The 72089-nt window shown below is 42.7% G+C and overlaps 1 protein-coding gene across 6 annotated transcripts; it reads left to right on the forward strand.

The window, feature by feature from the left end:
• The first annotated feature begins 1718 nt into the window (after positions 1-1718).
• Positions 1719-46857, forward strand: ZBTB44 (zinc finger and BTB domain containing 44). 6 transcript variants are annotated; one of them, XM_084803650.1, is made up of 8 exons: positions 1719-2223; positions 10610-10699; positions 15804-15910; positions 24298-25362; positions 33147-33231; positions 35106-35290; positions 37061-37361; positions 39739-46857. In XM_084803650.1, the coding sequence occupies exons 4-8, from the start codon at positions 24345-24347 to the stop codon at positions 40019-40021; spliced, it is 1872 nt and encodes a 623-aa protein (XP_084659776.1). In that variant the 5' UTR covers positions 1719-2223; positions 10610-10699; positions 15804-15910; positions 24298-24344; the 3' UTR covers positions 40022-46857. The 6 variants fall into 6 exon arrangements, with proteins under 6 accessions (XP_084659776.1, XP_084659775.1, XP_084659772.1 ...); XM_084803652.1 differs by having other exon boundaries at positions 1720-2223; positions 35127-35290; positions 39739-46856; XM_084803649.1 differs by lacking the exon at positions 10610-10699.
• The last annotated feature ends 25232 nt before the right edge of the window (positions 46858-72089 follow it).

Below are 72089 nucleotides of genomic sequence, written 5' to 3' on the forward strand. Positions count from 1 at the left end.
GAAGGGCAATGCCAAAGACTGTTCAAACTACTGTACAATTGCACTTATTTCACATGCCAGCAAGGTTATGCTCAAAATCCTACAAGCTAGGCTCCAGCAGTATGTGAACTGAGAACTACTGGAAGTACAAGCTGGGTTTCGAAGAGGCAGAGGAACTAGAGATCAAATCACCAACATTCGCTGGATCATGGAGAAAGCAAGAGAATTCCAGAAAAACATCTATTTCTGCTTCATTAACTATGCTAAAGCCTTTGATTGTGTGGATCACAACAAACTCTGGCAAATTCTTAAAGAGACGGGAGTAGCAGACCACCTTATCTGTCTCCTGAGAAACCTGTACGAGGGTCAAGAAGCAACAGTAAGAACCGGACATGGAACAACCGATTGGTTCAAAATTAGGAAAGGAGTACGACAAGGCTGCATATTGTCGCCCTGTTTATTTAACTTGTATGCAGAGTACATCATGAGAAACGCCGGGTTGGATGAATCACAGGTCGGAGTTAAGATTGCCAGGAGAATTATCAACAACCTCAGATACACAGATGATACCACCCTAATGGCAGAAAGCGAAGAGGATCTAAAGAGCCTCTTGTTGAGGGTGAAAGAGGAGAGTGCAAAAGCTGGTTTGAAACTCAACATTAAAAAAACTAAGATCATGGCATCTGGCCCCATCACTTCCTGGCATATAGAAGGGAAGAAATGGCAGCAGTGACAGATTTTATTTTCTTGGGCTCCAAGATCACCGCAGATGGTGACTGTACCCATGAAATTAAAAGACGCTTGCTCCTTGGGAGGAAAGCTATGGCCAACCTAGACAGCATAGTAAGCAGAGACATCACCTTGCCGACAAAGGGCCGTCTAATCAAAGCTATGGTTTTCCCAGTAGTAATGTATGGCTGTGAGAGCTGGACTATAAGGAAGGCTGAGCGCCGAAGAATTGATGCTTTCGAACTGTGGTGCTGGAGAAGACTCTTACGAGTCCCCTGGACTGCAAGGAGGTCAAATCAGTCCATCCTAAAGGAAATCAACCCTGAGTGCTCATTGGAAGGACAGATAATGAAGCTGAAGCTCAAATATTTTGGCCACCTAATGCGAAGAGAAAACTCTCTGGAAAAGACCCTGATGCTGGGAAAGACTGAAGGCAAAAGGAGAAGGGGACGGCAGAGGATGAGATAGCTAGATAGCATCACGGATGCAATGAATATGAACTTGAGCATGCTCCGGGAGAGAGCGCAGGACAGGAAGGCCTGGCGTACTGTGGTCCATGGGGTCACAAAGCGTCGGACACGACTGAACGACTGAACAATATACATATGTATGTATATGTATACGTGTGTGTATACATATATGTTTGTATAGCTGTTTGTGTGTGTATATGTGTGTGTATATACATACACATGTACAGATGTGTGTATATACATACACATGTATGTACATGTATAGGTGTATATGTGTGTGCGTATACATTTACGTGTGTATCCACACAGACACAGCTGGTGCGCTCAAGGCTGCGTACATCTCCTCAGAAAACCGCGCGCCCGCGCGAGTTCTACCTGCGGCTCGTTCCCGCCAAAGGCGGGCGGGCGGGCGGGTGAGCGCGCTCGCGCTCGCCACCTCTCCGTCCTCTCTTGGATTCAGCCCCGCCCCGTCCCGACTCTTGTGGCGCCGCCCACTGCTTTCTCCCTTCGACTCCCTCCCCTCCTTAGCAGCCGCCGACGCCGCGCTGCATTGTGGGACACAAACAAAGTGCCCGGCTAGGGTAGGCTAGGCTGCCGGGAGTGAGGAGAGGAGAGGAGAGGAGAGAGGGGGGGGGAGGGCGTGGGGAGCTCGGGCGCCTGGGTCCCGCGCGCCAGCTAGCCCGCGCGCGCGAGTGGCCCTGCGCCGCCACCGTCGCCGCCGTGAAAGCGCCTGCGTACGGGCGCGCGGGCCTCTGCCCCCTCTTTCTCTGCTCCCCCTCCTTCTCCAGCGCCCGCGGCGCGAGCCCGGGAGAGCCAACGGCTGCGGTGGCAGCGACGGCGGCCGCCATGGCCCAGCAGGGGCCTACACGGGGGCCGAGATAGGGGGCGGCGGCGGCGGCGCCGCTGTGCCCGGGGACGGGGTCAGGAAAAGGAAGCCCGACCCCCTCTCTCTCTCTCTCGCGCGCGCGCGCGCACGCGCACGCATAAAAATAGATGCGCGCGCGCCTGCCGGGCCCGAAGAAGGAGAGGGCCTCGCCAATAGCAGGTAAAGGGGGCTGGGAAAGGTGTGGGGGGCGGCCTGGTGGGTGAGGTGGGGGGTTGGGGAGGGGAGGGTAGAGGGACCCGCACGAGCAAGCCCCGCCCCCTCCTGGCGCTTGCTCCGCCCCCGCTTTTAAGGACCCCTTCCCCAACACACACCTGCCTTGGGCTCCTTTCCGTCCCCTGTAGCCGCGCTCATCGGCATCTCTCCACCCGCCCCTCCCGCGCGAAAGCCTCCTCTCCCGCTTCTTCCTTATTGTTATGTGGCTGTATTTCAGATGAGTGTTGCGTGGGGGGGGGGCGGCGGCGTGGGCAGGCCCCCGCCACAACGGCTTGCGCGTGTAATGGAAAACAACACAGAAAGGAAGCAGCGACAAAAGGGGGCGGGAGTGGGAAAATAAGCGGGTTTAGATCGGTTCAGGTTTACCATGGTTGCACATACTCACAAGCCTAAACCTTATGTATGTCCTCATCCTCAGCATTTGTTCACCTGTCCCTGTGTTTTAGGATTTATTTATTTATTTATCAATCAGTCAAAACATATCCTCTCCTGATGCCAATAAGTACCATCAAAAATAGTCCATTCATCACTCCGAAAACTGGCATCTGTTCTCTTTATTCAAAAAGGCTTTGCTTACTGGCCCCTTTCTCTTTCCTTTTTTTCCCTTTAGGCAAAAGAACCTGTTGCCTTTCTCTATTCTCAGAGACTGTCTTTAGCCCCAACTTGGCCATTGTCCACCCAATAAAGTCTGAGTTTGTCTCTCTTAGCACCTCTTCATTTTTTTTCTCTACTTTAAATACTAATTCTGTCAACTGCCTGTAGTTTGCCTTGCTCTCTACCATTTGTGCAGTACATGCAACACTCCTTAGTGTTAGTTATCCCTATCTTGGTCATCCTTGTCTTGTGCCACTGACACACACGCACCGAGAAATATTTCACCTCTGTCCTGTTCGCACTTACCCATTTTATCCTTCAATATTAAAAAGTCTGTCCAGCTGGGTACGTACTCATATCTTCCTGCCCATTTATGTTTTTTACTTTTTGCAAATCAGCCTGGCATCAACTTCATCACACTGCCATTACTTGTATTATATGACAGCTTGGTTATTGTTGTTTATACTGTTGTAGATCACTGTCACTGATCCACAATAGAGGTGTCTCTTGCAAATTAAGACCTTTTCCAGAAGCCTCCCTTCTGTAGCACTCACCCTTTTGTGCAGCAATTCCTAAATAATTTCTTCTTTAGATTCCATTTCCTTTTTCTCTTAACTTCTATCCATTTTGCTTTGATATGCCACCATGCCCAACAGACCTTCAGCCAGAAATTATGTGGTAGCATTGGGCTAGGGAATAAAGAGGGAAGGGCAACATAGGTATTCGAAGTACTGGAAGTCAAGAGAAGGTTTCTACTTACTGAGCAAATGAGTAGAATACCACCTGCACAAACCTTTGGTGTAAATTCAGAGAAGATGCCTACACTTTTGCTCCAGTGCTATCATTTTCTGTATCCCTAGAACAATTTCCTTAATATTACTTTAGCTGTCCTTTCTTAACACCAATTTATTTCTCCCCAATAAACAATCTCCTGTCTGTAATGTATGGTTTTGTTCTCCATGTGTCAAGGTGTATATACATTTCCTTTCCTTGGTTTGGTTTGTTTCCCATTGGCCACTGAAACTGTTCTCCCTCTGTACAAAGTGTGATATCTCAATGCAGAAGGTTTATTTCTTCAGCCAGTCTGTGAAGGGCTTTTTGTCTGTTGTGGCCTATATATGGCTAGGTAAACTGGCATTGGCTAGCTGATAATATTGAATCTGTATGCAGATAACTTGGAATTAAATCTCAGCTCAAGTCATTGACTCTATGGATGGTTTTGGATGTGTTCTATTTCAGACTTTGTTTTACAAGTGAGCAACTCAATCTAATTTACAGGACTTGTTTTGAAAAAATAAAGATTCTAAACTACATGTAGCATCATCCTGCATTATCCTAAATTCTGCATACTTACGCCTGTTGATTGCCATCATCATATGTACAGCAAACTGCATAGGATTGCAGCCTTAAAGTATCATAAAAATAGTTAATTACTTGTCTAGGCATCTTAGTAGAATGCATGGACTGGTCCTTAATGTGGTTGTACAGTATCACTGTTTCAGAATCAACTTCCCTACACATGGCATAGTGGCTACGTTAATAAGATGCAATTTCCATAATCAGAGCTATCTGCTGTACAGTAAAGAAGTTTGTATTTATTATGTTCAGAGAGACTTCTTGGAACACACACATGACTTCTGCCGTAAGGTAACAAAGTTAACCATGAATATCATTCCAAACAGACAGACCCCAGAAGGGAGATCCAAGGGATATCTGCCCAATAGCTTGGCCTTAAAAACAGGATAAAAATAAAGAAGAGCTTGTTTGCAAGCCAACTGAACAAAGCAGGATAAAACAATCTTAGGTACTATCGGTGTTTTGTTTTACAGGCAGTGGATCAGTTCGCAAGATTGCAGAGTTCAATCACAGTATTGTTGATTGAAGCTTATGTTGAATTAACAATCCTTGTTTATGCAGCAGGTGGGTGGGATCCTGGAGTATGTTAGTCATAGTGTGTTGCTCCGTGTCTCCTATTACTCTTGGGTCATGGGCTGCTTAAAGTAAATTCTGGACTTCATCCATTTAAGCATGTCCACATTAAAATTATTATTTTGTTTGCATTATTTGTCCAAGGATAAATCACAGGTGTGTTAAGAAATGGTATATGGGCATTTTTCTTAAAGCAACAGATAATTAGAAGCATGTCTGGATGTGTTGTGGTAGTAAGCTAAAAAAAATAGGGGCTCCATCACTCCTCAGAAGTTGATCCTTTGATCAGTAAAGACATTCTGCTGTCTAGTGCCACAAGGGAATAAGGTACTAGCAGATACATTTGTGTTTTTCTGACCCTTTAACTACTCCTAGAATAAGATGTTAGTGCCTGTACTGTGGAAGAGTCTAATGGTATGAGGTAACAGATTTGACGATATTGCTGCAGGTTGAGAATTCAAGCTAGCTTATTCTCTTGCTTGCTTTCTATAGCTGTCCTCCCTTCTAGGCTAGCAAAGTCATATAGTGCTGGACCAGATGGAAGTAGTAACTGTCAGCCTACATAGAGGAACACGGCCTCTTAACACTCTGTGATCTGTTTGGACCATGGAATAGTTTCCTTCTCAAGTTCTCTTTATCAATGTTGTGTTTATTTCCTAGATGGGAATACATTTCAGAATGGGAGGTCAGTAGGAAGAGGTTTAATCTATACCCAACTTTGTTTTGCAAGCCATATACTTCCCATAAGTCACTGATCTGAGAATTTGTTATATCCTTCCTCCAAGAAGGAAGTGAGAACCATGTTCTTTGCCACACAACAACCCTGTGCAGTAGATTGAACTAAGATGGTGGGTGCATTTACACAATCACGAAGGAAGGGTGGGTAGTGGAACCATGCTGTGGAGAGGGGTAAGGGAACCAGGATGTGTGTGCCCCACACACAACCACAGAACCATGCAGGGCAGTGTGGTTCCCTTAACCATCCCTGCAGCGTGGTTCCTACATTCTCCTGTTGCTGCAGCTGCATATCCCAGCAGCTGCCGTGGTGGGAATCGGGTCACGCTGGCTGCTCCAGCTGTCACTATCGACAATAGAGATCACCTGCACTGGCTAGAGCATCACCGGAAGTTCCGGATGCTCTCGGCAGCTGCCTCTATGGTCACTGGGATTTATCCATGACGCAGTCAGATTTATCCATGCATTGCCCAGTAGATGACATGGTAAGCCACCCCAAGGCCCCTTACCCCCACTGCAGAGGGTGGCTAATAGGGGTGGCTAATTTACCAATCATGGGGGGGAATGCCCCCCCCCACAACACGCTAATCTGCCATGGTTCACCCCTGAATGCAACCCACAATCTCCAACATACTCAAGCATTACATCACCCTGGCTTAAGAGTATAATGGAGGCAAGAAGCAGAGTAATAAACAGTGTAGTTAGCATCATGAGATAGTGTAGGGTAGTGGCTGAAAAGACTGAGCTACAAATCAGGAAGTCCCTACTTCAGAGCTCAGCTTCACAGTGAACGCATTAGGTGGCCTTTGGCAACACCCCTCCCTCCAGCCTCAGAATTCCACTTGCAATATGGGGGTGATACTGACTTACATTTTAGGATTGTTGTAAGGTTTACAACTAGGCAAGGCATGTGAAGCACTTTGAATACTTGAGAGCATTATACCAAAGTATTATTATTATTATTATTATTATTATTATTATTATTATTAGAATCACTTTACCATTGTAAAATATAGTTCAGGTGTTGCAGTTTAGTAACTGAAGGATTTTGAGACACATGCCTTGTTAGTAGTAGCCTCATTCATATCCAAAATTATTCTAGAAGTTCTTAGATTGAATGCAGAAGAGATGAATTATGCCAGTTGTTCATAACTGATCTAATTCAATAGCTGCATAGTTAAACCTACACTAAGTGCTCAGTGCAATTAGCCTACTGCCTAGTAGCTAGAAACAGATTTCTGGTGAAATTCAAAGGCAGGTACTTAGTACTCTAAAATGTAGGAAAAATGATAATAGCTATCTTGCTGTCATGTAGATAGAACAGGTTATACAAGAACACATTCCTCTCCTTTTCTGCACAATAGCCCTGTCTGTCTAGTAGTGGTGCAGGAATAGAAAGGCAGCTGAACCAAACCGAAGTGGACAGCTCTCCCCTGCTTGCTGTAGTTTTGTGGGACAAGCCTCTTGTCTGTGCCACAGCAGATAGGTTAAGATCAACAGTGTTTAAAGCTTCAAACATAAGCATACTTACCAGGAATTCCATTGATCTCAGTTGGAAATAGTAACTATTTCCTAAACATCTTTACTTGGAAGTAGGAGAAGGATCCAACAGTGTGCTCTGGCTAGTGCTATTGATGTTGCGCTAGCGTAAACCAATGCTTGTGCAACATAACTAGCACAACAGGAAATAATGGTGATTTGCTGCCTTTTGGGTTAAGCTGGCACAACGTCATTACCGCTAGCACTGAAACACCATTGGATACTACCCTAGATGTGCATGTAATGAAACTGAAGCAGAGACTGATTGAACAGACATAGGCAGTGATTTAAAGTGAAACCAATTGGCTTATTTCAGATAATGATTTAAATTAAATATTTAAGTTGTTTTCTTAGTGACAAATGCCAAGTTGCAATTGGTAGAGGTGTTGCTTCTGACCATTTGATACCTTCAGATAAAGAAACTCCAGTTGACTTTTGGAAAAAAGAAAAAAGCTTCATATATCCTGAAAGCTACTCTGTCCCAATGAAACTTAGTTTCCAATGGTTAGCAGTTCTACCATTGGATTTCTGATTTGTCCATAACCACAGGGCATGGAACTTAAATGAAAAGAATTTAGACGTTCCTGCTAAACAGCAACAACTAGGGGAAAGTTTGATGTTCAGAGCCACCTGGGCTTTTATGATCAACATCCAGAAAACATTTTTAAGGTCAGCGTGAAGTCGCTACCATGTTAGCTTTACCCACCATACCAAAAGACACATAGTCAAGTGGGAAATGAGGGAGCATGACTGCGGGACATCGGACTTTTCAGTTTCCTGACTGTGTGCTCTTAAGACAGAGCTCCAAACTTGGAGCCAGGAAACCATGCTCCCCGCCCCCTCCCCCTCATAGCTGGTGCAGAGAGAAATAGCTAGCAGAGATGGGGGGGGAGACATTCCTGGGGGTGGGGAGGGGAAGAGACTAGGGTGGTATTCCTGCGATCTTTAATATGGCCGCCCCAGCCTCCTTCCCTCCCTGAAGCCTCCAGTAGACAGGCAAAACCACCCGTCTAGCTAAAATGCAGCATGGGGACGTGCGAGGCGCCTCCCTCTCAGCATAGGATACTCGTAAGTCTCTGAGTTTGGGGGCTTAGAATTATCCATGGTGTAACCCGTAGGCTTGTTTACTTGGGAGTAAGCTCCATTGTAGTGAATAGGGCTTACTGTTGAGTAGACATGCATAGGATTGCACTGTAAGTGAAGCTTACCAACCTATTAGAGCTGTCCTTCAAAAATAATTAGCCCATTTTGCATCTTGAAAGGTTCTTTTTCCCCAGAGTTATTTTTTCCATTCGAGTGAATAACCAAGGTTTCCAGTCCACAAGTGATTGTGCAGAGGGCCATTTGTCAAGCTGTGTAAATACTTAGTTATGCCACTCTTGCAAATAAATCCACAAGTTGTTGTTTTACTAGCCCACAAAAAGTTTCAGTAGACTACTTACTGATATACCTGAATGTAAGAATCACTTTTTTGAAGGGGGGAAAAAATAACCTCCAACTTTAACACACAGGCTTAAAAAAAGCCCAGCTGTTCTTGGTTTACAAAGTTAAAAACAAACTCCCAAGGGGAAGAAGTGTGAGGACTCTTTTCTTAACTTGATATAGGTGGGGGAAATAATATTGTCTTCCTTTGCACTGGAGACCACAGTTGTCTCCAGGCCTCTTATTACTGCCTCCCCTCCACAGATTCTAATTGATCAAAGACAAAACAATTTAAATAAGTGTGTAAAATTAGCACCTGTATACAACAAAATTGTGCATGGCTTCACAGGTGAAAATCTTCATCTCCTCCCTCCCCACTTAATTTGAACCAGGGTTTGCTAGAATTTGGGTCAGACCTATTTTTTACTGCCAGGGTTCAGCACAAGGAAGATGTATGTAATATGTAGACAATCCCTGAGCATTAGTAAAGTATCCTTTTTCTCACCAGATAGCCATAAGCAGTCAGTTAGGCTCCGTACAAAAGCTGTTTCCAGGCTATTTCTTTTTAAGCAGTTGCAACAGATGTAAGACAGTTAATTAGACTTCATTTGACACCTTTCCCTATGGCTCAGGGCAAAGAAAAGGTAAAAGAACTCCTTCCAGAGACAAAACACACTTAAGAGCACAGACATCTACTAAGGGTCATTATTTAACTTACTGGACCTTGTTCAACACAAACACACACACAAACAGCAGAGCTACACATCTGATCTGAATGCACTGTTTCTAAGACAGCCTAGTTTGTGCTGATGTGACTGTGTTGATGCTGCAACAAATAAAACCCTTGTTTTGGTGGAGCCTATCAAGATAATCTCTCAGTGTATAGTTTTGTTAAGATAGTTGACTCTGTATAAAGTTAAGTCAGTATAGAAAGGGTGAAGACGTTACTAGATATTTGTCTTGTTTAAACTTGAGCAAGATTCCTGAAAATCACTTCTTTTTACGGAAGTTGCTTATGTAAGTAGAATGGGTGGGTTAATTAATGTATACATACCTTGAACACGGCAGCACTGTGTAGCAAGTGCTACTGAATCCAGAAAAATACATTATTTCAGTGAGAGAAGAACTTTTCAATGGCCTGAAATGGAAAAATTGGAAGCTTGTGGGAAAATTGAAGACCCTCTCATGAAATTTTATTGTCTTTCAAAATGCAAAGTTTTTTAATCGGTGTTTTAAAATAGTTGCACACTCAGTTCAAACAGCTGCAAATTTCATATCCAGGATGCAATGGTAGCAATATAATTGATAATAAATTGCTTTCTTACTCTTTGATTACTAACCAGTTAACCCATTTGATGTGTAGAAGTGTTTTCCACTGTTGCAGAATACAGAAAGTTTAGATATTTGGTCTAGGAACACAATCCGGGAGTCTGTCAAGCATAGTTCTTCTGCAATATGGTAGCAAGTCCATTGTACAGAACAGTCTCTGACTACTCTTGCTTGCCTCAGATTCCTTCATTAAGTAAAAAGCTGGAGAAGGTTTGAAAATACAGTTGAGAAAAGAACATGCAAAAGAGCGTAGAAACTTATTTCAGTTAAAGCAGATCTTTAGGTCTTTGAAGTCTGTGATGCTTAAAGTGAAGACTCACAATCAGAAGCTTCAGATCTTTCAGACATAGATTTTAATTGAAGAAGAATTCATGCTCTATTTTCAGGAATGGAATGGAGCAGGGTAAGTCAAGTATGGATCCAGAAATATTTACATTTTCTTCCAAGTAAATATGCTTAGGATTGGGCTGCAAGTCCTATCAAGCTCAGTGGGGCTTACTCCAGAGAGATTGCAGCTTCTTTGTCTGAAACTATTGAAAAAAAATGTATTTTTATAAAGTTTAACCATCCTAACAATATCTTGTACAATATCTGTATTGTTTTTGGTTAATTTACATTGTAAACTACCTTGGGACAAATATTTATGAAGGGCAGTAAAGTAAGTAAATTAAATCGCTGACTTTAGTGGGAGTTACGGGGCTTAACTTTGTGCAGGACTACAGCCGTATCTTAGATAGCACAACTTTGGAAAGACAACCATTCATACTTGAATGTTATCTTTCAGATAAGACTGTCTTAACAAGCTGACCTTAGATGCCCACTCCACTATAAGGAGAAAGTTGTGCTATATTTAGAAGTCCAGCAGCAGTATCAGGTAGAGCAATTAAACTCTTACAACCCTTGACTCACCTCTTGTGATTTCTTCACTGTCTTAAGAAATACTACTGGAAAGGTAGCCATCATTCTGAATTAACCTTTTTAAGGAGAAATGCACTTTTCTGTATTGTACTCAAGATTGACAGTTATCATTGTCTTTAGAAGCAGTTACTATCAAGACCCAGTGAGCTGTGGCAGGATTATTTCTTCTTGGTTCTCTGCTAGGTTAGAATCTAATATCCATGGCTGATTAAGAAGCCATGGCTGTGGCCTTAAGGCAGGTTGGATATCTTGCATGCTTGGTATGGGATTAGGGCAGAAATATTCAAAAGTTGAATATTAGATAATATTAAAAGACTTGGCTTGCTAGGTTTCTGTGTGGATCAGCATTTAAATATTAAAACTCAGCCAGGCTCAGAAATGTATGTCATTTGTCTAAAGTGTCCCAGCAAACCAATTATATTACAATAGTTAATTGCCATAAGCTTAATATTATTATTAAGGATGGGATATAAATATAATAAATTTATATCTCACCCTTTTTCCTCTTGCGAGGAACCCGAGGTGGCTTACATAGTCCTTCTCTGTATTTTATCCTCACAGCAACCCTGTGAGATAGGTTAGGTTGAGAGTCAGGGACTGGCCCAAAGTGATCCAGTGAGCTTCATGGCTGAGTGGGGACTAGACCCTAGATCTCCTAAGTCCCAGAGTTTATAGAATAAACACAGTAGTAGTCTTATTCTAGTAGTTTTTGTTAGAGATGTTAAGGCCCAGGAAAAGAAGGGGGCGGGAAATGGACAGTTTTTGTTTTTTCTGAAAAAAATTGAACAACTTTAGATTATGAAATATTTTTATTTTAGAATGATGAATAACATGTTTAAGACTGTGTGTTCATATATTGCTACCTAGCCTTTACTTCACCAAACAGTTTCTAAAAACTATGTAATAAAAAGACTGGAGATGTCTTTCTATTACATAGAAGATTCTGGAAATTTTGAAGCTAATGCGGAGGACATTTTTAATCATCTCTGTAAGTTTACTAACATAGTGATTTCTTCCATTCCTTATTAAAATTATTGATCTTATGCAGGAGTGTTGAACCACTTTCAGCCTGAGGGCCAAATTGAATTTCGGAGAAGCTTGGCGGCACATTTCAGCGGTCAGCAGTGCCGAAGGCAAAAAGGGCAGGCCACAATACCCAAACCACCAGGATATTTGAGTTTAAAGCTCTTTCTGTCGGTAACTCGACCTTAGGAGAGGCATGTCAGCCTTTAAGAATGGAGGAAAACACACACGCACACAAAAGCCTGGAAACCACCAAACGATTGGTAGTCGGGCTAAAAGGTGTGACAAGAGAAGAAGGCATGGTCACCTGGGGGACTCCAGACAGGTTGGCCCCTGGGCCTGAGGTTCAACATCCTTCATCTTACAGACATATACAGATGCTCCAAGTCATGCTTTGGTTTCCTAACATGTGACTAGAGTTAACATATTATCATTGGGGGCGCGGGGGGGGGGGATGCGTTCTTGACAGTTTTGGTTTTATTATATAGAGTCCTGTGTTTCTAGGATTATTCTGAGTAGATACTGTAGGTCAATGAGTGTAGTTTTAAAAACCACTTGTGAGAGAAACACTGTATGTTACCATACCACTGCCACTACATGTGACAGAGCAACATGGAGCTTGGGTCTGTGAATCGCTGCCACAGTTTTTAATAAAGTTCACAGTTTGACCTCATCATTAGGGAATGCTGCCTCAGCTACAAAATCTTAGTGGTGAATTGGTTACTCAGTTCTCCAGTAAATCTTCCATTCTTTTTCATGTTATAGGCTGACAGCATACAAGGAGTAGGACCTGCAAAGCAAGGATATTGAGCTGTCTTGCCTGACGTTGACCTTTTAGAGCTCATACTATTTACTCAAGTCAAAGTAGTATCATACTTCATTGACTATTTTTCTTGGCTTTTTATAGCTAGGAAGGTCCTGGTAAACCACAGGTGTCTTTTAGTCAGCCTTCAATAGCATTCAGTTGTGATAAGCTTAGTATATAGAAACATATATCCAGTGGTTATGCTCCCTTCCCAACTTGATTTCTGGAAAAAATAATATCTCAGGATTTTTATATAGACTTATGAAAACTTAACTAGTCTTTTGACACTACCTGATTTAGAACACTTACCACATAAGAAAGCACAAATACAAATTTTTGAGGTGGCATTTCTAAATCCCATTAACAATCCACATAGCTCCTTTTATCACATTTTCAGTAGCTGTTCCAAATCAGTTGCACCTTCCTTGAGCTTGCTGAGGATGTAAACCACTGCAAGGGCCTGATTTCACCAGGACGTAGCCACGCTGCATAGTAGGCCAACACAAGAATCAAGTCCATGTCTGTCAGGAGCAGCCTAGCTGCCTCTTGCAGTCCCCACCAATAGCCAACTCAGGACACAGACGACGAGGATTCTTTCCGAGACTTTATTCCTTTATTTATGACTCTTTCAGATACTCATCACTAGCGACAAAGCAAGGAACAGCACTGGGGAAAGATAGCAGAGTAGCCTAAGCTCCAGGTAAGGCAGTTGGTCCTCATTTGAAGGAGAACCACGGGAAGACCCTGAACTTATGGGCTAGGGAGAGATCCTCCCTCCTTCCCTTGGGTCCTCGGGACGCGACCGTTGTTTGCGCACCAAATGAGCACTACGCCTCCTTTCCGCGCCCTCTATCTGTCGTCACTCCCTGCATCTGTGCCGAGCCTCCAGCGCTCTCACTGCCAGGGTCACTATCTATCCCAGGAATGCTGGCAGGAGGAATCTGCCAGCTGCTGTGCTTGTGAGAGATGAGCGAGCTCCTCTCCCATGGATTGCTGTTCCTCCTCAGAATCAGAACTGCTCTGGGACTCTATTGGCTTAGTTTCTACCCTGACAATGCCTTCCTTAAGAACCCATAAATTCTTACATCCTACTTGCCCCCAGACAAGATTTTGGATATCCCTCATCTTCAGAAATAAAGAAACATAGCATGATTATTAGCTGTGATAACTTAATAGAGCCTCCATGTTCATATACCAGTGCGGGATATTCTCTTCTTGTGAGCTCCCAGAGGCATCAGGCCAACTGCTGTTGGGGAAAGAATTCTGTACTGGATGGACCCTTCGTCTATCCCAGCTAGAGATGTGAAGGCTCGGAAAAACCCTCGATTTTTTTTTTTTTAAGATTTTTCCAAGGATCATTTTTGTGTTTTTTCAGAAAAATTTGAAAAATTGAACAGCTTTGGATTATGAAATATTTTCTTTTAGAATTTAAGACAAGGTATTTATACCAGCCTTTACTCCCCTGAAAGGATTTCTAAAACTATGTAATAAGACATGTATAGAAAAACTAGAGATGTAAAATGTCTGGAAATAATGGGCTTGTTCTGGTTAGATGCTGTAGCCGTCAGTTAATGTTCTAATCTGTAACCCACATGTGGGGAAAAAAACTCACTATAGGTTATTCCACTACTGTCACCAGATGCCATGGAACAGCATGTGAGTTATCCCACCTATGTTTCTTTTTTAAAAAACTAACTTTGAGGCTTGCGTCTACAGAACTCCCTGCCACAGTTTTTAATAAAGTTCTCAATTAGACTTCACCACTAGGGAATGCTGCCTGAGCTATAAAACCTTTTAACTGTTGCCACTAGAATAAACCCTCTCTACCTAAAATAAATTCAGTAGCTGGTTCCTATTGCATAGGCATGGAATTGACACCACCACTAGAGACAATCTTTTAAAAGGAACAAAAAATAAGATGTTCATTAACGGAAATTATTTGCAAAAGTGAATAAAATGTCGTTCTTCAAATAATAGATTGAGATTGCTTAAAGGTTCTTAAATTAAATATGGTTGCTTGCAATTCCTAAGTGGAGTTGTTCCCAGCTAAATAAAATTGCAATAAGTTTTCCTTCAGATCAGATTTCCTTAAGCTCCACCCTACAAACAGGAACAAGTTTAGGAATTTCCCTAAATTTCCTTACAGACAGGAACGGATGCTGTATACCAGTCTTCCTCTGTTTCCAGTTCTTTTTGCTTCTTCTGGCTTCTAGGATGATCCAGGTGTTTTGAGGACTACTTGCTGATGTTCTCTTTAATCAGACATAAAATATGTTATGTGTAACTTGGTATGGTTATAAAATTATTATGTTTGGTATATTAAATTTAAAAGTACATTTTATTCAGACAATAATTACAAATTGATGAAGACAGCAGCCCTGTAGCTGCAAGACAGTGTCTAGACAGCCAAAGGATTTTTCAGTTTCTGGGAACCGAGCTCAGACCAAGGACTCCAGGCTCAGTTCACAGAACCCACGCTCCCTGCCCCCTCCCCGCTGCCTCTTAGGCGGTGTGGTTCTTCCCCATCTCCACATTCAGAAACAGCGTGGAGAGGATGAAAGGGGAGCATTCCTGGGAGCAGGGAGAGAAGGAGATCACAGAAGCGTTACGATGCTTCCTATGTGCCGCAGGGCCTCCCCACCTCCTGCTCTGAAGTCCCTGGCTTAGACAGCCAAAATCTGCTCTCTAGCCACAAATGCAGAGCGGCCCGTGCTTTGCCTGCCCTGCATTGGATAGTTGGCCGCCTCCAAGTTCAGCGGTGTTTTAATAGTGCTTTCTTAGCCCATGAAAGACAGAGGCCTATGTGCTGTGACTAAAGCTTTATTGAGAATGAAACAAAATCTGTAGTGCTTGCTTAGGCTTCTCTCACTTTACCTCTATACTAGCGTTCAGCTTCTAGTCTCCTTGCAGTCCTTTTGCTGGATATAACTGCTACCTATTGTAATATATCCAATGTCGTATTTGTTGAGAGAACATGTAAGTAACATGAAGATAACTGCTCAAATGAAATATGTAGAACATTTAACTTGGAAGTAGTACTGGTTCTGAATGATAGATAATTAAATTGCCTATCAGTCATTTAATACAAAATCAGTATATCATTTAGGTGGTTTGATATGACTGTGGGTACGTGTGCATTTCACAAGGTCAATGTGTACAGAAGTATCTTGATCCTGCATGTTGTTGCTGTTCTGTGCTGGTGATGCAGTTGCATGTGTCTCTTGATTTTCAGGTTCAGGTGCAGGAATATGGTAGAATAGTCCTGCATATCATCACCACATCTGAGGTGTCTTGGAGTCCTTGAGGCCTTATCAGACAAATGAACTTGCAATTCTGTCGGTAAGACCATCCATTAACTTCAGTAATATAAGTGCGGGGATTTATTTGTCCCATGCAAGTTCCTATTGTCCAGGGACATGACTTGTCTTGAGGAAATAACTGGACCCGTACAGAATCTCCAATGTGCAGTGGTGGTGACTCTTTCGTATCCCTGTCATAGTAGGCTTTAGTTTTACTGAGTTTGTGTTGCAGTCGATCTGTGACTTTTGATGCAACTTTAGGTTTCAATAATGCAAGAGATAGGCACCAAGGATTGTGTGCGTCTGGACATAATACTAGCAGTGGGAGTATTTCTCCACTCCAGAATAGCTTGCCAAATGTTTTCTTTATTTCTTGCCGTTTTCTTTAATAGAGTTTTTGCCATTTTGAAAGCTGATTCAGCTTTGCCTTTAGATTGGCTATTGTAGGGTGATGATGTTACATGGTGAAATTCCCAGTGTCTTGAAAATTTGGAGAATTCTTTGCAGGTGAACTATGGTCCACCATCTGAAATCACACAGTCAGGTATGCCTAGACTGCTGGAATGGTTCATGATGCTTTCTATTACTGTTGCTGATGTGGTGTCTGGTAGTTTATCCATTTCCCAGAAATCTGAAAAGTAGTCTAGAATGAGATAATTGCTGCCATTTTCTGTGAAGAGGTTCATTCTCACCTTGCTCCATGGTCTGTTAAGAATGCTGTTGTCTCACCAGTGGTTCCTTCTGCTGACTTGCTTGGAATTCAGCACATGCATCACAGTTGCTTATGAGGTCTCTGATATCATTAGCAATATTTGGCCAGTATATCACATCTCTATGAACTTGAGCACACTCCGGGAGAGAGCAGAGGACAGGAAGGCCTGGCATGCTATGGTCCATGGGGTCACGAAGAGTCGGACATGACTTAACGACTGAACAACAACAATATCACATCTCTAGCTTTCCTCAAACATCCTTCTATTCCAGAATGACTGTGATGTATTCTTGACAATATGTCTTTCCTCCTGGGCTTTGGAATGAATATCCATTGTCCTTTGAATATGATGCCATCTTGGACACTTAGTTCATTGTGATGGTTCCAGTAGGCTCGAGTGGACACTGGAGTTTTCTCCTGGGTATCTATCTGGTCAACCTGCTAAAATAGTAGAGATCAATCCCTGCAGCTTTGTCCTATAAAGTGTTTTCCTGGACTCTGAAGTCCTTGTTGTGAGATGGGCATATATGCAGCTTGATTAATGCTTTCTAGTTCCTCTTGTGTTGCTTGTGCTTCAAGGGAACTGATTATTTCATAATCTTGCTTGTCAGTGTGACCTTCTTGTGGCAAGGGTGCCCTGGACAGGAGATCTGCTGTGTTCATTTTTATATTGTACATCCAGGGGATAGCCTTATAGCCTAAGAAGCATGCCTTGGAGGTGTTTGGGGCTGTTAACAATTATTTCTTAAAAATAACTTCTGGAGGCTTATGATTGCTGTCAACTCTGATGAATTTCTGACATTGTATGTACTGGTCAAATTTTTCACATGCAAATACTATTGCTAAGCATTCTTTTTCAATTTGGGCATAATGCCATTCAGTCTGCGATAAAGACCTTGATGCAAATTTTGCAAAAATAGAGCACCAAGGCCGGTTTCGCTGGCATCACACTGGATAGTGACATTTTCATTCATGTCACAGTACTTCAACACAGGATGTCTGGTAACCAAGTCTGATCTGTTGGAGGGCTGCATCATTTTGAGATAGCCACATTGTAGGTCTATCTGTGTCCAATAATCGTTTGAGAGGCTCACAGACATCAAAAAAGTGGGGAAGAAATTTGATCCGGTAATTAACAAATCCTAGGAACAGCTGAAGAGATTTGGTATTGGGTGGTTTAGGCATCTGTTGCACAGCCCTCACCTTTTCTGGTTCTGGTTGCAAACCTTGTGATGTTAGGCAGTGTCCCATTTAGGGTACTGCTGTCATTCGTAGCCACCTCTTATTTTTATTGAGTTTCAGAATCACTTTTCTGGCCCTTTCAAGCAGAGAGATCAGGTTGTCATCGTGGTCAGCTACGGCACTCTCCATTGAATCTTCACATCCATACACCAGAATGTCATCTGCAATTACACTGATTCCTTTGAGACCTACCAGTGCATCTTATCGGTGGCACTGATACTCTTCTGCTGCTAGTTTTATGCCAAAAGGCATTCTCAGCCACCTATAACGGCCTTCTGGGGTCCAAAATGTAGTAAGGTAGTTGCTTTCTTCATTTAATAAGATTTGCCAGTACCCATCTTTTGCATCTAACGCCAAAAATATTTTAGCTTTGGCAAGGTCTGATAAAATTTCTTCTATGGTGGGCATTTGGTAGTGAGTTCATAACAATGCTTTGTTTAAATTACTTGGATCTATAGAGGTGTGAATTTTACCAGGTTTCTCTATGGCTACCATGTTATTTATCCACTTGGTAGATTCTGTCACTCTGGCACCGATTCTATTCTTTTCCGTTTGTCTTATTGCAGTCATTTTTTCTTTCTTTCAATGTTATGGGGACTCTACGTGGCATATGTTGCACTGGCTGCAGTTTCATCCACTTTGAAATGTGGGGTGCCTGGGAGACATCCATGTCCTTCAAAGACAACATGGTAATTTTTTAAGATTTGTGCTTTTGATATGCCACCTTGTGGTTGGCCCAGAGCCAAGGTTCTGTTGGTTTCTAGTCTGACTGTGTGGATGTCTTTGTTGTTGTTGTTCAGTCGTGTCCGGCTCTTCGTGACCCCATGGACCATAGCACGCCAGGCCTTCCTGTCCTGCGCTCTCTCCCGGAGCGTGCTCAAGTCCATATTCATTGCATCAGTGATGCTATCTAGCCATCTCATCCTCTGCCATCCCCTTCTCCTTTTGCCCTCAGTCTTTCCCAGCATCAGGGTCTTTTCCAGAGAGTTTTCTCTTCGCATTAGGTGGCCAAAATATTTGAGCTTCAGCTTCAGTATCTGTCCTTCCAATGAGCACTCAGGGTTAATTTCCTTTAGGAGTGGATGTCTTATGAAGTATGTAATGTTACTAGTTTCATACGTTCACTTGTGCTTGCTGACAGGAGGAGCTTTTGCCTGGAATTCACAATCTGGAATTCTAAGCTGGTGTCATTTTCCTTGGTATTCTGCCTGCAGCACACATTGCCCTAGCGGTGTGAGGATTGTGTCATCATATAATCTCAGCTTGGTTTTGCCTCTCCATCTTGCATAATGTTGAGAAAGTCTCTCTAACCCATTACATTTAGAAATGCACCACTGTCTATTTGGCATTCTGTTTCTAGAGCCTCGTGTGACGCAGAGTGGTAGGCGGCAGTATTGCAACTGAAACTCTCCCCACGACCTGAGTTCGATCCCAGTGGAAGCTAGGTCCCGGGTAGCCGGCTCAGGTCGACTCAGCCCTCCATCCTTCCGAGGTCGGTAAAATGAGTACCCAGCTTGCTGGGGGAAAGGTAGTCACGACTGGGGAAGGCACTGGCAAACCACCCCGCTACAGTCTGCCATGAAAACGCCAGCGCAAGCTGCGTCCCTCTAGGGGTCAGTAATGACCCGGTGCTTGCACAGGAGGAACCTTTCCTTTTTCTTGCTTGAGCCAGGATTGCAAAGTTTCTGTGGAAGGTGCTAATACAAGTTTGACAAACCATTTTTTTGTCTTAGTATGCACTGTTTTGATGTCATGCATGTAGAAAGTATCACCGTCTGAATTACTGCAAAGATCATCATTGTCTACCTGTTTCACATGCTGTGCAGTTTTTGTTTGATGATAGCATTTGCAAACTCTGGCATAATGATTTCTTCTGCCACAGCTTCTGCATATAGTTCCAAATGCCGGACATTTGCCAGGATCATGCAATTTGCCACAGTATCCACAACCCTCGCTTTGAAATCTTCTGGGCTCAGCACTGTTTTTGCATGATGGCATATGCATGTTGGAATGTTAATTTTTTGGTGATATAATGCATGCTGTCTGCTTCTGAAGGGTGCATTTCTTGCATTTGTACTAGAGTTTGTTCACTAGCCTTGCATATGTCTGTGGCTTCCTGCAGAATCAACACTGGCTTTCTGAGCATTCTCATCTGTGCTCCTTTGTCCTTAATACCTATAACCAGTCTGCCTCTAATCAGTTCTTCTTTTAAAGGGTTATATGCACATGAATCTGCCATTTTGCATAATTTAGCAATATACTGATTTATAGTTTCATCAGGTTTTTGTGCACATTTGTTAAAGAGATAGTATTCATATATAACATTTCTAGTAGGCTCAAAATGCTTTTATGGGGCTTCTGGTAATTTGGATGGATCTTGCCTGTCCACTGCTGGAATATCAAGGTGCTGCTGGAGCAAATGACATTCTTTCCCCATCACTGCTAGCAGTGTTGCAACCCTAATCCTTTTATCTTTACCATCCAATCCTGTTGGAATTTCATAATTCTCCCACTGTGCTTTGAAAAACATCCAGTCGTGTCCGGCTCTTCGTGACCCCATGGACCATATCACCTGCCATATTCATGGGCCCTGGAACTGGAATCATGATGGCTCCCATTGCCGTAATTCTTCTTCTGCCATCAGTGTGCTTGCTGCCTTTATAAACAGCGCTCCTTGAGCCTTCTTTGTCATCTGAACAAGAGAGTCACTTCTGACACCATGTTTTAATAGTGCTTTCTTAGCCCCTGAAAGACAGAGGCCAACGTGCTGTAATTACAGCTTTATTAGGCTCCTCCCTCTTGACCTCTGTACTAGAGTTGAGTTTCTAATCTCCTTGCAGTCATTTTGCTGGATATAACTGCTACCTATTATAACAGGAGGCAGCCAACTATCCCAGTAGGATTGCATCCTAACTTTGAAACATTTTAAAATATAATGAAAACTTTATGAGCAAACCAAGTTTTACGTAATATAATTTTAGGAACATAAAGGGTGCTTTATGTTCTTAAAGCAGCCTTCCCCAATCTGGTGCCCTCCAGATGTTTTGGACTATAGTGCCCAGTATTCCTGACCATTGGCCATGTTGCCTGAGGCTGATGGGAGCTGAAGTCCAAAATATCCAGAGGGCACCAGGTTGGGGAAAGCTGTCCTAAAGCAACAAAGTGACGTTAGATCTGTAAAGAGTACTAAAAAAAAAAGTATTGCTTATTTTTCCGTCTTGCCCAAAATCTCCATCCATTCCCCACTCACTCACCCAAAATCCAGGGAAAACTGGATTTTCCTATGGCTTAAAAATTTCCAGAAATTTTACATTTCTAGTCCCAGCAGGGTGATTTTTATATTCATATGCCCTGGTTATTCTGTTGAAGCTACAAACCTAGATACTATTACTGGAATTATGGAAATATGTCAACTCTGTATAATTTATTCTTATTATAAAATGTGAGTGGAGGAATTTTGTGAGAAGCTGTAGAAGGGTTGGAGCATGAAAACATTATTAAATAGTAGAGACTCATGCCACTGTTGTTGCTCCAGTCTATATTCTGTATGAGGCTGGCACTGTCTCTGTTCAAGAGAAAATTTTGCAGGCTCCCCGCACCCACCCTCCCTAGAGGAGGATCCCACTGGAACTAAGAACTAGGAGTGAGTGCTGACAGGTATACTGATCATTGTTGATCCAGAATATGTCAGGGATGTGGTTGCCAGGTCAGAATATGAAGAACCTAACTTTGCCTTTTAGCAGTACTAATTCAGTAGGAGAGTTTACCACTCTTCCACCCTGTTCACACCCCATCTGCTAAAGGAAGTGGGGTTAATTCTGTTCTGCAAGACACAGGAGAGCAGAAAAACCCAGGAAGGAACAGAGCAGAATGCACAGTGGTGCCAACCTCTTCTGTTGTGCCAGTACTGTTTTTTGGATTGCAGCCTGGCAGCCGTATTCAGGATGTTTTAATATGTTGATGATGTTAGTATGTGCACATATTGTACCTATTTTTGTGTTTCAGAACACAAGCTTTAAATTATATGAGTGATATGGATACATTTCACAGGAAATTCCCAATGGCTATTGCCCCCGCCAGCATATACTTGTATAGGAAAATGTAGGTTTTCCTTACATAATGTGTAAAGCGGCCCTCATGGAATTCTGACAGGCAAAGCCCTGGTGCATTCTGCAGCTGCAGCAAGACAGAGCCTCAAGCTTCCCTCAAGTGGTAGCTTCCCTCAAGTTAACATGCATCCTATGTTGGGTACAAAATAATCAAATGAGTTTAAAAAATAGATTTATTGATACTTCATTTTAAAAGACTATCTAGGGTAAATATGTAAAATGTTAGTTTAAGAATCAGGTAAGTGACATGGTAATTCCAAAACAGGTATATGAAGACATTAACTTGTATCCAAATAACTGAAAGGAGGCCTTTCTGTCCTCTTTGCACGGCAGCACCTTGCAACCCTTGAAAGATTGCTCCTTGAAGGGTTGTGGCCCCTCTGGAATAGGATGTGGTGCGTGGGCGTGTGGGGGGCAGTGGCCTGCTGTGCTTGGAGGGGAAGGGAAATTGGCAGAAATCAGCAGAAAGTGAAGTCTTTCATATTATTTATATATTTTTAAGCTACATTTTGGGGCAGAAGCCCTCACAAGGAGCTTAAATAACAGATTAACATGCAATTACAAATAAAAATTACACAAATTATTATAAAAACAATATACAGTCCTAAGATTCAATCATAGCCATAAAAATGGCGATATCAAGTGCTTTTTGACTGTTGTACAAGGGTCTCTTGAGTCAAGTGTGTATGTGAGAGAGAGAGACAGACAGAGAGAGAGAGAAGAGTGCCTAGTGTTATTAGTATCTTTTTATCTGATTTATATTAGCTAATAGGCATTCTGACCATCCGTCTCTATAGTAAAAATAGCTTTCAGACAGTTTTTCACTAATTCTTCCTTTCCAAATGGTGCACAATTTCATTTTAAACCAACTAGTCAAACTTTGCCTTATTAAATTGTTAGTGTTTCCTTCATAATTTCTAGCTATTGAAATAGATGAGCCATGTGATCTTTATAATGCTAGTCAGTTGATTTTGTGCTCCAGAAGACAAATTACTTTCTTTTGAAGTAATTTACAATATGATGAGTGTGAAAGCAGGAACAAGAAGGAAAATGAGGTCAAAATTGGCTGTTTTTCAATAGAGTAACAAGAGTAGTTTACCAGGAGGAATAGACTGGCACTAAAATAAATTTTTAGTTCTTGGTCTTGTTAAATGCACAGTAGAGGCAAAGGGTCCTTAAATGTTTAGGTAAGGTATTTTGTTTCCTATTTCCTCCCAAAACTTTGTACTTTGAGCCAGACTGATGCCAACCTTACATTTAGATGCAAATTTTGGACTGTTGTAATTACACTTTCTTTTTTAAAAAGGGAAAAGATTGCAATCTAGACACTTGTTGAAAGTGTAACCCCATGCATGTTTATTCACCGTGTTCAGTGGATATTATTCCCAGGTAAGCATGCATAGGATTTCAGCCTCGGTCACCATAAACAGCCGCTGCTGGCTGGAGATGATGGGAGTTGATCCAGCGTATCTGGAGGTTGGGGAACACTGCCTTAGATACTTTTTTCCCTGTCGAGCTCCTCTTCCAACTCTCCAATCAGTCACTGACCCAAATGAAACTCCTCAGCTTTTAAGAACTCATTGTTGAAAATCATCCCTGCTCTGTACTGCCCAAGCTAGTGGCCCAGTTCAGATAAAACACTAAGCCATAGTTTATTATTACAGGAATGATCCTTTGGGTGCAAGCACTCCCCCCTCCCCCCCTTAAGTTCTGGAGTAGCCATGAGGAGGAGATTGAAATCTTCCGCTTCTTGGTTTAAAACATCAGCAGTTTGTTGTTGCATCCAAACTGGGAACTCTGGTTAGTTCAGATGCCTTCCAGAAATGTAGTCCAACACATCTGGAGGATACTAGTTTGGGTAAGGCTGGTTTAAACTATGTCTTATTGAAACAAGCCAGTGTAAGAAACCAGAGTTTGATCTTGGCTTGTTTCAATAAACTGTAGTTTAAACTACTCATAGTTTGTCCGTGTTCATGCCTGGCATCAGTGGAGAAGAGGAAAGCAGGGAACACTCACATCTGAAGTTCAAGCAGGCTTGTTCTTGTAATGTTAAACTATAGTCAATAATTCATCCTTCTTTCTCAACCAGCTAGAACACAGGACTTCAGGACTTTAGCCTTGTACTCCTGTCATTTGGGCTGGATAGCAGACTAGCAGAATAATTTATCCAAGTTGATAAAAGCATTGATATTATTGACTGGCATGTTCCTTTGGAGCTGGGCTTGAGCACATAGTAATTGCATATTTTCTGATGAATTCCCAGGGATTGAGCTTTTTTCATGGTAAATGTATGCACATATTTTGTTGTGGTATGAATTACTGTGGAAATTGCTTTCTTCACTGTCTTCACTTTTTTCTTTCTAGGTTCATTTTGATCTCTTGTATTGTGGATATTAGTAAAAAGCAGAAAAATGGGTGTCAAAACATTTACTCACAATTCCCCTGCTCACAGCCAGGAGATGCTCGGAAAGCTTAACATGCTGCGTAATGATGGACATTTCTGCGACATCACCATCCGTGTCCAAGACAAAATCTTCAGAGCACACAAGGTGGTACTGGCAGCCTGCAGTGACTTCTTCCGTTCAAAGTTGGTTGGCCAAGCAGAAGATGACAGCAAAAGTGTACTTGACCTGCATCATGTGACAGTGACTGGGTTTATGCCTCTTCTAGAATATGCATACACAGCAACATTGTCTATTAACACAGAAAATATTATTGATGTCTTGGCTGCAGCTAGCTATATGCAAATGTTCAGTGTTGCTAGCACCTGTTCAGAGTTCATGAAGTCAAGCATTTTATGGAACACTCCCAGTAGCCAGCAAGAAAAGGTGCTAGATACCGGACAAGAAAACAGTGCAAATTGCAACTTTACCTCTCGAGATGGCAGCCTTTCTCCAGTTTCCTCAGAATGCAGTGTGGTAGAAAGAACCATTCCTGTTTGCAGAGAATCACGTCGGAAGCGCAAAAGCTACATAGTAATGTCACCAGAAAGTCCACTTAAATGTAGCACTCAGACAAACTCCCCGCAGGTTCTGAATCCTTCAGCTTCCTATGCAGAGTCCAGAAGTCACCCTGTAGACTCCTCCTTAGCTTTTCCTTGGACTTTCCCTTTTGGAATCGACCGAAGACTTCAGTCGGAGAAGGCGAAGCAAGTTGAAAATTCTCGGACTTTAGAAGTGCCTGGTCCATCTGAAGCATCTAGAAGAATTGCTGATTATGTGACTTGTGAGAGCACGAAGGCCAGCTCACCTCTGGTGATTGAAGAAGATGTACATGTAAAAGTGGAAAGGTTAAGTGATGAGGAAGTCCATGAGGAAGTATCACAGCCTGTCAGCGCATCCCAAAGTTCTCTGAGTGATCAGCAGACAGTTCCAGGAAGTGAACAAGTTCAGGAGGACCTTTTGATCAGCCCACAGTCATCTTCTATAGGTAGAATCTTTTACATCTGCGTGTTTTCATTATGGTTTTATTGGAGGCTATATGCAAGGGCTTCATCTTGTTATGGAAACATTCCCACTTCTCAAGTGTAGTTTTTTCAAACAACTCAAAAGGCTATCATAAAAGCTATATCATGATGCTGATTGGTTTCATCACACATCACCCAAAGTGTTGTGATCAGCGTGTAGTCGTTAATCCCCTTTAAAACTCAGTGTTGAATCTGCTCACTTGTAACATCAATTTATTTATTTATCAAATTTATTAATCGCCCATCTGGCTGGTCACCCAGCCACTCTGGGCTATGTACAGAGTGTATAACAGAACAGTTTAAAACAATAAAATTCTACATTAAAAACATTTTCTAAAAATACCCTAACCCACCCCAAATGCCTGCCTGAACAACCACGTTTTTAATGTGCAGCAGAAGCTCATTAAAGAGGGGGCATGGCGGAGTTCCCTAGGGAGGGGGTTCCACAGAGTGGGGGTCACCACAGAGAAGGCCCTCTCCCTCGTCCCCACCAGTCTAGCTGTCCTGGCTGATGGGGGAGAGAGAAGGCCATCCAAGGCTGATCTTGTTAAACGACCTGTCTGGTGTTGCTGGAGGCGCTCCTTAAGTTAGGCTGGGCCGGAACCATGTAGGGTTTTAAAGGTCAAAACCAACACCTTGAATTTGGCCCGGAAAACAACTGGTAACCAGTGCAACTCCTTCAGCACTGGAGTGATATGATCTTGGCGGCGGCTGCCTTTAATCAGGCGAGCCACTGCGTTCTGTACCAACGGCAGCTTCCAAACTGTCTTCAAGGGTTACCCCATGTAGAGCACATTACAGTAGTCTAAATGAGAGGAGACCATCTTTCATTTATACTACAATCCTAAGCGGATTTACCCAGAAGTAAATGCTTTCATTTGTGCGATATTTCACCCTTTTTTATAAGTCACTTTGGAGACTTCTTGTAGAAAACCTAGATAAAAATAATAAACTTGTTGTTCAGTCGTGCAGTCGTGTCCGACTCTTCGTGACCCCATGGACCATAGCACGCCAGGCCTTCCTGTCCTGCGCTCTCTCCCGGAGCGTGCTCAAGTTCATATTCATTGCATCCGTGATGCTATCTAGCCATCTCATCCTCTGCCGTCCCCTTCTCCTTTTGCCTTCAGTCTTTCCCAGCATCAGGGTCTTTTCCAGGGAGTTTTCTCTTCGCATTAGGTGGCCAAAATATTGGAGCTTCAGCTTCATTATCTGTCCTTCCAATGAGCACTCAGGGTTGATTTCCTTTAGGATGGACTGATTTGACCTCCTTGCAGTCCAGGGGACTCGTAAGAGTCTTCTCCAGCACCACAGTTCGAAAGCATCAATTCTTCGGCGCTCAGCCTTCCTTATAGTCCAGCTCTCACAGCCATACATTACTACTGGGAAAACCATAGCTTTGATTAGACGGACCTTTGTCGGCAAGGTGATGTCTCTGCTTCTTACTATGCTGTCTAGGTTTGCCATAGCTTTCCTCCCAAGGAGCAAGCGTCTTTTAATTTCATGGCTACAGTCACCGTCTGCGGTGATCTTGGAGCCCAAGAAAGTAAAATCTGTCACTGCTTCCATTTCTTCCCCTTCTATATGCCAGGAAGTGATAGGGCCAGATGACATGATCTTCGTTTTTTTAATGTTGAGTTTCAAACCAGCTTTTGCACTCTCCTCTTTCACCCTCAACAAGAGGCTCTTGAGATCCTCTTCGCTTTCTGCCATTAGGGTGGTATCATCTGCATATCGGAGGTTGTTGATAATTCTCCCGGCAATCTTAATTCCGACCTCTGATTCATCCAACCCGGCATTTCTCAAGATGTACTCTGCATATAAGTTAAATAAGCAGGGTGACAATATGCAGCCTTGTCGTACTCCTTTCCCAATTTTGAACCACTCGGTTGTTCCATGTCTGGTTCTTACTGTTGCTTCTTGACCCTCGTACAGGTTTCTCAGGAGACAGGTCAGGTGGTCTGGTACTCCCATCACTTTAAGAATTTGCCACAGTTTGTTGTGATCCACACAATCAAAGGCTTTAGCATAGTCAATGAAGCAGAAATAGACGTTTTTCTGGAATTCTCTTGCTTTCTCCATGATGCAGTGAATGTTGGCGATTTGATCTCTAGTTCCTCTGCCCCTTCGAAACCCAGCTTGTACTTCCGGTAGTTCTCGGTTCGCATACTGCTGAAGCCTAGCTTGTAGGATTTTGAGCATCACCTTGCTGGCATGTGAAATGAGCGCAATTGTGCGTTAGTTTGAACACTCTTTGGCGTTGCCCTTCTTTGGAATTGGAATGTAAACTGACCTTTTCCAGTCTTGTGGCCACTGTTGAGTGTTCCAGATTTGTTGGCATATTGAGTGCAGCACTTTAACAGCATCATCTTTTAGGATTTTAAATAGCTCGGCTGGAATACTGTCATCTCCGCTAGCTTTGTTGTTACTAATGCTTCCTAAGGCCCACTTGACTTCACTCTCTAGGATGTCCGGCTCAAGTTCAGTGACCGCACTATCATGGCTATCAGGGACATTCAGATCTTTCCTGTATAGTTCTTCTGTGTATTCTTTCCACCTCTTCTTAATCTCATCTGCTTCTGTTAGGTCCCTGCCTTCTTTGTCCTTTATCATGCCCGTCTTTGCACAAAAAATAATAAACTAGGCTAAACTAAACTAAAAGTCCATTTGAGTTCAATGGGTCTTAAGCCCTAGTAAGCGTGCTTACAGTTGCAGCCTTAAAGAGCATTGCACCGTAGGTATGCGTGACTGTTGTCTCTGCCTTGATACTTTCAGGGAGGAAATGTCTGAGCCATGCAGTCATACTTCTTCAGCTGCATCATTGCTTCAAAGAAGCAGGAACAGTGTTCCAGTGGCACATGCCTTGACATATTTCTGTTGCTATTTTTGCATCACACTTTGAATAGCTGTTATGTTGACATTCTATATTGGTAGCATTTCTGCTCAAATTAAATTGCTTCACCTACCAGAGTCTTTGCAGACTTAATAGTTGTGAATCTTTTTTGCATAGAAGGCATACAAATGTGAATGTGTTATTCATTATCTTACTAGGCACTTTATACCTAATCTTCCAGAAAGTGAGAGAGTGGTTTATAAATTAATGGGGGAGACAGAATTTATTTTCTGGCAGCCCTTAGCAAGAAGCTGGTTCACTAGACTGATGTAATCTGATCCATACCGCTAAATGTATGGAAGTGGGAGCGCAGAGAAGAAATTGCCAGAGACATGTGATCAGTTATACAAAATCATTACATGAACAGAATAGTATATAGTTTCTTGCATCGTTTAAGGAAAAAACAAACTTCAGCAAACCAAACCTGGCTAAAATCCATGTCAAGGGGGAAGGACAACTTTAATATTTAAGGAGGTTCATATCCTAAAAGATCCAGGAGCTATTCTAAAGCTCTGCAAGTGCCCTGGATACACACAGAGAGGTCTCAGCAATGAAGGACTTCCCCACTCACTCCAGTGTCATGGGCAGTTCAGCATGCCCTGTGGATATTCACCACTAGAGCTGTCTCCCATACTGGAAGTGAATGGAGAAATTCTTGCTTATGCACAAGCTCTTTGGGAACATCAAGCAGCTGCTGTAGCAGACTGTCAAACTTCAGTCAGCTCTCTTGGGAATTTGGTGGCCTAAAAACAAATTAAAAGTCCCAGACAGTTATGTGGGGAAAGCAATACTGGGCACAGTTATTTCGAAGATTAACATTTATCTACTTTAAAAATAAGGTATTGCGTGGAACATATTTGTGGATACTTCGTTAGGAATTCCAGTATTATATATGGTTCCTCATCTGTATGGCAGAAGTGTACTTGGTTATTCTTAAGTTGTTTTCTCTATTATGTTAGTTTTTGTGGCTTCTCCTCCTTGATTGCTGCCTTTTTGTCATCATAGTTAGGGGGTTGGGCTAGATGACCTTTGAGGTACCTTCCAACTCTGTGAATCTATGTAATGGTCCTTGATGGTGGTATTTCAGGGAGAGTCCTGTCATCTGGGCCATAATTCAGTATTCAGGCCCAGAATTTTCCTCTGATACTTTGCAGGATAGGCCCCTTGCTGGCTGTCCTAGTAACTACACAAGGCACCAGCCAATAAAATGTTCCTTGCAGGATGGTGTCTGTCTTGGAGTCTTTGACTGGAGCATTGTCCACCTAGAGCTTCTTTCTCCATCATCCCCTATGAAATAAATAATGTACTTGAGTCTTGTACAACTGTTATTAGCTTCAGTGGGCCCTTGCTCCAGAGGTAGATTGTCCTTTGATGTTTCTTGGTTGACTGCACTGCTCTCTGTTCCTTATTTGACCTTCTTCACTTCTGGTGTAAAGATCACCAGAGAAAGGCAGGCAGCAATCCATGCAAGAGCACATTTCTCTGGTATTTCTCTGATAAACACATTGATCCACATCAGTGCTTTGCGGTTTATAGAAATATTTTTTTCTGCAGTATACAAGAGTTATATTTGCCAGATAATATTCTTAAATAGATACCTCTTAAAATATTGTTTTAAAGCAGCACTTTCACTAAACCAAAGATGTTTAAATCTCTGATGTTTTCTCGTTCAGCCTGAAATACTATACTGTTGGCAGTGAGGTAATGCAGTTTCTTGTGGGCCAGCAATTGCAGGCATTCCTTTTTGAAATACAGTCTGCCATAATAGCTGGAACCTCTTGTTGGTCAATAAAAACACAGTGGCCTGCCTGATGAAGTTGTGTTCCCTCAGGCTATAATGAAGAAATCAAAAATGGATAATGGCGAACACGACCTCACAAACACTGACCATGGAACTCTTTGTTTTATGGCAGTTAAAAAAACAACAGCCTGTGCGTTATTTGGGGGTTGTTTCCCCCTCAAACGAGCCATGCTGCTCAGGCTTCGAGGAAACAACAAGCTGCGCCTGGGTGGGTGATTAGGCAAATCGCACCTGACACATGCTGCAACTCTAAGCATGCATAGGATCAGGCTATTTAAGTTCCTTTCTTTGGCTTTGTTTAAAAAAAAAAATCCAGTGTAGTTGGTAATTCCCCAGTCAGAGCCACTGCAATTCCAATTCCATTGCCACTGCTGCTGCACAATACTAGCAAGTAGTACCCAGGGAACATGGAAATAGGAAGTCACTTGGTCGGGTATGTTTTGATTTATGCTGAAAGTCTGATCTCTTAAAGAAAATGTTGTTGGAACCTTGTGCCTTTCCCCCTTGTAATTTGCCATTTTTCTTCTTCATAAGCCCTGTTCATATGTTCACTTCCACACATTTACCAAACACTTAGAGGGGAGAACAGGATCATGCGCATTGACTGTGCCTCCTGACTTTTGCATGTTTGGCTGATTGTGTGAAAAAGATGCATAGCACATAAGGACTTCCACACTGTTGGAGACCAAATGTGCCATAGTTAGGGTGTGGCCAGAAGATGCTGCAGTAGAGGCATGGCTTGTAGGTGCTGCTCCCTCCTCCATATGTCTGATAGATGCATAAGAAGAGATTTTGTGTGGGAGAATTTTGGGATTGAATTTGCACATTTTCACAAAGTATAATTGGGGTGGGGGGAACTATACCTCAGCTGCAGAATTGGGGGCACAGAGCTGGAACACTCCAAATATTTGGTTTTTGTGAAACTTTCTCCACACAATTAATGCAGTAAAGTAGATGGAGATTGGGAAATTTGCCTCTTTAAAAGGCAATGATTTTCAGAGTAGGTAGTTTTTTGGGACAAGCTAGTTTTGGTCAGAGTGCTGGTAAGTATTGGTTTATGGGAAAAACTAATATGCTAATGTAATATAAAATTAATATACGAACAAAAACGGCTGTTTCTTAGGCAGTGTTTTGTACTCAGGTGCCACTATTAACTACCTAACTAAGCATGTAGTACCTGAGTTTGCTTTTTCCTTATACCCTCCCAATCTCTTTTCCTTTTGCATCATGTCTGTTTTAGATTGTATGCCTGTGGGCAGGGATTGTCTTATTTCTGATCTCTGTAAGCCTCTCTAGGAGCCTTTTTGGCTGCAGAGTGTGGTAAGATGTTTTAAATAAATATTCAAGTAGAAAATACAGGTGTACTTTATAAAGTGTATTAGATAAGGAGGACACCTGCATGTATAATTAATTGCTTTTCCCTTTCAGATACATATGAGTGAGAAACGGCTGGGTCTCTGCTCACATGTTAAAGGGAAGAATTCTTTTAAAATGCACATACGTAACTTCAGTATCTGATGAAGTATGCATGCATTTTTTACATGAATTTTGTTAACCGAGCATCAACCATCATGTAGGAAGTAGCCCTTTGATGCATGTTTGGCAAATGAAGAAGTGAGTTGGAAAGCAGGCCATATGAGGAAAGAGTTTGCAAAATTTAGTGAAAAGGAGGGAAAGAGAACCAGGACCGCTTGCCCTGATCCACCTGAGCAGATCTACGTACATAAGCACACTTATACATACTGAACTGAGCCCTGTCAGCATAATTTGGGTGCACATTCAGATGTATATTAAAGTAAAGATACAGTCATCTGTGCACTGTCTTACTTTAAATAGAATCACTTTCTATTATATATTTTTAGTATGAATCCCTCTCTACATTCTCATGCAACTAATTACACATTAGCATTTTGTTTGTTTATTTATTTATTACATTTATATGCCAGCTTTTTTCCTCCAAGGAACCCAAGGCGGCTAATTAGGGTTGAACTGGGGATTGCTAAGTGTTTGCAAAAAAAAAAAAGTTGTGAGAATCCAGACATAATCCAGTGCTGCCTAATAGTTTGAATGTAGTTTAGAGATTTCAAAGGTGTCTTAAAAAAATACAAACAGACAGAAGTTAATTATGAGCCAGACAGGACCTGACACTTTTAGAAAGATGAACCAGTATTGTCTGGCCACGAAAAGTAGACACATGAAGTTTAAAATCCCCAGTAATCCGAGTCCAAGCATGGTCCAAAGCAATGCTCACTATCAACAGTAACCTTCTCCAGGGTGTGCTTTCCATTAAAGAACATGTAGTACCACCAGCACCATATGTTGAAAATATATTGAGGTAATCCCCATCTTGGCTTATATCTAATAAGATTTAAGAAAAGCTTTTCCACTACTTCTTTCTTATTTGAATATTTATGATATACTGACAGAATGAAAACATAACTGTTTCCACTGACAAGCATCCTAAACATTTAATTGGAAGCAAGTCATGTTGGGTTCCATAAATCTTTCTTCCGAGTCATTGTACTAAGGATGGGGTTGGGAGTGTACTGATCTGTAAGCAGCAAAGTACTATTTTGGTGGCCAGAAATGGGAGAGGGAGCTTATAAAGAAGGGATGTAGGCTTCAGTGACTACTGCATTGTTGGGTACTCAGTCCTTTCTTTTGCTATCCCTGTCTGGGCATGATTTAACTAATAAATACATTTGGTTTTGCAATGGCAGTCCTGCCTTCAATTATGCATATCTTAGTCCGGTTCCCATCCAAGAGTTTTCTGATAATTGAAACCAAATATGCCAAACTGTTTTTAATTTGTCCTATAATTTTGAGTGATACATTCTGACTATTGAACTGTTTATTAAGCCATCCTATCAGGTCAGTGAAGATTGAAATGTGTCAGCAAAGTACTCTGAAGTCTTTAAAGTGCCAATGTTTGCGAAAGACGTTAGCCACTGCTAGTACAAGAAAAAATGTGGAGACACATTACCAAGTTTGGCTCACACTTGGGTAAATATATGCTACATTGCAGAGTAATATATGTTGTTTTTTTAACTGCCCAGGTTCAATAGATGAAGGGGTCACTGAAGGATTGCCAACACTCCAGAGTACCTCTGGTGGTAACGTTCATGCAGATGATGATGATCGGTATGTACCAACACAGTCTGTGAAGTATTCTGCAGGGCCTGGTATACTGTGATCAACATTCCCTAATCTGAGACTGCACACGCATGTATACTTTCTGTGTTGAATAAGGTACAGTTTGTGTCTAAGGGATCACATGCTTGAGAAAGGCAATGAAAGGCAATATTTGGTTATATGCTGAAGTGTTCCTGAGTGTTTCCACAACTGAAGAAGAAAGAGATGTACACTTACAAGTGTTTTTCAATTTCACCACAGCTTACTCCATATCAGGAGCTTTCAAAATCCCCTACTGAAGCCTCCCTAACTCAAAGGAAAAAATGCTGTTAAGTCTGTCCAAAGGTAACAAAACTTGCAATAAAAGCAGACAATTCAGCTGATGGTGCTCACTCCCACTTCAAGTCTGAAGGCAGTCAGACAAAAAGAAAAGTGAAGGACCACAACCATATTGAAGCAGTGTACTTCAGGATTCACAAGAAAAGTGAAAAATGGCCACATTCATAAGCACAACTGTTAGGAACTTTGTTCAGTTGCTGAACCTCTCCCTTCGTATGTTTGGTGCTATGATACTGGCTATTAAGCTGATATAGAGCCAGCGTGCTGTTAGTCTTGAACCAGGGAGATCTGTGTTCAAATTCCTGCTTAATCACAAAGCTTGCTGGGTGACCTCAGGTCAGTCTTTGTTTCTCAGCCTAACTCTCATGTTTGCACTGAGCTCCTTGGAGGAATAGCTGATTGTGTGCATTAAATACATAATTAATTATAATGGTATACAGTTCTTATCGTCATCCTTGCAGCATAATGCTTTCAAAGACAGAACACTTGTTAAGGCTGGCAGGAGAAATTTGAGCCAGAGGAGGGAAGAAGTACGCAGTTTATGACTCTCCGTCTCTTATTGTGTAATCTGCTGCTTTTAAAAACTTTGGTAGCTTTGCTTTGGTAGCTTTAGTTTGTTTAGTTTCTTAGTGGTTTTGGTGGCGGGGGGGTAGTGATATTTTTATCTTATTCTGTACGGTGTTGATTTTATGTAAGCTACCTTGTGTGCTTTTGTAGAAAGGTGGCATCATTATTATCATCATCATCATCATCACTTAATAATAATACAAGAGCCCTGTGGGATAGGTCACTATTGTTCCCATTTTAGAGATGGTTGAGAACAGTAGTGACTTGCCCAAGGCCACCTGGAGTAATTCAGATCTGAGGTGGAATTTAAATCCTGGTCTCCGCAGACTTCACCACCACAGCCCACTGATTTTACTGACTCTTCTAAATGTGATTGTAAATATTGTACACATTTAAACCAATTTATTATGCATACATTTATTGGTTCTCTGAAATGCTTAAGGTAGCAATTATTCAGTTACAAATTTACTGACAAAATGTTAATGGAAAATCTTCACCTGTTTATTAATTTCCACACGACTTCCACTGTAGGCAAAACTATTTTCTAAAAGATTGGTACTTTTAATACATTTTAAAACCGAGGTGGGCAACTTTGACGGGTTGGGGGAGACACATTGCTCCCCCTCTCTGCCCCAAAAAACCCACTGCAGGCCACACCCTCCCCCACCACTGCCAGAAGTGGCTACATAGTCAGATTCCCAGCAGGGAGTGTGTTTTCCAGCAGAGCACAATTTCTGTAGAGAAACAGGGTGCACAAGGATCTCTACCATGGCTACAGCAGCAGGGTACCCAGCCAGGACTGCAAAAAAAAACCCCATAGGGACCACATGCGACCCACAGGCTGCATTTTGCCCACCCCTGAATTAGAAGAATGAACTTAAATTTTGCTTCATAATTGCTTGCTATCGTTTTTTGACATGCATTCACATTAGTATTTTGATACTTTACATTTTTTCTCCCTAATCTACTTCTAAAAGAGTGATTGCTTGCCTCTTCAGATTGGAGAATGTCCAGTATCCTTACCAGCTCTATATTGCTCCTTCAACCAGTAGCACAGAGAGACCCAGCCCAAATGGCCCTGATAGACCTTTTCAGTGTCCAACTTGTGGTGTTCGATTCACCCGTATTCAGAACTTAAAACAGCACATGCTCATCCACTCAGGTAAGAATCTTCATTGCTTCCAAAAAAGCATAGTTTGATCATGAGAGCCCATGCAGGTTCTTCTCATTTAAAGTCCCTCTTGCTGCTTTCGCAACAACCCATCAGCAGTTCTTTTCTTTCTTTTTCATCAAAACATAGGGCAGAAAATCCATATAAAATCCAGTAAAACCTAAGAATGAATCAGCCTTTGGCTTTTGGAAGCCAAAGGGATTGAAATTGTAGACCTAGCACTTACAGTTGTAGAAATTGTAGAAGTAGCAGTAATTGCAGAACTAGTCTGCACATCTCCAGACAGTAGTTGAATTTGGCACAATACAAGACTTTTGCACATGCCTGGCAGAGTATTGCAACTTAATTGTAGCCTTTATGCAGTGCAGCCACAAATCACTCATAATACTGTTCCCCATCAACATGTAATATGGGAAGGATGTCTTCAGCAAGGGAAACAGTGTTACTGCAGGATAATAATCATGCTACCATTTGCCCCCTACCATAAATGAAACTTAGGAGATGTGCACTCGAGAAGAGGGAGCAAAAAGCCTGTAATGGCAGAATCCTATGCATGTCTGTTCAGATGTAAGTCCCATTGATTTTAGTGGGGCTTACTCCCACATAAGTGGGTATAGGATTGCAGCCTAAATAAGGTTTTTAGAAATATCTTTGAGGGTGAAGGGAAAAAACCTAAGTCTAAAATACTAAGCACACTTGCTTAGAAATAAGATCCAATTAAAGTATTTCATGAGTAGGAAGAGGAACATGCCTTTATTGTGTATAGCCAAAGGTCTTTGCAATCTCTCAATCCATACATTTCATAAATAAATGATCAAGTAGTATAATATACATTAACAATATTCATCTTATGAGAAATGATAGTTGGGATCAAGCTGTAAGTTGCATTAAGTTTGGTGTATTCAAAACCTTAAGTTAATGATTAGACAATTTCCTCCCCCACCTCCCCTCACTGTGCCAGAAATAGCAATTAAAAAAATTGAATTAGGATTTCTGAAAGTTGCTACTGCAGGTTAAACATGCCTGTCAGTTCCTGTCAAGGTATTGCTGCAGACATAAGAGTCTCATTGCTGGTATTAAGCCATTAAAGTTGTTGTTGGTGTTGTTAGATATGCCCCCACCTGGGGAGTACAGAGTCTTCAAAGGAAACATTAGAAATCTTTTAAAGGACACAGTCTGGTGAAGGCATAGGGGTTTATGAGTTTGGAAAAGCAATCCTCATTATAATGGAACAGGGCAATCCTATAAATGTGTACTCAGAAGTAAGTTCCATTGAGTTCAGTGGGACTTACTCCCAGGAAAGTGTGTATATGATTGCAGCCTTAGAGTGCTTTGATTTTTGTCATTGTGTATAATCAAAAGCCGAGAGAGGAGAAAATTGTGAATGTTGCAAAGAGAGGTGTTTTGTGACCCAGTGAAATAGTTTTTTAAACAGAAAATTCTTTGAAAAATTGTCACACCATTGCAGGCAGTGGAGGTGCTCACTGCTAAAACTCTGCATCAGATTTAAGTTCCATAACCTGTGCCTGGTCCCTACAAACTTAACTTGATACCTGATTCAAAGATTTATATTCCCAGCCTTTTAGCTTCTGCTGCTTTAAAGCTTTGGCAGGGTCTCCCTCATCTCCTTTTAGAAGTTTCAGATAACAGCTTCTGTGTAAGTGGACAGAGTTGCTGTCACTACACTCAGAAGAGGCTGGAATTTGCCCTGGGTGGTTTTCAGTTGTGGAGAGTCAATTTCTTCCCTCCTTTTCCCCACAGGCATTAAACCATTTCAGTGTGACCGTTGTGGGAAAAAGTTCACCCGGGCTTATTCGCTAAAGATGCATCGCCTGAAGCACGAAGGTAAACGCTGTTTCCGGTGCCAGATATGTAGTGCCACTTTCACTTCCTTCGGGGAATATAAACACCACATGCGGGTTTCCCGGCACATTATCCGCAAGCCTCGGATTTACGAGTGCAAAACATGTGGCGCCATGTTCACCAACTCTGGAAATTTAATCGTTCATCTGAGGAGTCTGAACCATGAAGCGTCAGAGCTAGCAAACTACTTCCAGAGCAGGTGAGGTGCACTGCAAAAAAAAAAAAACCCTATCAGAGAAACATGCTTTTTTTCCCTAAACCATCTCTTCCTGTGTTCAGGGCAGCCTGTAATTTTACTATCAGGTTGCCATTTTATTGCAGTCCAATAGGATACTGCATCTCTATCATCAGTAATCTCTATTCTGCTTTTGGAGTGTGTAAATTGTGTATGTATATATTCAGAGTAACATGTTACATTCAAACTGCCTCACATTCATAGCCCACTCATTTTGCTGTTCAGGAGTATCTGTGAGCAGGTTAACAGGGCTGCATATAATCTTCCCTTCTGGCCATTGTTTTCATAACTGCTCAAACAGCTACATCCAAAAGCAACAGAACGCTCTTTATGTGGCTGATCTGGTTTGAAAAGCCTAGTTATGTTTAAATACTTCTTTATAAGTAGGAATTAAATGCAGTTAAGATGAAATTGATAGTCGTATCAGTTTTAGAAAGAAAGAAAGAGCACCAACCAAAATTGATCCAGGCAGTTATTCAGCCCTTTAAAAGCAGATGCTTAACTCCGCTGTTGAAATCAATGGGACTTAAAACTGCTTTATATTGTCTGGATTGTACTCAAACATGTACTTTTCAAAACTGCCACTCACATAAAAGTGTACTATGAGCATTATTGCATTGCCCACTTTTACAGTGCAATCCTATACATGTCTGCTCAGAAGTAAGCCCCATTGAGTTTAGTGGGATATACTCCAAGTTAAGTAGTATTGCACCATTAATTTATCCATTCCTTCTTATATTAAATTGATCACAAAACATCAAGTTTAATGGACTTTTGTGGAGCAGTTTGTTTTGAAATCTTAAGTAATGCTTTTGTACACCATCTTGGTTTCTGATTCTGACTCTGTCATGTATGCAAAATGCTGGTGTGTATTTTTCTTTATATTTTATATTTCTCAAACTTTGAAATACTTTCCTAGGTGAGCAGATAGATTTCACAGTGTTTTCAGTTTTCCACTCACCAAGTTAAACCAACATTTTGAATTGTCCAAATGCCTTTCAAATAAAACTGGAGTATTCGTTAAGTTTTGAAATTCTAGCCCAATAAAAATATTTTTTATTGAGTTGGATCCATTGGCTTTGCAAGAGAAGACCATCTAGTTTCATGGGAGAATGAAACTGTCCTTGAACCCTTGCATTAAGTCTAGGTTACTTTACCCATTCAGAACCTCTACAGTCCCTCTTTAGTTATACCTTTGTTGCAGCCCCCTATATCAGGTTAGTAATTTTAGATCCACAGCCTGTTTCTGGCCCACCAAGGCCGTTTACCTGGGAAAGTTCTCCATCCCCTTCCCTCATCCTGTGCTTCCCTTGGCCTCTGTGTGAACAGAATGCTGAACTAGATGGACCCTTGGTCTGATCCAGCATGGCTGTTCTTATGTTCAGTGCAACTGGCCCCCAGGTCAGTCACCTCACTGTAGCAGCATGAGGCTGTTCAGGCCATGGGAAAGGCATTGGTGGTATAAATATTGCTCATGGGCTTGACTCTTGTTTAGTTTTTGTTATGGGTTGGATCCAGTGTGCCTTCTGCAGGAGGTAGTGTTCCTCTCACGGAAGGTCTCTCCTCCCAGATTTTAGAGATCCGCCCAACACCACAGCTCACTCCATTCAACAGGATCCCTTCATTCTCTGTGTAGTATTTTCAGGGAGCTGAAGGGACTGCTGAAGGAGGGAGTGGGGAAGTCCACTTCTGCCAGCACAGTTGATCCAGCATAAATCTGGTTCCAACCCTTTATCCTTTTATTAATGTCTGTTTTTCTACTGTCCCTCCTTCTTTAAAATAAAGAACCATACAGTCTTTACCCATCCTTTTTAGCATGAAGGCAGTTTATAGTTGATCATGTACCATGCATTTCTCATATGGTTTGAGAGGTGTCAGAGTTTTAAACCATACCCAGATATGAAGTTATCACTGGGGAAAATTGCAAAATAGATCTTCTGCTGCTCTTCGGCCAGAAATCCTTGCAACTTAGGGCCAGTTTACGAGTTTTGGGCCTCCATGTGGAGATCTCTTGGGATGGCTGCATGTTGCAATTCTGCATGCTAGCACAAACATCAGAAAAGAAAGCATGGTGGTAGCATTAAGACAATGCCAATACATGAGCCACAGTATGAGCTGCTCTAAAGGAGTGACTTAACATGTGATACTAGATGACACATGAAGCAATTTGAAGGATCCTCCACATGGTTGTCATGGCATGTAGACTGTGGTAGCTTTTCCTGAGGCAGTCTTAAGCACTGCCAGCATCTTCATTCCCATATGCAATGCTGTAGTTAACACAAGCATATTCATGTTTTGCTAACAAGTAACTGTTTCTCCTGACATTTGACCTCCCTTTTAGTGATTTCCTAGTACCGGACTACTTAAACCAAGAACAAGAAGAGACCCTCGGCCAGTATGAGCTAGGAGAGCATGGATTTGAAAGCAGCTCCTCTGTCCAAATGCCTGTTATTTCACAGGTCTCATCAACTCAGAATTGTGAAAGCACTTTCTCCTTGGGGCCTCTGGGTGGGTTGGCAGAAAAGGAAGAAGACATGCCAGAGCAGCCAAAGACTATTGCAAGTGCCGAGGCAAGCCGAGATGACCCCCCAAAACCGGGGCTCTCATCTATTACTATTGAATAAGTCAAAATTTGGTTTCATTTTTGTCTTTTTGGAAAGTGCCTGTGTTTGGTCTTGTACATTTTAATTTAATTTTCAGAAGAGGGGGGGAGAATGTACCCCTTTTTATTTTGTAAGCTATGCTGTTAAAACTATAAACTGCAACAGATTGTTACACTATTCTTCATAACCAAATGGTCACTTCTGTGGAAACATTTTAAGGCTGAAATGCACAGTAAAGGTTCTGTCAGAACATCACATGCACTTCTAAAGAAAAGCCAAGCGCACGCAAGCTACTTTTGTAGTTTTTTATTTTAAAATTAGACCTAATCATTAAGGGATTGTTGTGCCACCCTGTTGTCACAGAACGTCTGGTAAAGAAGAAGAATTGATTGCACTTAAAATCAGTTTTGAGTATGCTGTCAAGTACGGAACAGTCAAATTATTAGTGTTGGTAATTGTGAGTATTTTTGCCAAAAAGGAATCACTTTGGTCTCATACTTTCCTTAGGCATTCTTACTGTAACCATTTCTAAAATTTACAGGACCTCTTTTTTTAAAAGCGGATGATTGATTGGCTTTGGCAAAGCAAGGGGGAACATGCCCAGGTATGCTCACCTCTGGTATGCCACTCCTTTTTAGAAACTGCTCATGCAAATGGCCTTATACGGATTTCATTCTCTGAAGTGGTACATAAAAAACTCTCTAGTCAAGAAATCCTAGTCATATTTAATAACTTGGGATAGTAGAAAAGTATGGTGAGGAGAGAGTTTACAAAAGTCAAAAGAGCTTAGTACACTAATGTACTCTTTAGTGGTTATACAACTATGTGTGTACTTGGTGCGGTTTTATTAGCCTGTTTTTAGATAAAACAATCTATTTATTTTCCTTTAGAGGCCAAGTTTCTAACCCAACAGGGGTTGTTTACAAAAGGCCTGTTAGCAATGATAAAATATTCATATTCTAAAACATTTTTATACCCTTGCCAAGCTGGTTTCATAAAAGCTATTACTCTGGCTACATACGCAGCTCCAGCAAGCAATAATCTGAAAGACTTGCCATTTCATTTTCCTCTCTTATGTTTATAAAAGGTTGTAAACACAAGATAGGCCAGCAGTTTTCATTTTGTTGCCAACATCTTCTGTCGTTGGTAAAGCTTAGAAATTTAAATTGGACTATATTCTTTTTTGTTCATTTGGTTTTGAGCATCCTGAAATGTCTTATCTTCATAATTCAGCTATTGCTTAATAAAAGTGTGAGATTCATCTGAAGTGATACCAGTGACTTGAGTTTCACATAATCAAACTGAGGATAAAATAGAAAAGGGCTGATAGGGAAAAATGGTTGAGTAACTGCATAGGTCAAATAACAGGGCAGATATTTAATGTAGCAATGGCTGAAGTCTGAGGAAAACTTTGGAAGTCATAGTTTCAAAGAAAGGTGATGTTTCTGCTAATAGCAAATTCACCAAATCTAAGCAAACCGCTTCTTGCACTTCTCTGCAACTCTTGTAAAGGGCTTCACAGAGAATTACTAACCAAGTTTAAATTTTAAGTGTTCTGTTAAATAGGTTTAGGTTTTTCTTCTCATGAATTTTAATAAAAGAAACAAACATATTAAATCACTCCTCCAGATTAGTAAAGATAATATTTTCAGCAAAGTATGTCACTATTGAAGCTCTGTCCCTGTTTTCAGGTTGGATCAGTATGAAGTATGGTGGGTTCATCATCCACTAGAATAGAAACCCCAAACCCAGCAAAAGAGGACAGCTGGCTACATGTATAGTGATTTTAGCATTCTTACAATTCTTCTAGAGACTATCCATGTATTTTCTCCGATAAACACAGGATGAAACTGGTTTAAAGTAACACATTTTAATATATGAGTTTTTTGTCGTGTAACAAAATCACATTAAAACCATGAATCTACATGGTTTAGAAGCACATCAGCTACATACAAATTCATACTTGCCAGATAATCTGACAAGTGTTGTACATTTGTTTAACCTCTTACCCACAGAAATGTGTGTTCTGCTTGCACAGTGCATCTTATATATTGTAAGATCCATTATGAGGCATAATTTCCTAGTGCCAATGGTGCATTTGATATGTGCAAATGTAGAGCAGGTGATCTACATTAAAAGATTTTAGGCAATTTAAATCTTGATATCAGAGAGTAAACGACTGTCTAATAATGTAATAATAAAGAAAACACTAAAGGAAGAGATTCATAACAGTTGTGTTTAAGCTCAAGTTTATTTTTATTCTCCTTACAAGAGGTAAAAATGAATGTAGTTAATGTTTGTGTGAACTGTGGGCTAGTGTATTGTGTCACAATGCAAAAAGTCCATATCATGTCATATTTATTTTAAAATATCAGCCCAGCAAAGGATCAGGTTACAATTCTCTCTTTCACAGAGAGAGGATTTTTTATATACATATACATCTTCCCTGTTGAAGGAATATCCCCTCTCCATAGAGCTCCCTACCAATGAAAAAAGTCTCTTTTTTCCTTACTCTTATCCTTTGACATTCTGGAAATGTTCACTTGTTTAATCAGACAGACTTCAATTAGAAGCATTCGAAATGAAAGCCTGTGGGTGAATCTCCAGGGTTTAAAAACAGGCAGATAGTGAACCCCTTGAACAGTGCACATGCTTAACTCGAAAATGTAAGCCCGCTTATTTTAAAGAGAATATATACACCATATATGAAGTCATGGATGGCAAACTGTCAGCCCCATGGGGTACATCTGCCCCCCAAGATAATTTTGTTGGGCCCCTGAAAGTCTGAGTTCTGGCAACTGTGGGGAAATCATTTTCTTCTCCTGTCACTGCAAGCAGCATGTTCTTGCCCTAGTCTGAGCAGCTGGCCTTCACCCACCTATCGCAGCCTGGGCACTTAAAGGAGAATGACCTTGGCCCTTCTGGGTTGCTGCCACAGTCGTCTTTTGTAGAAAACATGAATTAATGAACCAGTCCCCAACCAGCTAGGTGGATGATGAAGTTTCCAGCCTCTTCAAGTTTTAAAAGGTTGCCCGTGCCTGTTTGATATCCACTTAAACATAAATTCTGTTCCATCTTTTTCAAGGCATCAGCACAAGAATTTCATTTGTAGGCTAAATGTTTTAAACACAAGATAGTAAAATTGAGTTTACTTTGGTGATACAGAATCCTCTGAACTTGGTGGGTTTTATGGTTAGTAGCCAAGTTATTCATGTGGTGGTTTGGTGAGAGCTACACATGTGATATAGTGCCCCAAGAGTCAGGATGTACTGTACAGCCTGTCTTTCCATGATTTGTGAGAAAGAGAGGTTTATATTCAGATGGAAAGCATCTGTACCCACACAGAATTTAGAAAGAGGGACACAAAAGGGAACTAAGATCTACACCTGTTATTTCCTCATTTCTCCCCCAGAAGGAACAGACATTGCACACTGCAGTGAGATTTAAAAGATGGAGGGTTGTCTTAATGTATCAACACATGACACACACTGATGTCGATGGAGAGTGCATACATGGGAGATGAAATCATGTTCCCCCAAATCGCAACGTGGGATGTCAGTTTCATGTCACAAACGTACTTCTATCACCAGCTTCTAGCTTATTTTCCCTTGGATGCATCTTTTGGAAATCAGCTTGACCTCTTTTCTCAGACTGTCCAATTTTATGCTCCCAGTTCTAATAACGAACACAGTAGTCAGCGATGTCTTTGAAAATAGTTCTAGTTTTGGCACTTATTCTTAGTCTGAAAAGTGTAAATGTGAATCTTTTTTTTAAGTAACCAGTGCCAGTGTAGCAAAATAAATATATATATATATATATATATTATATTTTATAAAACTATAGTCCCTAGGCCCCAGATCCCAAAAGAGATTAAAACTGTATTTTTTTAACAATGCATTTGCAAATTTTTAAATAGTGGCTTTGGCCGGGGGGTGTGGGGGGTGTTACTACTTTTTCTTCACCAGCCTCATGATAGAGCGTTAGATCCGAATCCCTGCCTCTTTCTTTAAAGTCTACAGAACATGGCGTACCAAGAATGGGCTTGGATGGTGTCTGATATAAAGGAGAGGCCATTTTTGCTCCTTGGTTGCCCTGATGCAAAAGACAAGGCTTGCTGTTTTTTATCCCAATAAAGAACAGACAGAACAAAATGTTGTTGTAGTCATTGGCCCTAACACTCTGTAGGAACAAGTGGTTCCTATCTGGATCTGGACTTCTTTCTTGCTATACTGCAAGTCTTTGTGGGTCATATTTGGCTGGGAATTGGGGTAATACAAGAAATCAGTAAATGCTACAACTCATTGGTAGAAAAACCTAGTATTTTAAAACAAATTGATACTAATATTTTTAAATGCAAAAATCAGTGGTGTTAAAGCTCTCTGGTTTGTTTTTTATTTTAAATTCTCTGTATGGTAACAGAGTACTTCAGCTGCTTTCTGGAGGGTTTGGAGATACATAAAAAGGGTTGTGCTGTTTGTTTGTTTGTTTTATTTAGGCTGCTGCACTCTGCCGATGTATTCTGACTACAGCCCCAGCCAGTGGAAGCTTGAGTGCGCTTCCTGGCCCCACTTTTGCAGTGCTGCCTGTCTCTGGGCCTTTGTAGAATCCTTAAAGGGGAAGGGAGTAAAGCTGGAGTCAGAAGTGTGAATCTAATTCTCAAGGGGCATTCCAGCAACTGTGTGAGCCTCCATTTTAACTGTGCCAGTCTTCAGTCACCAGCCGCCATCTCATAGAGCTTTTCTTGTCTGTGCCGACCACAGCTAGGCTACTTGGCATGTTTATTGACTTAATGGAAAAAATGTTTTTGGGTTTGGTTTTTTTTTAATGTTGAAAATACACTTTGCATTTTATATACTATATCTGGCTATTAGTATTTTTCAGGAACCCATAGTTCTTGGTGGCTATATATATATATATATATATTTTTGTGACTTTTTGTAAACTAAAGTGCCGTTTCACTGTTACAATCATTTCTAGAGTTCTTGTAATCAATGTGAATATCATGGTTTTTTCAAACTCTGTTCTGAGCCTGTAGTGTTCGCTTTGTGATTCTCTGTGTAATGTATATATTCTGTATAGTTACCTTGTACTGAAATATTAGCTTGTTTGATATAAGAAGAATATGTATTGGGTACCTTTTTTGCTAGCCTGGTTGTTTAATCTTTAAAAAAAATCTTCAAAAACAAAAAAAATATCCAGACTGGTCCCATTATATGTCAAAATTGAGAGGGAAGAAAAACTAGTTTTGCGTGTCTTTGGATAGAAACATGATGCTAAGATTTTTCATTAAAATATTAATGTTTTATGGAGTAAGCCCTTGCTTCTGTGTCATTATTTCTCCATATGTCTCTGCATATGATTTTCAGTAAAGGCAAAGGGCACATATACCTTACCATTTTTAAGGGGAAATGCTTCCCATGTTTATGGCTCCCTTTCTACACACATGGATTACGGCCAATCTGCAATCCCATAGGCTTAAGTGCTGTAATAGGGAGGCTGTGTGGAACGTAAACTGTCATCCTGGCTGTAGAAGCTGAAAGCAGGAGGTGAAATCATGTAAAGATTTCTGTTAATAACCAAAGTTAGCAATTCTCTCATGTTCTGCAAGGAGGGATGACCTGAAACCCTTTATGGGGGATTTTCTCCCTAGCACTGCCACCACCTATGGGGAAACTGTTCCTTCACTGGGCAGTCCCAGCTATGGGGTTTCTTACTTATAGCAAGTGCTTATATTTCAGTGCCTAAGGAACTCTCTGCCACTATAACTCAAGAGTTACAGAATCATAGAATAGTAGGATTGGAAGGGGCCTACAAGGCCATCGAGTACAGCCCCCTGCTCAGTGCAGGAATCCAAGTCAGAGCATCAGAGTTCCACAAGCTGATCCTTTCCCACTGCGATTAGGTCTGTTTGAATACTTTAATACCTCCTAGTAGTTGGTATAAGAGGCTTAGGTGTGAGATGGGCACCAACTCTTGAGACAAGATGAACTATTAAGTAATGCTAACAGGGATATTTTGTATATAAGGGACTACTAATATTTACTTTTGGGGTTTCAAAAGACTGCTTAGTGACAATGACAAATCTGAAGGACTCGAGAGACACTGTTGCTGCTACAAGCCTCTTCTTTTACCTCAGACCAAATTGGCTAAACCTCAATCCCAGCCAAATCAACTTACATCTAGGTCCAGCTTCTGGGTACAATCTTCCTCTGACAACAAAGCTCCTCCTGTTGTACTTGCTTGGACAGTTTATCTGGGTTACTACTTCCTGCTTCTATAACCTCCTGGCAAGGTCTTAGGGCAGCCTCCTGGCATAACACAGCCACCTGTTCCCTACTCCTGATCTTCACCAGCTACATAAGGTTATCCCACAGAGAAAGGGTAGCTTAACATCCAGGCCTCAGCTATTCACTTTCCCCTCTAGTTTCCCCTAGTCCTTCTAAAACACCACACCAACCACAAGACCTCCTCCCTCACTCCCCAAAGACTGACTAACTCCTTAACTGTCCTTTCCCAACCACAGAGGCAGCCAGAAGTGAAAACCAACAACCCCATGGTGCATGCAAAGACGTGCTTTTCAGCAGAGGTGTTGGATCCTGGTCTTTAACTTAGCACAATTCAGCTTACGATTTTCTCAAGGCGAGGTTGGTTACCAGCAATGGCAGGGGGTTGTTCCCTCTCCCATTCCTCCTCAGTTTTTGTTCCCAGCTGGATCCTATCAGAAGCAGCTGCTAGATGGGCTGGTGGCCTGGCAATGATAATATCTGAGGTGAGCTGAGCCACTTGGAACTTGAGAATGGCTCTCCCCTGGGCAGGAAACTAATGGGTTAGGCATTTACTATATTTCCTCCTTTAGGATGTTCCCATTCCTCCCCTCCAAAGACATTTCTTTTTTATATAGAAATTTTATCTTCTGTTATTTCAGCCCCTACAGTCTATCTATACACACGAATGCTTTATGAGAATAGAAGTTTCAGTAGTAGCTTTGTGAGTGTTCAGAAGAAAAGACAAGGTTGTTAAGACAACTTTTTTTTTCAAAATTCACCCCCCACTTCGATTCTCTTCCATTTTCTAGCTGTTCTCCATCTTCACACACTCATTTCACTGCTCCTCTCAAAATCCTCATCTCTTTCTAAATTTGACATCATTTTCACCCAGTTCTCCCCATGTCCTCCGCTCCTTCCCCATTATTTTTCCTCTTCAACATCCTTGATTGTTTTGGACAATATTCTTAAATCAAACCCCCTTTGCCTGTGATTTGCACTGAATGATCCTTTCTTAATTTTAGCCTGTTCAATGTTGCTGTTTCACTTTGCAATCATCCTTTTTCCCCAAAAGGCCTTGGTGTCAAGTAATAATCTACACCTGATTTGGGCAAATAACCCATGGGGCAAACAGTTGCTTATAGACAGCTCTAGCTCATATGCACAATGCCATGATGCAATCTACAGCGTTCAAGCTGCCCTATTAAATATTCTAACCTCGCGAAAGCCACTTACCCAACTGGTCGTGTAGGCTGGGCCTTTTAAGCCTCTTCGCCCCTCACAAGCTGCTCACAGAGAAAACATTTCCCCCATGTTTTCCCACATGGCTGGCTGAATATGTAAAGGGCATTTGTCATACAAGAAAGGGGAAACGAGCTTGGTGTGCCACTTCCTTTGGGGGTTATCTCTGAAGTAGGAAATGGGGCAAAGAATGAGCGAATGTTGCATGGCTTGTGTCTGTTGAGATGGTAGCTCTGAAAGCCTAGCACTGTAGTATATGCAATGATGTTGTACAAAGACATTGGTTGAACTTTTAAGACGCCCAGTAACCAAAGTTCTCTGGGCGGTGAACAATACATCATTGTGAAGCTAAGTCATAATTCATCAGGAAAGGTAGCCCATCACACTTCTTAACTACAGCAGTGTGGCTTGCAAGGTGGAAGTTACCCATGGGTAGTGCTGAGAAAGACTCCTGCCTGAACCCTTAGAGAACTGCTGCCAGTCAGTGTAGGCTGTACTGAGCTTGATGGACCAATAATCTGATAATGGTATATATTCATTATCGAGGCTGGAAACGGGTTTTCCTTCTGAATGCGTCTGTAAATGGAAAGGAGGAGGCTCATATGACACTGCTTCTCCCACCACAGTTGTGGATTGGTTTGTTCCATTCAGACAACCTTTGGAAAGACAGCTCAATAAAACCATCAACCCAGTATGCAGTGGCTGTGAAAAAAAATATTCCATTTTGGGGATCATTAGGAAAGGAACTGAAAATAAAAACCTGCTATCATAATGCCATTATACAAATCTATGATGCAGCTACATTTGGAATATTGTATACAGTTCTGATCACACTTTGAAAAGGATATTGTAGAGCTGGGAAAGGTGCAGAAAAAGGCAACCAAAATGAAGATGACGCTGGAGTCTCTCCCCTGTGAGGAAAAGTGAAAGGCTTGGGGCTTTTTTGCTTAGAAAAAAGGTGAGTAAGAGGGAATGTAATAGCATAGTGCAAAATTATGCATGGTGTAGAGAAAGTGGATAGGGAGAAAAACTTCTGCCTCTCATTATGCTACAACCTGGGGATATCCAGTGCAGCTCAATAGTGGGAAATTCCGGACAGACAAAATAGTCCTTCAAACAGTGCACAGTTAAAACTATGGAATTCACTACCACAAGATGTCAGGTGCTTCCATGCAAGTCCTTTATGGAACTATTGCCCTCCTGCATTCACGGACTTTTACAATGTGTCCAGATACCATCTTCAACTTGTAACCTCCCGTATTTTCCCACCACTTCTTCCACCTTTTCTCTTACTGAAGAGAACTGGTAAACAAAAGATGGAATAGCTGCACAATCCCTTCTCATTTATAGTACTAGGAGCCCTCTGTCTGGAAGCATCCATACTGATGGCTGCCCACTTTCTGATGGCTTCAGTATGAAGCCATGGATACTGATGGCTTTCAAGGGTGTTTAGACAGATTCATGGAGGATAAGGCTATCAATAGCATTAGTCTTGGTGGCTGTAAATAATCAGAAGCAAATCAGAAGCAGCATGCCTCCGAAGACCAGCTGTTGGGAAGCATGACCTCGAGGTTGCTGTTGTGCTTGTGTCCTGCATGTGGGGTTTCTGTGGGCATCTGGTTGGCCACTGCTGGAACGGAATGCTGGACTAGATAGGCCCGGATGTGCTTGGAGGCCAGATTGCCACCCAGGATACCTCCAGGGTCTGGATAATGTCAGGCGTTGCGCCTGTTCTGATCTGTAAGTAGATGCTGTGCAAAGTTTCATGGCCTGTTCCGCTGAGGCTAATACACCTTTTGAAAACCTGACGTATGGTGGGCACGAGGTTGGGGAAGGCTGATGTAGCGACTGAAACCAGTTCAACTTAAGACTTTCAGGGAACTACATTGTACCCCAGTACTGGAGGCAGTAAGCTCATGTATACCAGTTGCTGAGGAACATGGGCAGGAGGGTGCTGTTGCACTCAAGCCCTGTTTGTAGGTTTCTGGTCGACAGCTGGTTTGTCACTGTGTGTACAAAATGCTGGAATAGATGGACCCTTGGTCTGATCAAGCACGGCTTTTCTTATTGTCTCACAGATTCTCTTTTGGGACAAAGGTTTGTGTTGTTTTGGTTCAGGTTTGGTTTAACTCTGGATGGGAGTTCAACTGAATTTTAACTGAAAAGTGGAATGAACTTCTATGCATTCCCCCCACACACACACCCCACACACAACCAAGAGCAGCCCAAAGTGAGTTGACTCCTTGCTTAGGACTGCTTCCCATGTTACTACTTCTGACATGGAGATTAAATATGTATTTGGTTTTTTTAAAGGTGTGGTTTTGCTGCAGATACATCGATAGGGAAGCCACTATCCACACCAAAAAAAAAAAAAGGATGCACCCTAATCGGTGGCGCAGCTAAGTAATTTTAAACCCTAGAATTAATGGTCTTAGGGGGTGGGGAGCTTTAGATGGCCAAGTGTATTACTTCAGTTGTGAAGCACACAACCCACATTTTTCTTTAACCTCAACCACTATTCCATGCTTTACAACAGCTTTTGTGTTCCTGATATGGTAGAATGTTGGCCAACCTTGATAAAAGAAATACTCTGAGCAAACACAGTTGTGCATGTTATGCTCACTTAAATCATAGCACCATTATAACTACAGGAATAAAATGGAGTTTGCATCCACTGCCTTCATCATCTACTCTAGCTCTAGCTGCACAACTGACCCTAATGCATGAATTGGATCTTGCTGTCCTGTTTTCCCTAACCTTTCATTTTTGAAGGATCCATTAAGGGTGCAATCCTACGTATGTTTAGACAGAAAGAAGTCCTACAACTCCCAGCATTACCATGCTGGCTGAGGCATGCCGGTTGATGTAGGATCCTTTCTGTCTGAACATGCATAGGATTGCACCTTAAAACTATCCTTGTATCAGTGTAAACAGGCCCAAGTATTTCATAAGAAAGTCCTGGTAAGGGTAGGGAGACACCATTGCATAATAGACAACAGAGTATTTTTAAAAGATTATCATCCAAGCATGGACCCCATCTCCTTCCCCAGTAAAGGGAAATGTTCCTTTACATAACATTTGCAGGCTACAGATTCATTTCAGGGCTGACGTGACAGAAATTATAAACAACTGTTATGTAACCACCAGTTGATTTATTTTAAAATAATACAGTGAAAGGAAAGAGAAAACAAGAAAAAGGGAGAGAAGCTCTGTGGAGAACTGGTAAAGTTAAATAAATGTTTTAGGTTGAGACTCTTCTACTGCATATTATGAACACAAATCCTACTAAAATGCTGGTTTGAAGGATTGTCAGTTTCCTTCTGGAAGGTTGAGGGGGGGGGCATGGAGAAAATCCCTGTGGATGCTAAGTGGCAAATTCATGTCTATATTCTATTTAGTTGTAGTTTGAGAAGGTCCGTGGGGTAGATCTAATGGTTTTGCAGCAACTCGTGGCCCTCCAGATGTTTTGGCCTACAACTCCCATGATCTCTCACCATTGGCTATGCTGGCTAGGACTGACAGAAGTTGTAGGCCAAAACATCTGGAGGGTCACAAGTTGCCCATCCCAGGTTAAATTTATTTTGGTTCCTGCTTCCATTCAACACTTCCCCAAGTCTCCAGCTACTTGAGAAAAGGGAGACCTAGGCTCCCCCCACCCCCTGTTTTCATGGCTCCCATTTGGAGCAGTTACAGCTGCAGTTACTGTGAATGGGAGCTCCCAAAAGCAGGGGGGGGCACCTCAGATCTCCCCTTTCTCAAGTAGCTGGAGACTCAGTGAAGTGTTGAATGGAAGCAGGAACACTTAAAACCCAGAGGATCACCTTGCTAAGTGGGCGATACTGTGTCCCCCGCTTTTGGTGCTCTTACATCTCCTGAGCTTTCCCCCTTTTCTGACCTGTCACTGTCAACCATGTACAAATTAGCGTCTATGCAAACTAGCCTTGTCAATTTCCTTGCATGTTTCCTACTGCATTTTGCTCCTTTTGACAGCTGAAACATACAAGGACATTATCAAGGCAAAACTGTACATATTGGACAGCCATAAGGGCAGACGTGTGCACCTCTGAAAGAATAAATATAAATATAAATAAAATCTTGTAGGCCCCTTCCAACCCTATGATATATATATATATATATATATATATATATATATATATATATATATATACATATATACATATACACACACACACACACGTGTGTGTGTGTGTCCCATTTGCAGAAATTTCTGGGGCCCTTTTTTTAAAAAGGGGGTTGACGAAGAAGTGACAGCCCTTCCAAAGTCCCATTTGGGCTGCATCGGGGGGCAGTCAGTGGCACAGGAGGCGTGAAGTGGGACAGGTGGGTACAATCAAGAAGAGTGGAAGGGTTTTTTTGCCTCTCTTGCTGAATGTGGCTTTCTGTACTCCTGAGCTAGGCCAAGAGAGGCAGGGGAATGCAGAAGGATTGTAGATAAGGGGACAGTGCCTGAACATTACATGTCAAATACCAAGTGATTGTGGAGACATTAAAAAAAGAAAACAGTCAGAACTGCAGGTGTCAGCTAGGGTTGCCAACTTTAGAACTGCTCCCCTGCAGCTAGGGATGTTGGAGAAATCCACAGCATCATCAAGTGAGATTGGATATCTTCGAATCTGACTCATGGATTCCACAGCAGACCAGCTTTTCCTGAATCATACAGTTTCCATAGACACGCAGACCATTTTTTTTAAAGTTTCTGAAATTTTATGCAAATTTAATCATATAAAAATACATAAAATTGTAAAAACTAGACAAACTACACATTTCCCATAGGCTTAAGCACAGAAATGCACGGGGGGGGGAGGTATTTGTGCATATTGGGGAGGATTTACACATTTGTGCAAGTGCCAATTTACACAAATTCGGGAAATTGGGGAAAATCCGATTCCACCCTTGAGCAGATGATGGAATTTAAAGCACCTGACAATCCACAAAACGCAGCCAGAATGGATTTTTACAAAATCTGTAAAGCCCTACCTGCAGTTCTCCCTTTCACAGTGGCTTGATCTACTGAGCCATTAGCAGAGGATAATACTCATCTCTAGGCCATGTAAAGATTCTCCTGCTGATTTCTGCCCTGTGTTAAAGCCATGTGTTAGAGAAAAGGGGGAGGCCAGGCTGTTGCCTCTAGCCAGTTGGCCACCCAAGCGTTTGCAGTTCAGGGAGTCGCTTTCTAGCAAATTGCTGCAGCAGTATGCTTGCTCATATGATCAGATTTGGGAGGAGCCCAGAAGATCAAATCCAGTTCCCTACTCTCCAAGACAAAGCCAGCTGGCTTGGCCCACTTACCATACATGGCTTTTTTCCACGGTGGTACAAGTTAGCGCCTGCCCTGCTGTAGTTAAAGCCAGTTCTCAGCAGGGGGACTGGCTGATTTACGGTAAATGATGCTGATACTCTCTAGCATAAAGAAATCCAGCTGTTCCAGCAGCCCGTAGTTAAGAGAGAAAGAAAGAAAAAAGCAAATTCCAGGTTTATTCTTCAAAGTAAAAACCTCTTTAGGCTTTGGCCTTTGGGAAATTGATTAATGGAATTGATTTTACCCCATCTTCTGTTCAATTAAGGTGGCTTACAAATCAGTCAGCAAATTTAAAACAAAAACCTATATCTAATAGCACTGTTGCTTATGCATAGCAGTCATAGCAGAACGGTCGATCATGTGGGTTTGGGTCCAGGTTTAAGCTGGACCAACCACACTGTAGGAAGTAAACATTCCCACCCCGTCCTTTCTGTGGCAGTCCCTCCAGCTCTCTGAAAATACTGCACAGAGAGCCTGTCCATATGACCACAGAGGGGGAAATAAGCCACTGAGGCTTATTTACCCTTCCATGCAGGCTGGTTGTGCACCAGGGAGGTTCAAATAATTATTCTCACCAGTGCAGCTTGCCATGACATGCAACCCCGGTGAGGGTGGCTTGTTGCGGTGCTTAACAGGCCACTCCAGAGCTCTAAAACAGCCCATGGTTTCTGGGAGGATGGTTAACCACAGCAACAGGCCACCCCCGTTGGTTTCACATTACATGGCAAACGGTGCCAGCGAAGGTAATTATACTAATACCCCCAGCATGCATGCGTGTATGTGTGTGGGGGGGAAATAAGCCACCATGCCTTATTTCCCCTTCTGTGATCATGTGAACCCAGTCAGGGACCTGGTTCACAAGATCACTGCAGCCTACCATGGCTCATTAGTCACAGGGGGTTGCAGCGTCTGCAAGCACCAAGTTGCCGATTCAAGCCCCTGCTATTGCAGCTTCATGGGCCATCTGAACCCAGAGAGAGGGGCTTGTTGGAGTGGTTAACAAACCATCCCATAACCCCACAACAGGCCATGGTTCTGGCTGATTTGTTAACCACCCCAAAAAGCCATCTTCACTAGGTTTGGATTACACAAGAAGTTGTGCCCAGTGAGGGTAATTATGTAAAGTGGGCTGGCATGTGACAAGCACATGCGGGGTGGGTAACAAGCCACCATGGCTTGTTAACCACCCTGTGATTATGCAAACCAGCCAGAGACTTGGGAGACCCTGCTGACTGGGAGGGAGCTGGGGGGAGGGAAAGGGAGATCCTCAAAAGTCAGGCAGAAGGACCTTCCGCGAGTGGCAGCCTTGCTCTCACCGAAGGCACTTTCTGGATCCAAACCATCAATTTCATTGGATCAAAACTATTTCTGACGGAATATTGCACTTTGTAGCAACGGTATGTTTTCTTTGATACCCTACAACTCATCTTTGGTGTGACTTTAGTAAAAAAAAAAAAAAGTGTCATTTAACTGAATAACCACATGCCTTTTTGTTTCTTGTTTTTTTTAAAGTAACTCTGTTCAGCCAAAGATGTGTCTCACCTGTAATTGAAATTTGTAATTTGCATGCTCTAAGGAAAGTATTGTCACCGCTCCCGTATTTGAACCACTAACAATTCAACAGCATTACATTTGCTGAGAAACGAATGCTAAAGCAAAAATACATAAATCATATATCAGTTTAATAAATTAATAAATAAGTCATTTTTGTTAAAAACAAATTAAGAAGCTGTATGGAGGCCAGAATTAACAACAACAACAACAACAACAACAATAATAATAGTCATCACCACCACCACCACCACCACCATCATCATCTTTTGGGCAAGGCAACTACTCCAGGTTGCTTGCAAGCCAAGGCTGAGAATATCATTTTATACCGACTTAACTGAGAGTAAGCCATATTTAACTCAATGGAGCTTACTTCTGAGTAAACATGAACATAAGAGTCCTGCTGGATCAGACCAGAGGCATATCTAGTCCACAGTGGTCAACCACAGGCCTCTGCTGAGCCCTCAAGGAGAGGATGAGTGCAGTAGGATTGCACTGTGATTGCTGATAGTACTTTCCAATCTATGGTTGTGTTCCATTGGCTCAGCTATGCTGAGCTGGGGATGATAGGAGTTGTAGTCCAACATATATGGGGTTGGACCCAGACTTAATCATACTTAGAGTAGACCCATTAAAGTAAGTGTGATACGAGTTAGTCATGACTGACTTAAATCCCAGTAATTCAATCAATCTACTTATTGGCTTATTTTTCTCGAACAAGCCACCTTGAGAACCCATGATTTGTTGTTGAGTTGTTCAGGTGGTTAACAAGCCACACTGCGTGGTTGCCAAGCCACCCTGTGGAAAATGTCCTGGGTTCAGAAAACCTACTAACCCATGATTCAACAAAACAACCCAGGGATCAACAGCAACCCAAACTCAACCACTGAGTGTGAGTTAGTATGTTGTGTGAACAGCCCCTAGGTATTACCAAATCGTCACCAGGTTGGGGAAAGCTACATTAGCTCATGGAGCAGTGACAGGTCCCAGCTCCTATAGGCAACTCTGGGGCCGCGGTGGCTTAGTGGTTAAGACGCTGAACTGCAGACCGGAAGGTCGGCAGGACAGCAGTTTAAGACCCGAGTGCTGCATGACGGAGTGAGCTCCCATCTTCAGTCCCAGCTTCTGCCAACCTAGCAGTTCGAAAGCAAGAAATTGCAAGTAGATAAATAGGTACCGCTTCAGCGGGAAAGGTAACAGCATTCCATGCACCTGGGTGTTCAGTCATGCCGGCCACATGACCACGGAAGTGTCTTCGGACAGCGCTGGCTCTTCGGCTTAGAAATGGAGATGAGCACCACACCCTAGAGTCGGACACGACTGGTTGGGGACATCTTTACCTTTATCTTTTATAGGCAACTCTACTTTTTCAGTGAATAGACCCCAACTAAACTTACTTTCCCTTCTGCTTAACCCTTTATGCCAGCAACTCATAGGGGGCTGCTCCAGAAACACACATGGAATGGAATGGACAACCCTGGGGGCTGGTCATTCTTGTTGTTCCACACACTGAAGGGATGCCATTTAGAGTGCAAGATGATGTGTGAAGGGTGGCCCCTGTTGAATTGCCCCCAAAAGAGAAAATGCATCACCAGAAAAGAGGACAAAGGAGGAAACCAATCTGTATTAAAAAAATTGCATATGCCATTTTCAAAGTATAGATGCAAATTTAGAAATAAGTATTATAATGTTAATAGAAATACAGTACATCTCACCATAGTTTGGAAGACTATGACCAGGTGAGCTGTGTGCCTGCCTGTTTAGTCAGCTGCCCGGGTGCTAACCACTGATGGGCAACAGTTCTTATGGTTCTTTATCTTTAAGCTGGAATTGAACAGGACAGCCTTTCAAACAGAGGATGCCTTCAAATAGGCAGCAATCCTCTGGCAAGCCTTCAAACAGGTGACTGTCTTCTGTAAGGGAGGACACAGAGCCACCCTACGGTGCACCTCCACATTTAATCCATAAAGAGAAACGTGACTCAGCTAGCAGGTCCCTGAGAGGTAGATGAGTTCGTCTGTTACCGCAAAAACAGCACATAGCAAGGGCTAATACAGGGGTCCTAAAACAGCACCCGTTGGGCACCCGCGAAGCTTTCACTCTCCCCTTTTTAATATATGTACATGTATTTGTATATATCCATAGCAATGAATACATATAAAATGCCTATATATGAAAATACAACTTTCTAGCAATTATACATAGCCTGACTATTTCTCCCCACCCAATCCCTTTCCTTGCTGTTTCTCTCCCTTCCCTGCCCTGCCCTTAGCCTTGTTCTTTCTCTCCACTCACCCTTTTATTGTGCTGTTTCTCTCAGCTCCCAGACCCTAGCCTCGCTATTTCTCTCCCTCACCTCTTGTCCTCACTGTTTATCCCCCCTCCTACCTTCTAGCCTCACTCTTTCTCATCCCTCTACCCCTTTGCCATGCTATTTCTCCCTCCCTCCCAGCTTCTAGACTCACTATTTTTCTCCCCCCACCTCTTTTGACTAGCCAGTCCCCCACGGCAGCCATTATGTGACTAGTCACATCCTCCATGGGAGGCATTTTGTAGTGGTGCCTGCAGCAGTTTCTCAAATTCCCCAATATGCCCACAGATCCAAAAAGGTTGGGGAGCCCTGGGCTAATAGACTGATGATATTAAGCTTAAGCTTTCATGAGCTAAGAACATCAATAGAGCTCTGTTGGATCAGACCAAAGGCCTACATGGTCCAGCATGCTAAGCAGGGACCATAGCTCCGTGGAAGAGCCCATGTTTTGCATGAGGAAGGTCCCAGGGTCAGTCCCTGGCATCTCCAGTTAAAAGGACCAGGTGATGAGAAAGACCGAAGACCCAGGAAAGCCCCATGTTCCTAAGTGGATTCTAGTCCACCAAACCTTATGCTATATCTGTTATGGTGCAATCCTATGCATGTTTAAACAGAAAAAAAGTCCTATAACTCCCAGCATTCCCCAGCCAGCCATGCTGGCTGGGGAATGTTGGGAGCTGTAAGACTTTTTTCTGTCTAAAGATGCATAGGATTGTGTCTTTAGTCTTTTAAGGTATGATAACACTCTTCGCTGTTTCCACTAGCAGGACTTTGGGAAATGCTCCTTTCTGTATCTACTGGTGAAGGGAGAGGTTAGCACACAACTGGATAGAATTCCAGTTCTCCATGTAACTCGATCTGCAGACATTCATAGTTTTGCACAGTACGAAGGTATAGCACAATCCCTTGCTAACGTGTGCCCATCAGCGTGTGTCAGAGACATGTCTACAGTGGCTGCTTGAAAAGACGGCATTCTACTATTCAATGTACTCAGAGGGGCAGGTGGGTAATTTTAGGCCCTGGCCATAATGGCCTTGTTGGGATCTCCTTGAGACCGCAGTTATGAAGCACACCATTTACATTTCTCGTCTCCTCCATGCCACCGACCATTTCATGCTTTACAACTGCTTTTACATTCCTGACATGTTAGAAGGGCAACCACACGTGTTTGCTGATTAAAAATAAAATACCAATACTCTGAGCTCATTCAGTTATGCTTTTAAACTCACTTAAATCATAGCACCATCATTATGACTAATTAAGGGATCAATTAGTTTGCTTCTGCTGCCCTGATGCTGGGGATGCTGGAGAAATCTGCAACGGAATCAAATGAGTTTGAATTTCTATGAATCCGACATGCAGATTCCCTAGTGGACTGGCTCTTTCTGAGTCGCACAAATTCCGTGGACTTGCAGACTGTTGTTGTTGTTTTACTTTATGGAATTTTATGCAAATTTAGTCATTCCAAAATATGTAAAATAAAAAAAAGCTGAAAATGTTCATTTCCCCCCATAAGCTAAAGCACAAAAATGTGCATGGCGGGATTTGTGTATTGGGGGGATCGGTGCATTTTTGCAAGTGCAAATTTGATGAATAATACGACAAATAAAGCAAATTGTGAAGTGCCTTTCATTATGTCATCTGCTCATTGGTGGAACTGGATTTTTTCCAATTTCCCAAATTTGCATAAATTTGCATATTTGCAAGTCCAAATTTGCACAAATGCGAATTTGTGCAAATCTGAGAAATAGGAAAAAATCTAATACCACCAATGAGCAGATGACAGAATGAAAAGCACCTGCCAATCCGCAAAATGCAGACAGAATGGATTTTGCAATATCTGTACATCCCTACCTGATGACTTCATCACCTGCCCCTCTCTGGTTAGTCATTTGGGGCTCACCTGAGCTTTGGGGTTCCAAACATCATCCCTGAGGTCCAACCCTAGCTGCACCACTGAATGTACTCTTGGGGGCAAAGCTGGCTTTGGAAAGGGCTTCAGGTGGGACACTGTTTGTGTTTCTTCCTTTAAGTTCAATACCTTCTAGTTCAGCACCTTCACCATTTAGCCAGTATCCTTCCCCGCTCTACAGAAAATATAGACAGTTGTTCATTTTACTTACCAAGATTACTGATTTGCTGGCACTGGCAGTTAATCTAGAATCAAACCCGGGTATGCCCAATGTACCAAAATGATCACACCATCGGCAGCATGTTCATCACTATATAACGGACCCAAAATAACCCACCATTTGGATACCATTTTTAGCTTTAACATCCAAGAAAAAAATAATAATCATAGGTTGACAGTTAAGTTACAGCTTAAGGGATTTATTTATTGATTTATTTTTTACAGTGGAATGTTCTTTTTTTTTAATGAACATATAACATATCTTTACAAGAAATTTTTTTATCCCCCAAGTGCTATCATAGAATCATAGGGTTGGAAGGGGCCTACAAGACCATCAAGTCCAACCCCCTGCTCAATGCAGGAAGCCTGATTCCTGCATTGAGCAGGGGGTTGGACTCAATGATCTTAATTTATACCTAATTAAAAACAGGCTCCTACTAACTGGCTTGTGTTTTAAAAGTGTAATTATAGAGACATTTTACTGCTGATGGTTTGAAAATATATAGATAAATACAGTGCTCGTGAAAGATTGATAGAACCCTGTGGACTGATTTGTATCCTGCAAACTGGGCAGCTATGGAAGAACACTTTCTCACATGACCTTGGATGGCTCCGGTTAGAGATCTGTTCACAAGAGTAGTTTTCTGTCATAGACTCCACAGCTTTTAACCAGGAACCCCATGGTGTGGAGCTGGGAAATAATCCAGTGAAGGCAGGTGGGGAGGTGGGAAACATTGTGTATAGCTCCTTTAGAGTTGTGACTGGTTCTGACTGAAATCTGGAGCGGATTCCCTGCCCCACTGACATCGGAGCCACCGGCCTCCACTGAAATAACCTATCACAGTTCAGTCAGAAGAAAAGAAGAAAACATTCCCTTGATCTCTGAACCAAGCGCTGGCTTCAGAGTCTCAGAGGCCCTCTGTAAAGGTATTGGCGATGCCTTTTAAATTTTGTGAGCATGAGCTTCCAGAGTTGCGATTCTTCCTAGTTCCTTCTTCTGAGGCTCCAAAAGAGCCTTCTGTACCACATTGCCTTTCAAGTGTTGAACTTCAACTCCAGAGTTCTAGTCCAACACATCTGGAGGACACCAGGTTGGGGAAGGCTTCCTTAGAAATTAAATATCTGAGTGGAGAGCAGATGCATATTCTATAGGGATGTACGAATCCCTTACCTTGCTCCGCTGAGGGGCATCCGCGGTGGGGGGGAGGCGATCCGTCCTTCCCCCCGGAATCCTGCCCGGCCGGCTCTGCTCTGTGGCAAGGCTGTGGAGCGGGTGGGCTGCGACCGCAAATGGCAGCTGCTACACCGGCCACCATTTGCGTCCTGGCCAAGCCGTGATAGGCTACATAAGTATCTACATAGCCTATCATGGCAAAAGGCAGGGACACAAATGGTGGGCGCTACGCCATTTGCGTCCCTGTCTTTTGCCATGATAGGCTACGTAAGTATCTACGTAGTGGCCGCCATTTGCGTCCCTGCCTTTTGCCGTGATAGGCTACGTAGATACTTACGTAGCCTATCATGGCTTGGCAGGGATGCAAATGGTGGCCGGCATAGCAGCTGCCATTTGTGGCCGCAGCCCGGCAGCAGCCAGAAGACGACCCGGAGCCGCCGCTGCTGCCAGAGCCGCTGCCTGCGGCAGAGCCGCCAGTGGAGCCAGATAGGCTCCATCCCGAGGGGATTCCGCGGGATGGCAGGGGGGATTGCTCCGTTCCGCCACAGACTCCAGGGGGCTGGATTCTAAAGAATTCAGCCTCACTGGAATCTGTGGCAGAATTCTCTAACATCCCTAATATTCTAACCACCAGTTGAACATGTTTCAGTTGCAGCCATTCTATAACCAGATCCAGTCTGAGACTTAGGTTGCAGCCCAATATAGGGGTGTCGGAGAAATCCAGGGCAGATCAAATTGAATTTGGATTTTCATTAATCCAACCTGTGGATATCGCAGTGGACTAGGTTTTTCCCTGTTGGGCAGATTCTGCAGACTTATGGGACCATTTTTCTAACTTTCCCAAATTTTGCACAAATTTCTTCATAGAAAAATATGCAAAATTTAAAAAACGCAGCCTAAAATGAACATTTCCCCCATAGGCTGAAGTGTGAAAATGCGCATTTGGGGGGGAAATTGTGCATTTTTGTATGTGCGAATTTGTGCAAATTTAGGAAAAATCCGATTCCGTTCATGGGCAGACGACAGAATGAAAGGCGCCTGACACTCCATGAAACACAGATGGAACGGATTTACACAATCCATACATTCCTAGTCAGTATATACTCACCTGGCAAGAAGTCCCATCAAACATGGTGGTGCTTGAGCCTGAGCAAAAACATATAGGATTGCACCACAGCTGCAATCCTATACATGCTTATTTACCTGGGAGTAAGTCCCATTGAACACAGTAGCATTTACTTCTAAGTGATTGTGCACAGAAAATTGCTATAAATGTTATAATAAGTGTTCTTACACTGTTGGTGTGTGTGGTGGTGGTGGCTGGGGACAGCAGGGTTAAAGGAAACTAAACATACCCTGTTTCAGAAGCTTGTTCAGGAGGACAAGGTAGTGCACTGTATATGATGGATAAAGTAAGCAGAGAAAAAAGGTCGATGAGTGGAACTCTGATACAAATCTTTGGTGTCATAAGCGTCCCTCTTGCCATCTCTGAAACGTTGGGGGGCATGTCCTCAATAGGCCCTCTTACACTGAAAGGGGCGAGGTGTACACACCGAGAGTTCTCTTGCTGCCTCAGATATTCTGGGCAACCCGTTCAAGGTGAGAATGGCAGTGCAGTAGGGGATGGGACCTTCTAACTCTTCTGTGGCCTCAGCAAATGCCCAGCATTGCCAAGCTTTGCCACCAACCCAGTGTGAACAACATGTGAACGACTAATTACCTCATTTAGTTTTGCCTTCTCTCCAGGTTTGGAAAAACAAAAACAAACACCATTCCGAAACACAGACTTGTGCAGACTTCTGGCTGCAGGTTCCCAGCCAAATCTTTCTGGTGCTTACACATTCTGCTCTGGGCATGGATGAGTTTGTTCTGTTCTGAGACGGCAGAAGCAGGCAAAGCCACACGTAAATCATACAGGAAATTTCTCTCTCTCCCTCTCCCTCCGCCCCAACTTTTAATAACAGTTTACTATTCTGTGAGTGCATATAAAGCACATGCCCTGATCATCTAGCCAAGGAGCTTGAAAGCTTGTCAACAAGAACAGCCATCAGACTCAAGTGGCTGATTTATACAAGCACAAATGCATGCGCCAAGCCCTGGCCACAGAGCACTTTCGATCCCACACGCGCACGCTCCTTCCAATAACTTGGCAAGCCCTCCGCATCACCTTCGTCCAAACTTTTGCCTTTTATAGTCTTCGAATAACACTTCTTAATTCCCCCTCTCTCTATCCCTCTCTCTCGTTTAGCAAAATGCATAAGGTAATAACAGGATTATGAAACTGTCTTCTCCCTTCTTATCGCAGCTATTTGCATGAGGGGATTCGACCTGGAAAACATACGGCCTCCTCTGATGGTGCACACACATGTGTAAACACAGCCAATCTCCCTTACAAACACACAGGCGCACACACTCATGTTGTTCCCAGCTCATGCTTAGACATGGAAAGGCAGATTTGCTTGGCAAATCCAGGACTTTAAAAGCTGCCACAGGCGTATTTATAAACATTTACAGGTCTTTGCAATAGCTAAGGCTCAGATCAATGGCCATTTTGGGGTGGCTTGGTCTTGAACGGGCAGTTAAGAAGACCTATTCGCTTTACAAAAGATCTGCTCCTGGTGGAGATGAAAACGGAAAGCAGTGGTTTGTTGAAATGGATCAACATAACTGCCTGCATTTTGGGAATCTCCTTGGGGTCGTGGCTATGGAGACTCTGATGATGAGAACCTACACTTCAAAATTTAACACTACACCTCAGCTCATGATGTGTTTACTACAGGGATGTTGGAGGAATCCAATTTGGGGGTGGAGCTCGAGGGGGCTTCGTCGGTTTGGCACCCCAGGCTTCAGTCCGTTTTCCGCTAACTGGCCCAACTAACTAACTTGGTCTGTAGTGAGTCGGGCCAGTTAGCAGATTTTCTGTGTTTTTTTTTTTAATTTGCGCAAATTAAGGCTGAGTTTTGTAGAAATTTGCGCAAGTACAGATGCAATTTGTACGAACGATTCAAATTTGCAGAAATTTCAGCCACAATTTGCACAAATCTCTACCAAAAAAGAAATTTGCAAAAAGTCTCCAGAGTTCAGGGAAAACCTGCAGCTCGTCTTGCAAATGCAAGCTGAGTCAGGCACCCTGTGGACCTCCGTCGAGCCTCCAAAGGGTCAGATTTCCAGGCAACAGACATCCCTCATTTACCATTATATGTGGTTTGGCCCTTAGGTTTTGAGTCTTAATCAGTGGCATAGTGGCATCAGGGCTCACAGGGTTGAAGTGCCAAGACCTTTTAATTAGAAGGGACTATGACATCATCTGCCACGCCCGTCAGGGTTCCCTGTTCCCTCTGAGCTTAGCTGCAATCCTCACAGTAGCTAAGGGAGAAATGGATTTTCCCAAAGACAATATAATGTTGTGAGCTATCCCTGTTATAATGCAAAGTGTTTTGAATGGGCAATTAAGACCCATTATCTTTACAAAGACTTACAAAAGACATACGTAATTCACAGGGAGAGAGAAAGAGAGAGAGAAAGAGAGATGGATCAGTACAGCTGCTTGCATTGTTTGACGCCTTAAAGATGTGGCTGCGGAGACCGTCACAGTGAGTGTCTGCACTTCAAAATCTATCTCTATACCTTAAGCTCCCCTCTGGCATTACCTTTGTGGCATGGCAGGTCTCCCCTGATGTGACTTCTGATATTAGCCAAGCAGCGTAGGAAAGGATTGTGCTATAAGATCTCCTGCGTTGCACATCAGAAGAGGCTCTTAAAGTGCAACCCTATGTGCATTCACTCAGACAGGAGTCCCACTATGTTTAATGTGGCATACTCCATAGTAACTGTGTTTAGGATTGCAACTGCAATCCTATACCTGCTTACTTCTGAGTAGACATGGGGAGGATCATGCTGTCAAAGTGGTTGTATATGCTACACAGAATGTAACACTTCGGACTGTAGATGGGGTGTGTATTTTCTTAATGCTTCCCGGCATAAAAAGTTCTCCATGTGTAGTAAAGTAGCACATCAGGGAGAGAGAGCTAGGCTAATGCTTTCCCCCTGAACTCCTAACTTGCTGTTTTCAGGGAGTTTGTTTGGGGATTTGGGTTTGTTTGTTTTTGACATGGAAGGGTATTCAGAAATGGAAATGGTACCATCCAGGAATTAACCACCTCAATCTGCAGAATGTGTAGATCAGCTCTTATTTTGTTGCATATCCTACCGTATTCTAAGGACCTGAAGTGAGTTAAGAATAAGAATAAGAATTCACAAAACACTAGCCATGTGTTTTGCCCTGTACAGCCATAATATGGGTGGTTGGTAGATGCCAAATGAATGGGGTAGTGGGAAAATTCTCAGCTCTGGCAAGGACAGACTCAAGACCCAATTTTCACTCACACACACACACATCTCTCAGACTTACACACATTCTCAGACACAGACACTCTCTCACACAAGCTTCTAGATTTATGGTTGTTGTTCAAGTGGAAAAACAGCTGGTGCGGGTTAATCAAACACAGCAGAACGTTGAAAGCGAAAGACTGAAAGACAACGTCTGGTAGCAGCAATAGTAGTAGGGGGGATCTCTTCCAAACGGAATGGTCCTATGGCTCTGAGCCAGGGCAAGAAGATTTGCACCTGGCCATGATAAACATCAGCAAGTGATGCTGAGCAACAGACTGTTCATCCCTGTGAACCATTCCAGGCAAAAGAAAAAAAACTGGAGCAAGACACCCATCATTCCAAGATGCATATTCATGTCACAGGGATACTCACTGACCCTGTATCTGTGGCCAGATGTTAGCAAAAGCATGGCAGCATTTTTATTTCATTGGCCAGAGTGAGAAGAACATTCAGGCTGCCATAACTGTGCCTCCACCAGATTTAGGGCTGCACTCTGCAACTGGTTGTTCCTATTTACAGTAGCCCTCCTCTTCTGGGATCTGTTTAGGGATATTGGAGAAATCCACAACAGAATCAAATGAGTTCGGATTTCTATGAATTCGACCAGGAGATTCTGTAGTGGACCGGGTTTTCTGGAGTTGCACAGATTCCTTGATCCTGCAGACTGGTTTTTGTTTTGTTTTGTTTACTTTTTGGAAATTTGCACAAATTTCATTGCAGAAAAATACGTAAAATAAACAAACATCAGCTAAAAATTGTGTTTTTCCCCCCATAATCCCTAGTTTCATTTGCCTTAAAAACAAACAAACATGGGAATTCAATCACGGCTCTCTCACCATTTTGTCTATTTATTTATTTATTCATTCATTCATTCATTCATTCTTTCATTTATTTCATTTCTATACCTCCCAGTAGCCAAAGATCTCTCAGCAGTTCACAAAAATTAAAACCACAAAGTACAGAATAAAAACAGTATAAAATATAAAAGCTTAAAACTACAGTATAAATATATAACCAGAATAAAACCTAGCAGCAATGCAGAGAGAACCTTAACAGATCTAAAACAGCAAAGTTAAAATGCTATAATGGTAAAATGCTGGGAAAATAAAAGGTTTTCACCCATAGGCTAAAGCATGAAAATGAACAATTTGTGGGGATTTGTGCATTTTGAGGGAGGATTTGCTAATTTTCTCAAGTGCAAATTTGTGCAAATGTGAACTTGCACAAATTCAGGAAATTAGAAAAAATGACGGAACAAAAGGCACCTGACAATCTATGAGTTCTGTTATGTGGGTGCTTCCAGACAGTGGGGTCCCAGCACTAGCCGTCCAAAGGCATTGTGCAGCTCATCCATCTTTTCTTTTCCTTAACAGATTTTCCACAGTAAGAAAAAAAGGTGGAAGACACAGTGGGAAAACACAAGAGGGCTATGACTGGAAGACCATGTCTGGACCCCCTGTAAAATTTCATGAACGAGGCAGGCATAATAAAATCCTTGTCAAGAAGCACCCTAAGCTTCGGAGAGAGTGATCCTATGGGGATTGATGGCCGTCTTCAAACCCAGGGGCAACTGTCTATCCACTGCAGAGTGGGAGGAATGGTGAGGGGCGCATCTCCTCCACACTCCCGCAGCCCTGGTTTTGCGGCTAGACAGCCAATTTTGTATGTCTAGTTGTGGGACCTCGGAGCGCGGGGTGGGGAGGCCAGACGACACATAGGAATTGTCATACCAGCACTTCCAACTTCCCTGCCCTGGCCCACCCCCAGAAACACCCTGTTTCCCCTGCTCCACACTGATCTTATGAGTGTGGGGCCGATCTACGCTGCCTACAAGGCAGCACAGGAGGGGGTGCAGGTTGGTTCCCCGAGAGCTGACCTATCCTATGGCCATCTAGCTGCTGACTAACAGCCATAGAATTGTGCCCTAAAGCTCTCAAAGGAGCACAACCCTTCCTCTCATTGCTATGGAAAACAAGGACGCCGTTCATCCAAAGTTAAACTCTTCTAAATTCCATAAAATGATAAGTAGAAGAGTTAAGTACAGCCTTAACTCTCATGTTAAAATGCTATAGTATTAAAATGCTTGGAAAATAAAAGGTTTTCATCTGGTACCTGAAAGAGTACAATGTAGGTGCCAGGTGAAACTCTCTAGGGAGCTCATTCCACAGCTGGGGTGCCATAGCAGAAAAGGCCCTCTTCCTGGTAGTCACCCTATTTGTGCCCTAAGTGAAAATCATACCAATAAACCAGCCTTCCCCAGTGCAGTGACTCCCAGGTGTTTTGGGCCACAACTCCCATCATTCCCAGCCAACATGGCCAATGATCAGGGGTGACAGAAGTTGTGGTCCAAACATCTGGAAGGCACTGGGTTGGGTAAGGGTGCATTAAAGCAAGGAGTCATATTAAGTTCCTTTAACAAAAGCTAACATCTGGCTAACTCAGGCTCATCTGATCTCAAGGTTTCTCCCTCTCCTTCTCTCTTACACACACACACACACACACACACACCATGTCTTTTGGCAAAACTGCCTCAACAGTATTTTTGGAAGGTGTATAAGTGCACGTGGCAATTGCGTACATTTGCTGTTTTTAATGGGGAGAAATAATAATAGAAACTGAACTCACAATTAGAGGAGAAGGAAGCACATATGTTCAGGAAATGCGCAAAGATCACCACCAGGACTAAACAAAACAAAATCTAGACATGCACAAAGAGCATTGGTCTGGATGCACCCTTGTTATTACGTTCTCTCCCTCTTCCCCGCCCCCACTTCTGAAGGATGAAGGGGGGCGCATTTTGTCTGGGATTTTTTGTTCTGCTTCTTTGTAGGCAGATGAGCACTGGCAGGCATGTGCTGACATGTACTCTCCGTGGCTATTAAAACCATCTGCTCCTTCCAGATGTTCTGTCCTCTCGCTGTTTGTTAAAATCTCCGGACAGCAGCCTCCACTTTGGATACATTGGACACTTGCTGATTTTGGTTCCTGCTCAAGGAAGGCGGGGGAAGTGGGGAGGAGAGAGGACTTACGTCTACTGCCCTGGCCAGCAGCTAGGAATTTTTAAAATAGGGGCCATATTTTCAATGATGCAAAGGCCAGAGACCCACAAGTTTGGCTCCTCCCACCAACTCCATGCAATACAAGCAGAGACGAGGGGCTCCTGCTCCCTCCCCCAGTGTGAACAGCTACAGTTTGGCAGGGCCTCTCCAAGAAGCATCTCAGTTGCTCACCAACGCTTGTCTGTCTCACTTGGCTTGGGACAAAAGTGAATACCTGAAGTGCACAAGAGCTTCTGGTTGTGTACAGATGTTCAAGGGGGAAAAATAGCAGCCACTGTGCCATGGTAGTGCAGTCTCCATATTGCAAATATACTTACTTATTCCTCTCCAGGATCCAGCACCAGGGAACCTCAGGCCTGGGGGCCAAATCCGCTCCTCCTGGGGTCTCTACATGGCACCTCGGGGCTCCCCAGAAGGCCACACCCCCTTTTCCCTAGCCACACTCCTTTCCCCCTGACCACCAATCATTTGGTTTACCAGCTTTGGGGCAGTTTTTTCCCCATTCTGAATGGCTGAAATGCCTCTCTTAAGGCCGAGTTACTGGCAGTAAAAGTTTGAAACGATAGTAGAGTACTATATTTCTGGGGCGTATTTTGGCCCCTTTGCCATCAGCCCAGCCCACTTTTGCCTTCAGTCACTCCCACCACTGGAGTGCACCCTCCAAGAGTTTCTCCAAAATGGAACTTGGCCCTTGGGCTGATAGAGATTTGATAACCCAGTTTTAGATTGTAAGCTCCTTGGGGCACGGACATGTCCTCTACTACTGTGTAAAACACCGTAAGCATGGATGGTGCTAAATACAGTCAGGGCCAGAAATACTGGAACAAGGATAACTGTTTTGGCAGTTGGCCTCTGTACACCACCACATTGAAGTTGAAAGGAAACACACCCAGATGGGAGCAAAGTCAGGACTTTCAGCTGTAATTCAAGGGGTTTGACAAAAGTGGGGCACTAACCATTCAGGAAGGACAGCCAGTGGCATACGCATACCCCCATTGTTGGTGGCTCATAAGTAATGGAACGAATGGCTGACAAGCAGCTGCATGGCCAGGTGTGGCCTGTTTCCTGGGTGCCCCATGACCAATCAAGCAGAGAAAAGGCCTGGAGGTGGTTCTGAGTGTTTCATTTGCATTTGGTAGCTGTTCACTGGAACTCCCAACATGAGGTCCAAAGAGGTGTCCATACGAGTGAAGGAGGCCATCATTAGGCTGAGGAAACAAAATAAACCCACCAGAGAGATAGCAAAAACAGTGGGAGTGGCCAATACAACAGTTTGGAACATCCTGAAAAAGAAGGAATTAACTGGCAAGCTCAGCAACAGCAAAAGGCCTGGCAGACCACGGAAGACAACTAAAGTAGATGACTGCAGAATTCTGCTCATGGTGAAGGGGAACCCTTTCATAACATCTAGCCAGGTCAAGAATGCTCTTGCAGAGTTAGGCATATCATTGTCAACATCTACAGTCAAGAGATGGCTTTATGAATGTAAATACAGAGGCTTCACAACAAGGTGCAAACCACTGGTAACGCTCAAGAACTGAAAGGCCAGATTAGCCTTTGCCAGCAAACACCTTAAAAAGCCTGCCCAGTTCTGGAATAAGATTCTTTTTACTGATGAAACCAAGATTAACTTGTACCAGAATGATGGGAAGAGAAAAGTATGGAGAAGGAAAGGAACAGCTCATGATCCAAAGCACACCACCTCATCTGTCAAACATGGTGGAGGCAGTGTTACGGCATGGGCATGTATGGCTGCCAATGGAACCGGGTCACTGGTGTTTATTGATGACCTGACTGCTGATAAAAGCAGCAGGACAAATTCTGAAGTGTATAAGCGAGGAGGAGCTGAGGAACTTCATGATGAAAGTGAAAGAAGGACGTGCAAAAGCTGGGTTGCAGTTAAACCTCAAAAAAACCAAGATGATGGCAACCAGTTTGATTGATAACTGGCAAATAGAGGGAGAAAACGTGGAGGCAGTGACAGACTTTGTCTTTCTAGGCGCAAAGATTACTGCAGACGCTGACTGCAGCCAGGAAATCAGAAGACGTTTACTTTATCAAGAATGACAAATCTTGATAAAATAGTGAAGAGCAGACACATCACACTGACAACAAAGGTCCGCATAGTTAGAGCAATGGTATTCGCCGTAGTAACCTATGGCTGTGAGAGCGGGACCATAAGGAAGGCTGAGCGAAGGAAGATAGATGCTTTTGAAATGTGGTGCTGGAGGAAAATTCTGAGAGTGCCTTGGACTGCAAGAAGATCAAACCAGTCCATACTCCAGGAAATAAAGCCAGACTGTTCACTTGAGGGAATGATATTAAAGGCAAAACTGAAGTACTTTGGCCACATAATGAGAAAACAGGATACCCTGGAGAAGATGCTGATGCTAGGGAAAGTGGAAGGCAAAAGAAAGAGGGGCCGACCAAGGGCAAGATGGATGGATGATATTCTGGAGGTAACAGACTTGACCTTGGGGGAGCTGGGGGTGGCGACGGCCGAGAAGAAGCTCTGGCGTGGGCTGGTCCATGAAGTCACGAAGAGTCGGAAGCGACTGACCAAATAAACAACAATAACATAGGGCTATACTTTCTGCTCAGATTCAGCCGAATGCTGCCAAACCGATAGGATGCCGCTTCATATTGCAGATGGATAATGACCCAAAACATACAGCAAAAGCTACTCAAGAGCTTCTCAAGGCAAAGAAGTGGGATGTTCTTCAATGGCCAAGTCAGTCACCTGATCTCAACCCAGTAGAGCATACTTTTCACTTACTGAAGTCAAGACTGAAGGCAGAAAGACCCACAAACAAGCAGCAGCTGAAGGCAGCTGCAGTAAAGACCTGGCAAAGCATCTCAAGGGAGGAAACTCAGCATTTGGTCATGTGCATGGGTTCCAGACTTCAGGCAGTCATTGACTGCAAAGGATTTTCATCCAGGTATTAAAGGTGATCCTTAAGTTTGAAATGATGTTGGTTTGTTCCATTACTTATGAGCCCCCAACGATGGGGGGGGGGGTATGCCACTGGCTGTACTTCCTGAATGAGTAGTGCCCCACTTTTGTCAAACCCCTTGAATTACAGCTGAAAGTCCTGACTTCGCTCCCATCTGGGTGTGTTTCCTTTCAACTTCAATGTGGTGGTGTACAGAGGCCAACTACCAAAACAGTTATCCTTGCTCCAATATTTCTGGCTCTGACTGTATATCCCATATTCTAATGACAATCTAAAGCTTCCCATGCTTGTGGAACTGGAGCCAAAATGGCACCACCCATGCACAAGAGAGAGGTATGTGCAGAGTCATAGTAATGCTGAAGTTTGCAGGCAGATACCCCCAAAATCTTTAAGCAAAAAACTCGAAGGGGGCAACTACAATAACAAAAAGCCAAGGAGCCCCATAAAAATTCAGTGGCATGGAATATTGAGAGATGGAGAAGGAAAACAAACAGAGAACTGGATGGGTTGGGAAACAGAATGGAGTGGCTAGAAAGGGAGGAGGAGACACACAGGTATTTTTAGAAGTGTAGAACTAGCCATCTCATCTCCCGGAGAAGCCACTTCCTGGATCGTACTGAGAAGTTTTAAAATGTCCTCTGGGACAGAAGTGAGAGCTGTCCATAAACATCAATGAGAAATCGATTAATTTAATGTAGCTGGAGTTGGGCACAAGTGTGTCCAATCCCAACCACCCCAAAAACCAACATGGACATGGGAAAACCCCAAATGGAGAGGGGAAACCCCATAAAACAAGCCAACGAAGATTGAGTGTGTTCAAAATGCTGGCTGACGGTAGAAGAAACAAAAAAGGAAAACCAGGGGTGAGGAGTGAATGGAGTGGCTGCAATTCTGAACAAAAGCACTCCACGCTGCAAGAGTGTGTTGCCAGGCCCCACATATCTCATGTTGCTGCAGAACTGGCTGAGCATAGCACTGATTGGCTGTGAAACTCCATTCTACCTCCTCTGGTCCCCTTTCAGGGCAGCTTTACAGTATTGTCAAAAATAGATGGAGGGAGCGATCCTATCCGGATCGACGGTTGCCTCCTGTCTAGCTGCAGGCTCTCAGAGCGCGAGAAGCGGTAGCCGGATGACACGTAGGATGTGTACCAGAAGTTCCGACCACTCTGCCCTGGGCCGCCCCCAGGAACGCCCTGTGTTCACCACTCCATGCTGCTTTTATGAGCGCGGGGCAGATCTGCACTGCCTACGAGGCAGCGTGGGGGGGTGGTCAGTTCTCCGGGAACTGACCTATTCTATGGCTGTCTATCCGCTGACTAGTGGCTATAGGATCGCACCAATAATAATAATAATAATAACAACAACAACAACAATGATGATGATGCACCAAATTAATTCAAATAAAAGTACATGTGGTATTTCTTTTCCCCATTGTTGCTGCTACAGCCAAGGCAAACAACAGCTCACCTGAGGTTTAGTGGAATGGACAGAACTGACTAGGTGTTTGATTCTCTGGTAGTTATGGATGCCTTTGACAAAGGTCTGGGGATGGGTATGTGAAGACAGTCGTTTTGGGGTACATTGGCATGCCCCTCCTGTTGCTGTTCACATTCACCATAAGAAGGGCTTTGAGAAGCCTCCACTTGCCTCTCATCTCAGGAGAAAGTGGCCAAGGTGCACAATTGTGAGT

Source organism: Heloderma suspectum, chromosome 6 (genome assembly GCF_057233095.1).
Source record: "Heloderma suspectum isolate Gila_16-S chromosome 6, 16-S_ref, whole genome shotgun sequence".
In the NCBI taxonomy this organism is placed as follows: domain Eukaryota; kingdom Metazoa; phylum Chordata; class Lepidosauria; order Squamata; family Helodermatidae; genus Heloderma; species Heloderma suspectum.

Excerpts from the sequence above, each read along its gene's own strand:
- ZBTB44 (XM_084803650.1), top strand. The coding sequence starts at position 24,345 with ATGGGTGTCAAAACATTTACTCACAATTCCCCTGCTCACAGCCAGGAG. Across the intron at positions 33,232-35,105 it reads CATGCAGATGATGATGATCG|AGTGATTGCTTGCCTCTTCA; the intron begins GTATGTACCAAC and ends TACTTCTAAAAG. Across the intron at positions 35,291-37,060 it reads GCACATGCTCATCCACTCAG|GCATTAAACCATTTCAGTGT; the intron begins GTAAGAATCTTC and ends TTTTCCCCACAG.